The sequence below is a fragment of the Epinephelus moara genome, chromosome 3 (genome assembly GCF_006386435.1).
Source record: "Epinephelus moara isolate mb chromosome 3, YSFRI_EMoa_1.0, whole genome shotgun sequence".
In the NCBI taxonomy this organism is placed as follows: domain Eukaryota; kingdom Metazoa; phylum Chordata; class Actinopteri; order Perciformes; family Serranidae; genus Epinephelus; species Epinephelus moara.
In genome coordinates, this window is record NC_065508.1 from 18,585,683 (window position 1) to 18,657,227 (window position 71,545).

A 71,545-nucleotide genomic window follows, 5' to 3' on the forward strand; every position below is an offset into this window, starting at 1 on the left:
GGGTGGGACCGAGTAATTTCAGTGCCAGATTTATTAAGGTCATGTTGTTGCACTCAATAAAATCATCATCTCCCTCCTGGCCTCTTCGCACTTCTAGTAGCTTTAATAACTCTGCCACCTGTTGAGGATCATTGAGACATATTGTTATCAACCAATAAACACAGCATGAAGCTGGCCACTGCCTCACATGTGTTTACCCACCTGGACCAACACTCACTACATGCACTTTTTTTTATAGGTAAGCTGCTACAAGGGCACTGAATCACTGCACACATCTCCCTTTTGAAGGTAGTAATATAATGAAATCAATATAAAAGGCGAATCTGTTTGATTATCTGACGCATTTAATTAAAGTTTAACAAGATCAGAGACCGGGCTGTGATACTAACTAGTCTGCAAGCATTGTAGTTTAAGGTTTTACTGCATCTGCACCGTTAGGAACGCTGCTACCCACATGCTTTCATGCATTGAGTGCACATGCTACTGGGCTGTAGGTGTGATGTACAGTACACAAGCAAACATGTTTTATATCAACCAAATAATGCCGCTGTATGCTAATACTGTACTGAGACGAACAGAGCAGAAGCAATTAGTTGATTAAAAAATAAGGAAATTTAATTGGTATTCTGGTTTATTTTTATTTTGCTAAACATTATTTGTTTAAGTAAAGTTGCAAGTAAAACTGACGAACGTTTTGTAGTTCTAGGATGTTCTGCCTTTCTATAAAGTAAAATAAAATAAAATAAGACAAATAAATTAAAATAAAATAAAATAAAATAAAATATAATAATAAAAAAAATAAAACAAAACAAAATAAATAAAATAAAATAATAAAATAAAATACAATGAAGGCCTGCCATGCTGAACCATCATGTTCCTACAGTAGCTCAGAATGGACAGACCAAACCCTGGCTCTAGATAGGGTCATCTGTGTTTTCATGACCACCGCAGTTAGCACGAGCATTAGAAAAATGCTGATTGTTGTTGAACCAAAAAACTGCTTTATTCATTGTTTTACTGGTTTAAATCACCCGGTCTGTTTGTTTTGGAGAGGAGGAGACCTCTGCAGATAAATCGTCTCCCAGTAAAAACCTCCTGTTCATTTGGATCAGAAGTAAGGTGAGCACGCACATGTTATCAGAGAAAAAAGGTGTGCACACATTAGCAGGTGCTGCACAGCATATGAGAACGTGAAACCGCTTTATTCAGTGTTTTTACCGGTTTAAATCAACGGGATCTGTTTGTTTTGAAAAGGAAGAGCCGTCTGCAGATTATTTGGCTCCTGATAAAAACCTCCTGAACGATGAACACTTGCAATCTGCAATCCTCACTGCTAGACGCCACTAAATCCCCCTAAATCTTACACACTGTCCCTTTAATATCTTTGAGATTTCGACTGTTAGGTTGGACATAACAAGCAATTTGAGGACATAACCTTAGGCTCTGGGAAAATGTGTAATTTTTCACTATTCTGTTTGTATCTCTTTAGACAAGCTCATTCAGCAATCTGTTCAAAAGAGAATACACAAGAGAAAGAGCTTTACCTTCAGAATGAGGTGTCCTAATTTTGAGAGGTCCTTTCTTTTGAATTTAGAGTAGCTCATCCCCAGTTTGCCTGTGTCTGGATTCAGCCTTTCATTGACAGTAACATTGGCAGACAAAGGCCGTCATTGAGAGAACACAATCAGCATGAATGATGAGTGAAAAGATATCACGAACAAATCTGAAGCCTGTTACCTGGGGAGGCGGTGTCGGGGACAGGGGATGATGTGAAAAAGCTGAGGCAAGGAGTAGACAAAGTTAACCACTTGAGGAATGAAGAACAGCAGCATTGTTTTGCTGAAGTGTCCCAGGATGCCGACGACAGCGAAGGTCATCCCGGCAAAGTAGCAGAAAGTGTCTCCAACGAACACAGATGAAGGGTACCTGTGACAAAAGAGGTTGCAAGTTGACGGAATACGGCTTCACCAACATATCATATACCCCCCCTCGCATTTTATAACTTTTTCTTTTTATAAAACAACCTTTCATAATAGTTATAACTTACCAGTTGTGGTAAAAAAGTGCTAATGTGGTGAAGAAGAATGGTATCATGAAGTAGAGGGAGAAAACATGGTCGTCACGGTAATCTCCTGATAAATTAGATAATAAAACAAACCAAATGTCAGATGAATCACAAAGAAGTACACTGTAAACATCCACATTTATAATCACAGTATCTATTTTCACATTTAAATGATTGTTTTTCAATTAACATCAACTTGTCCGTATCCAGTATATTCATGACTTGCAGCGTGGAGGCAGTGATCTGTAATGCTGATGATGACAAAGGAAACGGCCACACACCGCTGAGCTCCAGCAGGTTGAAGATGATGATGGATCCGGAGATAAACAGGGCTTGACCCGACTCAATGCCATTGATGCCCGCTAGGATGTTGATGGCATTTGTGCAGAACACTGCAAGCATTCCCATGTAGACGTAGTAAAGAATACCTGCAAAGGATCATAAATCATATCAGCACTGAACACAAATGTTTCAGCTACTCTCATTTTCAGTGGCGCACAGTTAAAAATTGGTACCACAGACATAGATCATGCTGGGGATTATACAGTGAAGAAAAATTTGAGTGAAGAGTGCATCAAAGGGGAGCAGTTGCCATCTTAATGACTCAACCTGCAGATGAGCTTCCCTGAGACGGTTTCTAATGGTTTGTACAGAAATTTTTCAGGTGTGCAAAACAATTATTGCTTCAGCTGTTCAGGTGGCTGGTCTAAAGCCTAGTTCACATTACACGATTTTCACCGCGATTTTGACGTCGCAGAGGATCTTGAGCGCCACCTTGGATCGGAGGTGAGTCGGCAGATAGTCTGCCACAACGAGTCCTCATGTGTGAACAAGCCTACAAGCAGGTCACCCCCTCGTCTGTGTCTGGGACTGGATATCTGGCATGCTAGAAAACTGGAGAAGTCTGACATGACTGAGAAAGAGCATCAGCCAATGAGAGGAGGGATACGTCCCACGTCAGCACGCAGGAGGACGGAAGAAATGTGAGGAGGACAAGCTGGCAACAGGGTTGCCACTTGCCAGGTCTGCTTATGAGCCACGACTTTGGGCTTTTTTCTAAAGTGGAGTTGCTTATTTGGGCTTGCTCTCTAAACATCACCTTTCTCTATATATATCTGTCTAATAAGTTATTTAAACGCATGATAGTCACTTCTTTTGGGCGCGCGGGAGCACGTTGTGTTTGGACCCAGGCCCTGGAGGCAGATCTGATTCAACAGGGAAGAATATCCATGCCTTTACGATGTGTCGTCTCCAAGTTTGGTGATGTCACCAAGTTATCTGGGGCTCTGTTGGCGAGGGCTCAGTGGAGAAAACTTGTGGTGTGAACACACAGGTCGTAACGCAGTTGGCGAGACTCCCGCTGACAGAAACACACGTCGCAAGGTATGAACACTCAAAAGATTAAGATAGTCTCCGCAACGCAAAATCAGGCTGAAAATCGTGTAATGTGAACTAGGCTTAAGACGACCTTATGGGTGAAGTTGCTGGATGCAGGGTGTCTACAGATATCAGACAGTTAAATTTAATGCTTTTTAAGACCCGTTCAGACACCCTTTAACTACATTTAGGACAGATTTTTGGACAAATCATGTTTTACTTATTTCAGTATTGAAGGCAAATAGTATATATGTGGTTTTGTGCAGAGGTAGGTGTTATGTAGGAATATGGTTACTAGAGTAAGTTAGGTCAATCTATATTTTGCCAACAGGTAAGTACAAGTATGAAGTAATATAACAGTATTATAATCTTTTAAAGATTTGTAACATTAGAAATGTGGACTTTTACATTGAGACGCTTCACTCATTTTCACAAAAAGAAATTACAAAAATGGATTTTTATAGTAGTTAAGATGTCACAAATTCAAATTTAAGACTATTTAATGACTTTTATGGCTGTATTCTTGTGACATTTTAAGACTTTTTAAGGACATGCAAACACCCTGTGGATGTGGAGACCTGAGCTGGTGTGAGGCTGGTTGGATGTACTGCCAAATTCACGAGAATGACACTGAACGAATCTTGACATGCCACATCTGTCAGGTGGATGAATTATCTTGGAATAGGTGAAGTGCTCACTGACAAGGATTTTAACAAATCTGTGACAAAATCTGAGACAAATAAATCTATTGAATGCATAAAAGAAGTCTTAGATCCTTAACTCAAACCTGCGCAAAATGGGTGCAAAAATAAAAGTGTTGCTTTCAAATTTTTGTTCAGTGTATATCCCACCTGCTCTGGGGAATATCTCAGGATCCCCCAGGAGGTACTGGAGGATGTGACTGAAGTAGAAGAAGTGTGGCCTACACTGCTTAGCCTCCCTCTATCCGGACAATGCTGCAAACAACTGAACAACTTACCCAAATCCAAGTGCAGCCCAAGCAGGGCTCTGAATGGCTTCGGCACCACGATGACCGTGTTGCCGAAGTTGGTAAAATAGACCATGAGCAGCGGCAGGGAAGCCATGGTAGGAAGCAGGAGCTTGTGTCTCCACCGCAGGTTCAGCACATCATCCGCAAAGCCCAGGAAGATCATGCAGCAGATGGCCAGAAGAGCACCGATCAGCTGGACGAACTGATGAAAAATAAAGAACAGAGTTGAGTTACAGATTCGAGATAACTACCATACAACTTCAATGAGAGGCCTAGTCCCATTTACCAGCCCGATGTGGCTACACATTTTGACAAATAAAGGCCTGTGTCAATTAGAAGCCTGGTCTAGTTGCCAAGCAGGTCATTGTTTTAATAGAAGTTCTTCAGATGTGTAAAACCAGGTTGTTGGCCACCTCAAAGCATGTGTCCGTTCCTCAGTTACCCTGTAAGTTATTCATATTCCTTCAGTCCTAAGGGTCCATAGATCAAAAGATTCAAAAGACAGTTTTGTGTGAAAGAAATTAAAGGCCTGTCCCAAATATAGGCCTGTCGATTTCAGCGCTCTACGTAAATAATAGCCCGGGCTATTAATTGAAAACTTTACAGTACACAGGAGTACTATGCATCACCATACCCACCTCATCATGTGGGAAGCCCATGCACTGATCTCCTACAAAGCAGCTAAGGAAAGGCACTGGGATGAAGCAGAAGAGGATGATGAGGAAGACCGTCCCACTGATGACTCCCTGGGACTCTGGGCTGCAAAGAGGGGTGACCAGAAAGACAAACAGGATGAGAATGAGGTCAGGATTGACTTTTAAACTAGGCGTATTTAACCTAAAATGTTATCAAGGATACCGCATCATAGGAGAGATAGGGCAAAGACTCACACTTCCTTCTTGGACGTCTTGTTTAGGTCCATTCCGTACAGTCTGGCTGAGATGAAATGGTCTTTGAAAGCAGGAATGAGTTTTAACGTGGCCATACAGCCGAGCACAGACAGGAAGCAGTTAATCACCAACGGCAGGACGGGTACAGGTGACATGTTGTCAGGCATTTCTGTGGCTCCGTTTCTGACAGATCAAACCAGGTTTGTCGCTAATCTAATGTTGCCCCCTCGGGCGGTCGATGAACGAGCTGTGGCTGTCCTCACGGAGGTAAAAACATGTCATATCGTTATTCTAAAGCGAAATACATCTCCGCGCTTCCGGTGTCAGAGAAAAATAAGTCCGTGAGTCGCAACGGTAATCCATACCACCTTTCATTCCATGTTATTGGTGCTAATATCTGCTAACAACCTGCTTGTCAAACTCCACGTCTGATTATCAGTTTAACCGTCAAGTCCCGGATGTTAGGAGGTGGTTTCCCTTCCGGTTAAACTTCAAAATAAAACCTTATTTAAAATATCGGAGACGCTTGAAATTTTTATGTGGAAATAGTTGCTGCATTAAATGAATTATTTGATGAATGTATAAAATGTGTTGTCTTTTTACACAATATTACTATGTTTGGTACTTTTCTTGAGACAGTTGTTTCTCTACATCTTGCTCATGTAAACAAACCATGGAAGCATTTATCTTTAACAACTTCCTGTCAAAACGGTGTTGACACGGAAGTGACATCTTCTTCTTTGGTTGACATGACAGCATGCATGACAGTAGTACAGTGAACTTCCGCCATCTGTTGCCAAAAAAATATTTTTTTGTTGTTATGTTTGTACACTTCAACTGTTACACTCTGTTGTTTAAACTAAGAATGTTACATAGATAATGGTAATATTAATAATAATAATAATAAAAATAATAGTGATAATAATTTTTAGAGCATATATTTTCTTTCTTTCTTTCTTTCTTTCTTTCTTTCTTAATAATTTATCCTACAATTTTAAAAGCTAAAACATCAACAACAAAGGGGACTGTGGAAATATTTAGAAAGCAATGTAGCATCTGAATTAAAAAACACAACAACCTTCAATTAAAAACTACCATCCTGACAGTGTCAGTGGGAAGAGGTAGGCTTGTATTCCTGACTTTATTTAACATGGCCAAATACAGATCAGTGGTGGAAGAAGTACATATCCATAACTGAAAGGTGCAGTATGTTGGATTTAGTGGCATCAGGCGCCCCATGTACAAGGCTGTTGTTGCAGCGGCCCGGGCTCGAGTCCAACCTGTGGTCCTTCGCTGCATGTCATTCCCCCCCCCCTCACACCTGGCTGTCCTGTCCATTAAAGACAAAATGCCCCAAAAAATATATCTAAAAAAAAATGGTGCAAAAAGGGGAAGGCATGTCAAATCATTTTTTCAAGCACTTATTTTGGCTCAGGGGAGGGGCATACAAATTTAAATGGCTATATTATATATTTATTTCAGCGCTGACTTTTAAAGAAAATATGCCTTCCAAACCATGGCTCTGACAGCAGAAGGCTTCTTTAAAAAAAAATATGCCTTCCAAACCATGGCTCTGACAGCAGAAGGCTTCTTTAAAAAAAAAAAAAAAAAAAAATTTGAAAATTACAAAACAATAAAAAATGGTGAAATTACACTATTTACTATAGCCAGTACAAAAAAAAAAAGAAATTATAATCGGATTTGAAATTTCTGATGGTCCTTGGACACATCATGTGAGATGAACACTTCTGTCAAGAAAACAAAAAAGGAGCAAAGATATATTTTATCAAAATCACTTTATTCTATGTCTCATTTAAAAATAACCTTTTTGCACAAACTGACTAGCCGGCATGAAAAGAGTGCAAAACTGAGGCTTTTTTGATTTCTTCTTTAACTTTTAACTTTCAAACATCAAATGGTAAGTTTAAAAAAATCTAATAGTTATTAGTTAGATTTTTTTTTCTTTAATATCCCTTTATTCATCAATTAGTGCACACACATGTTGACAGTGTGGACATGCTAATAAATATAAAAGCAAAGAAAGAAAGGCAGAATAACTTTACAGATGTTACTGACTGGCAAATATAAAATGGTTTAGATGAGCAACAGAGGACAATGTATGAGGAAAGAAAAGAAGAAAGAAGAAAACAGAAAGATGAAACAGAGGGGAGGTGGGGAGGTAAATAACTGTAGGGCATGGTCTGTTTGGGTTTGAATACATTTCAGACAAGTTTTGCAGGATGGGATTAGTTTAGTATTATAGATTCTTTCTATTTACACACATTCCCACACACACATACGTTTCCCCAGTTGCATGCTTACATATGGGGTTGTGGCATTAACTCATATTGTGAGGGGTTGATTTTTTTCCTACTTTTCCAGTTCAGTACTAGTATTGTTTTCTCTGCAATAGTTGGGGCCACCAGTGGGGGCTTTGTATAATGATTTGTACTGAACATGTGTCGAGTATATCCAGATCACTGAGGATGCAAACAGAGGGGGATAACGGGATATTACAAGCAAGGAATAAGGATAACGTGGTGGTTACTTCTTCTCAGAGATGTTGCGTTGGTGGACAGTGCTAGAGTGCATGGAGGTAGTTGTCAGTTGTATTGAGTGTACACTGAGTGCACGTTTGATGCAGAAAATCCCATTATGTGCATCTTGCGCTGTGTGATGTGTGCTCTGTGGATGATCTTGTATCGTATAAGCCTTACTTTGGTATTTCTGGACATGCTGAAGATGGGTTAACCAGGGAGTGTTAGAGTCACAATAGCATTCTTTGTATTTGTTTTGATTCATGTTTAACTAATGGTGACTTAATTTAAATACAGTTTCATTGTTTGTTGTTTCATTGTTTGGCGCACTAGAACACCCAGGTAATATAGGTAAGGTGCAGATGATGAGAAACAAACCATTTTTCTGACTGTGTTAAGTGTGACAGCATGAAGAGTTTGTAGTGTGGAAACTGGAATTAATGGATGGAAACTTGGACACTGAACTATTGAATGGACACTAACCTGTGGTTGACTCAGAAACTGCAGAAACCTACATGAGATTAACATACAATATTTTACCTGTGTGAGTTGAGCACATGTGAAAATAAATGGGTCACCGCACTCAAAGAAACCAGATGAATTGGTGGTTTATTGTTGTTGCCCAGAACACGTGTCTGGAAAGTTCCCCCTGTTCACCCCTCAGAGACATTAAATGTAACGTTTCATTGGTTGTTTTCATTTTTAACCAAACATGTTAGCAGTTAGCTATGTTAACAGAACCCAAGCTAGCTTACGGTAATTATCTACTCCTTTTAAAAGATGACTTATGAGTTCTAACAACTCGTAAACAAACATTCACACGTTCAGTGATGAAAAACAAAGTCAGCCACCCCCGTCCTCTGACAAGTAAAGAACAGTCCCTAATAATGCAGAACCAGATTCACAAACATACCATGAACTAATAAAATTGTCTGGCCACATTTGGCTGTGAGGCAGGAACAGCAGTGGTATGTGTTCATTTATAAAGCTTTGATGCAGATGCTTCCACCCTACATTACATACTTTTCAACTCTGACCTTATTAATCATGGCACTCGTTCACACAACAGGTTGTTGCTTCATATTCCCTTAATCAGAATTGAACTAGGAAGAATATCATTCTTTTACAGTGCTCCTTATACATGGGATAATCTGCAAAAGACCTTAAACTTGGACACTCTGCCACCATTGTGGCTGTTTCAGTGCCTTATTTATGATCTTGTTTAACCCTTTGAAACCTGGATCACTTTTTTGCAAGTATTTAAACTTTTAAAGCAAATTGGTGTGACTTCTTTCAAAAACACGGGGAAAGGGCAATGAGCTACAAAATAAAAAATAAAATAAAATAAAATAAAAATTAAATTAAATTAAATGAGAGATTATAAAAAAAAAAAAAACTAGGTAGAAAAGAGAAAAAAGGGAAAAAACTATATTTAAAAAAATAGATTTAGAAAATTAGGAATTTTAAAAACTGTAAAAAAAAAAAACAACAACAGAGAAAACTATATTTATAATTATTATTATTACATTTTAAAAATTATGTTACAGAATTATTATAATTTTTAAATGCTTTTTCCAGGTCATTTTCTTGTTTGTTTGTTTTCAGCTTTTTTTTCCTTTTTTTTTTAACTAATTTTCTTGTTTTTAATTTTCTCTTTTTAATAATTTCTTGCTATTTTTGGGGGGCTTATTTCCTCTTTCATTGCTGATTGCCCTCTTCCTGTGTATTAAAAGAAATCAAGCCAGTTTGCTTTGGTTTCAAAGGGTTAACTGAGTGTGCATGCTTTAAACTGTTCATCTACACCTTAGCATGTTTATCACCCTGTATTTCTACTTTTAGAGCTCAATTTATTGTTATTGTTGTTTTGAATGATTTCATTTCTGTGTTTAATTGATAGTTTGTTTGCGTATTAACTGTTTGTTCATGGGTCTCCTTCAATGGATTTCCCAAGTCTTAAATAAAAGTCTGAATGAATGAATGAAAATTCCTAAAATCAAAGTGACACACTGTGAACTGGTGTTTTACTGTATGCATATTTTATTTGGTCTGTTTTTATTTCCTGCTTTTATTTTGAAGGCTTTCCCTTTCACTTCCGTTCTGCTGTTGCCTTGCTCCGCTGCAGCGCCCCCTGTGGGCCACTGCTGTTCTTTGTCAAATCATCATTGAAGAGAGGTTACAGAGGTAGGAGGGTACGAGCAGCGGTGGTTTGAAACCCACCGGAGTCTGTAAAGCACCTACAGCGAGCAGGAGGCTTCATTTTGAATCGATAAACAAGAACATCAGTCTGAACACCGCTGATGACTCGGAGATGGGACACACACATTTGTTGTCGGCAACACATCGCCATGAAGCCAGCTTCATGTTACCAATGCCTTGCTTTCGGTTCCCTGCAGCCTGCAGCTCGGACCCTTTAAGTTAAACGGTAGGTTTGTTATCAGGCTTCAATAGATGAAGCTGTATCGTCCTCTCTGCTAATGCACGACTCATTCTCTGATATCTACGTAACGTTAACGCAGGCTTCAGCTCCCTGGCTGCATGAACACACAGGCTGTGTTTTAACGTGATTTTAAACATGCATACTAAGTCAAGCCATGTCTGTGTGTATCTGTGTTATTCCTCTGTTATAACTTGTTAGTGCTCCTTGAATCAAGATGACTGACTGTCTCCTGCTGCCACTCACAGGCTCCAGGGAGCTGATCCTCTCTGACTGACAGTCTTGATATTTCCATCTGGACCTGGTGATATGAGAGGCTCCAGGAGACGGTGATGGAGCTCCAGGAGTTGGGCTGGCTGTGCCTGGTGGGTCTCTTCCTAACTTCCCTGCTCATTGTGCTGGGATGGCTGTTCCAGTATTTGCTGACCGTGCTGCGGCTGTGGAGATCCAGGAAGACAGCCAAGCAGGAGAGGAGAGGACCGCAGCTCTCCCTCACACAACCCCACCAGAGCCAGGCTGGAGGTGTGTGGGGCTTCCTGATGAAGCTCCGCGCAGGCAGGGATGGAGGCTCTGCGTCTGAGGCCGGGGTTAAAGGCTTGTTGATGTCCCTGTTGTCCTTCAAGTCCTTCAGGGAGCACTGGCAGAGAACCTGGGTCAAAGCTCTGAACGAGCAAGCCTGCAGGCACGGGGTAAGATGTTAATGTTAGGTGTTGATGCCATAAACAGGAGGAGATGCTGCACAAATCATAATGCAAAGGAGAGTTGAATAAACATGATGGCAGTGTGTAAAGGAGCACGCCTTAGGTTACTCCACTAAGCAGAGGCATTAATAGTTAAGCAAGGGCTGATACAGCAGTGTGCCCATGTCCGCTGGAAGTGTGTGTAGGCAGGGAGGTGGAGGTGTGGGAGTTGGAGTGTCTAATCGGTAAGAGGATGGGGGGCAGAGCGTTGCGTAACAGCTCTGAATCAATGCACATAAGAGCGGAGAGGCAAGACCAGTCAGTGTAGCCACAGTATGAACACCCACACCTCATAAAAATAGTCTGATACCCCGGGCTGTGGGGGGAAATGGATGTGTTTGATCGCAGTGGGAAGAGGCAAAATCTGTGTTTCTGCTCAAGACAGAAGATTGGCTGTCTCACCTCTCCTGCAACTCATAACCTGAAGTTAATTAAATTGTGTTAAAACTGCAGCAGGTAACTGCTTCACGCAGAAATACTGGATTCAGTTCGGCGAGTGCTCTAGACAGTTGGTCGTCTGGCACATGCTGGAGGATTATCATAAGTTTCCAAAGGTCTTTCTCCTTTCAAATAGTTCCTTTGATCTGTCTGAATCAAAGTCTGCCACGCAGTCAGATGTTTCCTATGAGCACTGGAAAAGGAGAGGGAGCCTCCACACACACCCCCCACTCAGAAACAGTGTGTGTTTGTGTGTGTGTGTGTGTGTTTGTGTGTTGAATGAAAGATGAGTTGGCGGGGAGTTTAAAGGGGTCAGATCAATCCACAGAGTGAACGTGCACACACAGCACTCCATTCTGACTCATAAGGGTCATGGCTGATTGAAAGCCTCCCCTCAGATGTTCAAACACTTTGGAGGGATTCAGTTATGGTGCAAATGTTGCATATTGGTTTGGGAAAAAATATACTTGGAGCTCAGCCTAATGATGCAATTAGGAGGTCGCAGCTTGTTTAACAAGATACTCTTTGCCTGTGTAGCACTCAGATTGGAAAGATGTCTGACTTGCTCAAATCTGCCTTTTTTTGAGCTAAAGAATAGACACGAGTAAAAATAAAAATAACATGACATTGTTCCTCACACTAGTTACTGTGCCTGGGCCATAATTCAGTATTATTTATCAATATAGTGATGATGTAATCATCATGTGTTATCATTTCACAAGAGTCTGCTCTCCAAATTAACGAGTCAGAGCTAACTGTAATTAAAAACTCAGTTCACAGCATTAGAAATTAATGGAGCTACCGTAAAACTTCCATTAAAAGCCTGTCTCAATTAGAGGCCTGGTCTGGTTGCCAAGCAGTATATTTTTTAATAGAGGTTCTTTGGATGTATCAAAGTGGGTTGTTGGCTACCTCAAGTTATGTGTCTGTTCCTCGATCACCCTGTAAGTTACCTATATTCCGTGAGTCCTTTAGTAGGGTCCTCAGATCAAAGGAATCATAAAAATGAATCCCAGTTGTGAGTATTGTTTTAACAGGATAAAGCAGTGTATGCCAGGTGACGTAACTCACTCACTCTCTAATGCGCTGTCTGTCGGAGCTAGATCAAATAAATGATTCATAACTGATACATAATCTGAAGCCTAATTTTTATACGAGTAATAGTCACACTAGTATAAATAAACAGGTTGATTTTATTTCCCAATCATTCCTGAGCAACAGTTTTGTGTGAAAGCAATTAAAGGCCTGTCCCAAATATAGGCCTGTTGATTTCAGTGATTTAAGCAAATAATAGCCCGGGCTATTAATTGAAGTTTCACAGTATTTTACATGTGTTTTTGCACGGATTTGCCATATTTTATACTAGGGGTGTCAGTTTTGATTAATTTTGCTTTCGATAGCCCAACACCTATTAACCTGTGACGAACCGATTAACCTAATTTCTAAGGAAAAAAGAAACGCAAAATGACGTGAAATACAAGAGGTTTTTGTTTTGGTCCGATGCTCCACTGACTTTGTGTGAGCTTTAGCACACATTTAAAAGTGCCATCCATTTAGAGTTGGTGAATTTTTTTATTTTTTGTGTCATAAATGTCTCGCCTTGTATTTTATTTTCTGTCGGCTTTGCTGACAAGACTGCCGGCTAGCTGTGTTAACTTGCAAAAACTTAGGGTGCGTATGTAAATCCAGTCTGGAATGGTTTTGTTCACACGTTCACTCTGCTTGGCACTCTGCTGCTCCATCTCCCCACACAGAGTGCCAGAGTGTGCTCTGCTGCTCTGAGAGTGTGGTGCTCTGAATAACAAGGCAGTACATTCAAACATGCTCCAAATTTATGAACTGTCAGTTTGTTCCAGAGCGCGCTCCAGCACTTGGAGTGAGTATTTCTGAGCACATTCATAGTGCTCACTGCCCACCCTCTGGTTTCCACTGGTTAGCTAACATTAGCCTTGGCCACTCTGCACCACGCACCAGCTGGGTTGTGCGGGAGCTAGCTAGCAGCACGGCTCATTTGCAGTGGTGACGCCATCTTGGTGGCAGGACAACGTTACTGAGGAAACATGGTGGCCACCCTTCGATCTCCCCCGATGTTTCCCTTGTGATAAGCGGCTTATTTTTGAGCCGCAAAACTCCTTCAGCATTGTTAGCTTTGTTAGCAGCACTAGCTGTGCTGACACTGCTAACAACACTTTCAGAGCTAACGGTTAAAGTGCTTAATGGAGTTTGACACTCAAAATTGAGCTGCTTTTACACTGGGGCAAACTGGGTGGAAACAAGAGGGTGGGCACGTTGTTTTCACAGCAACGCTGTTGGGCCAGGATGGCGTTACTAGCGGTGATCGCCAAATGAACGGCACTGACCAGGCTGGTGTGTGGTGCAGTGGACTAAAAAGTAACGAAATTACCAGTTGAGCAACATGCATGAAAAAAATATTCTCGGTGGATAACTAATTAACGGTTAACTGTTGACATCCCTATTGTATACATATTGACAATGATGTCATGATTATGATTAACTGTATAGCTCATGCAAATCTTAAAGGAATTCTATGACATTTTTGGAAAAGCTCTTAAGAAGTGCCGGTGGCAGATTATTTAACCTTTGGAAGGACCAGGCTAGCTGTGTCCCTGTTTCCAGTATTTATGCTAAGCTAAGCTAACAGTTTGCTGGCTCTAGCTATACAATTACAAATATGAGAGTTCCATAAATTGTCTCATCCAAGTCTTTGCAAGCAGAAGCCTATTTCCGCAAATGTCAAACTATTTTTTTGGTGTTATTCTTAAGGACCTTCATTAAATATGCAGTCTGTCCTGTGATGTGTACACTCCAATATCCTGTATAAACCGCTGTAGTTAGAGCTCAGTCATCTCCGTGTGAATCCTTCCTGGCCTAAGCTTCTGTATGCGTTTTCTCCGCATACCACATATGCTTTGGTATGCAGCGTTACGCCAGCTGTATCTGTTTTCATCAAAGTGTTAAGTATTTTTTCACTGGCAACGAGAGGTCAGTGAACTGAGCAGTGGGATTCTTTGCAACTGCTTCTCTGATATATGGTGGTTACTTGGAGCGTGCCAGCTGAGTTATCTTACATCGGCTTAATTAGTTGATCCATTGTGACCTTCGTTGCTCTCAGTTACTAAGAAACTCCACAACACTGGAGTGAACCTTGGTTGAACTTCGGGGTGTTTAGTGAGAGTAAGATTAATGGAGTTTCTAGGTGACAGCATGAAAAATGGATGACAATACAACCTAGAATTAGTAGAATTGGTAATTTAATAGCCACTTGGCTGCACTAAACACAGGAGGAAGGGTTAGAAATGAAATTTTAAGGGGATTGCTATGAATATTTTTTGCATGTTAGACCTTTATGCTCCTCCGTGGGTTTGATGTGTTATGACGGTATGACCTTTAGGCAAATGTTTCTTCTAGAACCCAGTAGATACAAGGCGTCTGCCGGGCAGTAGTGAAGTACATGATGTGTATTGTCAGATAATTCTCTAGACTGGGTAAGTGTGTCAGTGGTGGAGGAGACGGGGACAAGCAGTCCACGTCTGTCTGTCCATGTGGTGTTAAGTTTGTGCACTGAGAGTGTGTGCCGAAGCTTCCTGAGCTCATTCATCACAATAAAATATCTGTTAGTCATTGTGTCTGCGTGCGGAGCAGTCTGTTATTCTAAATGTGTCTCGGGTGTATGCAAATCACTTATGAGCTTGTTAATGAAACTTTGAAAATGATACTGAAATAATAAATCACAGACATGTTTTGAATAGATAAACCTCCAGGAGTCAGTCCAAGAGCCACTGTGGCCTGTTGAGTTAAGACAGTGCCCTCGTCTTGTAAGTTAAAGGTCACATATTTGGTCTCCAAAGGGTTCATTATTATGGTGTTATGTTTTAATAGAGTAATAACTCTGTCCTTTTGTCTGTACTGTGTAGAACCAGAGTGGTAACTTGGCTTGTTGTTCTGGCTTTTCACCTCCTCCCTTAAAAAACAGTCTGGAAAAACCTGCTGTGGGGGTGGGTGGAGATATGTCAAGTATTAAGTGGCAACAAGCGAGTCACATCGCATTCTTTGCCTCTCACACGCAGTAAGCACCTGCCACCTGCCAGGCATGTTGCCCTGGCCACTTGGAAAACAGACACTGGAGCACCAGGCCCAAACTCTGGTCACAAAGACTCACGTTCTCCTCGAACTTGCATTTCCTGATTGTGTTTCTACATCCGGCAAAACATGAGCTTCCCTGTAGGAGCACAGCACGAAGATACGGCTTCAGTGTCATCATGAGGGGATTAGCAAGCAAATCCTTTATAGCATTAACCTAAGTACTTCTGCGGCATCTAAGATTGACGCTGACAGAGGTCTTTAAATAATTATGTCGAAATTTATCCAAATTAAGTCAAGTGGAATGAGCCCGTACGGAAAGTTGGCGCAAAGAACAAGGTTCAGCAAAATGCTTTCCTCTGCAGGCCCAGTTATGTTTGGTCAGGCATTACAGTGGCTTTTTATTGTAATCTTGGTAATTGTTATTCTCAAAATCTTGTGAAACCCAAAATTTTGCAGAAAAAAAATAATTTCAAATGTTTCCACAGTACATAAAAAAATGATACAAATATCCAATATCTTTAATGAAATCATTAAATGATTGACTTGTTATGATTTACAGAAAAAAATCTGCGACTATTTGACAAAACATTATGAAAACTAGTTAAACATTTTTGCTCTCTTGTTGAGAATAATATAATAGAGCATGCCATATCGTTTATATTAGGGCTGACCCGAATGCGTAGAAGCTTTGATCGTTGCTATGGTAATCGACATACAAATCAATATTTCAGTGCTCTGTGTATATAAATGTGGGAGCCATGAATTAATTTAGAAAGGAATGAATGTTGTAAGATAAATACGTTTTGGGATGGTTAATAACTTGTATTGTATTTGTATTGTAGTGTTTAGCGATATTATCATTTATTATTTTTTTGTGATTGCGGCTATTGGGAGAGTTGGGTCACATGGGTATGAGAGATGACACTCATAATCACTAACAGCATCTCTGTGATCATTTTGATTACAAGTTTGTGCGCATTATAATTAGCTGATTTTTTTTCAGTAATGAATTTTGTAACTTAATTTGGATCTCAGCGAATCTTTTGTTGGCATGTCACAAGTTAACAAGGCTCAGCCTCAGCCTTTTAGCAACTTTTAGTTTGTTTCCTGCAGTCCCGACTATATATACATATATATATATATATATATATATATATATATATGTATACACCCAAATTTCTTTATTATACATCAACATTGGGATCAACATTGGGATAAGGACTTTTAAACTTATAGTGATAGTATTGTGACTCCGACTAGACGACTCTCGTCTAACGTCAGTCACCAGCAGTCCAGCACTACTGAAAGTGGGACACTTTAACCACGAGTAACAGGCTTAAAGAATCACTAGCAAGATGACAAAAAAGTCAAGTGTCTGGAATATCTGGAATTAACCAGATATGCCAAAGGAAACTGGCATACCACAGATCTACAACACGCTTGGCAAATCACCTGAAAACTTTAAGTAACAGCTTAGCCTTGCAAAATATTCTTTTGGAGCCATTATGGCTAACGTTAAAGGGTTTTATAAGGGTTTTTCCTTATCTGCTGTAAGGGTCCAAAGGACAGAGGAATGTTGTATGCTGTAAAGCCCTCTGAGGCAAATTGTGATTTGTGATATTGGGCTTTATAAATAGAATGAATTAAATCAACGCTACTGAGACTTGCATGCTAACAAAGTGGCTATTGTCAAGTTTTCTGAGGTACATTGACTGAAAGTTCATTCATTCATTCATTTTCCGTAACCACTTATCCTCTTGAGGGTCGCAGGGGGGCTGTAGCCTATCCCAGCTGACATTGGGCAAGAGGAGGGGTACACCCTGGACAGGTCGCCAGACTATCACAGGGCTGACACATAGAGACAGACAACCATTCACACTCACAATCACACCTAGGGGCAATTTAGAGTCACCAATTTACCTGCATGTCTTTGGACTGTGGGAGGAAGCTGGAGTACCTGGAGGAAACCCACACTGACACAGGGAGAACATGCAAACTCTGCACAAAAGGGCTCCCCCACCTAGGATTCTAACCAGGAACCCTCTTCCTGTGAGGCGTCAATGCTAACCACTGCAACACCACACCGCCCCGAGCTAATGTTTTGATAAAGTCTGACCTATGTTACCATCTCTCATCAAGCCCCAACCCCATTGTTAAAGCTTTGATTGATCCAGATATGACTCACTGAATTTTCGGTGCCAAAAAAATGGTATTTGGCACAGCTCTATTTTATATCATCATAGCCATCTTTCATATTTCTGGAAGTGTTAGGCAGGGTTTTTGGCCTTCCTGGCTTTCCATAGATGGGCAACACTCATGTAAGACTTTTGACATCTGGCTCAAAGACAAGGGAGTGAAGGATGTAACACTCTAAGTGGATCTCCTGGGTCTTATTTCATTTTCTCACCATTATCTGTAGCATTATACACATAATGGCTTTTAGAACCAAGTCGCTCTTGGGGTCATTGTGAAACATGATATTCATTTCAGGACCTGTGCTTTGTGCACGAATGACACATCGCATTGTATTCCAGTCACTCACTGAGTGTAACCGTTCAGAGTTATACAGTTGAGCACTGAGGATATTTTAGTCACAAAAGGAGGGTTTTTACTTTTGTTGATAACACCTCTCACTGTGGGTATTTGGTATTCATGGGGCTGTACCTCTGCGCAATCTTCTACCAATCTTATTAGGAAGATTTCTTAAGAGTCAGTGGGTCACTGTCTGTAGTTTCGGATAACACTCATTTCCGATGTCTGGCTCGGCTGTCCTCGTCGATATTCTGCTCACTGCAGCAGAGGGTGATGTAAGCCAAAACCCCTCCAATACTCAACGTGGGACCAAATGCTGCTATCATACAGAACAGCTCATGCTGTCTCACTAATTTTGAGTGTCATCAGAATGCTGTCTGACGACACCCAGTCCCGAGGGGAGACCTGACCCTGACCCCTGAAGTCCAGGATTCAGAACAACAAGAGGAGACTGAAAAATGCTTCAAGGGGCTGAATCCTGACAGGAAGGTTAGGGATTGTTACATAAATACAGTAAACAGCAGCAAATGGTACAAACTAAAGCATCATCAGTTTGGTTTGTGTTTGGTGTTAGTGACAGTGCCTCATTCAGCCTCTTCCTTGAAGATATTTAGTCAAGACGTTTGTATTTTATCCATGCAAGAGAAATATAATATGATTTCATATCGGCTGGGGAGAGGGTGAGTGCCTTTCTCAAGATATAAATTAAAGGAGACAATTGCAACCCCAGGGTGAAACGCAGAGCCCTGGCCATGTGTTGCATCTGGGTTCATCACAATTTTAAAGCCCTCTCCCCCTTCTAACTCTTCATATGTCCCTGCAATCCCGGGATTTGGCCTGAGGCTTCATTGCAGCTTCTTAAATGCAACAATGTCAGTATATGGATGTCCACCTGCTGCATGAACACAAATGTACTTGTGGTGATTTCCACAGAGTCACCAGTTTACTAGATTAACTTGTATACCAATAAACACACTGTACGCGTCCAAAGGTTAATGTGCATAAAACCCAAGCCCTAAGCATGATCTGCACATTAACATGAGCAGTTTGAACTGAGACATTAAAGACACCTGAATCTGTTCAGCAGCATAAAGAGCACCCCCTGCACCTTAATCCCATGATGCAGCCTGTTTCATGACTCAGTTGTTTATCCAGAGAAAATGTCTGTCTGCTGAAGCATTACTGCCGAAGCCTCTGGATATAATCTTGCCTTGGCAGGCGGGCTTGATATGGAGCTATTCAGATGTCTCTGGCTGGATTATTTTTGTGGAGGAGGCTTGAAGGACTGGACTGGTTGGCTTCTTCAGAACAGCAGATCATAATAGCATCGTCGGGCTGTGCGTGTGCATCTGCAGCTGACACATGATGTCAAGACATCGTCACTGGGTTCAGTGGGTGGTAGAGGAGGACTAATAGAGCATACGAGTGTGCATCTGCAGGGAAGGAAGCTCCCTGTCCATTCAAGATCTGCAATTATAAACAGCCTGGTGATTAGCCTGAGGCCACAGTTCACTTTTTTCCTCTCTCACTTTGAGCTGCCGGTAGATGATTAATGCCCTGTGATTATGCTCAAGTAGATTTTTTTTTAACGACAGGGAGTGTTAAGCACTCAGCGCTCACTGGCAATGACTGTGCAGGAAGCTAACGTCAGCTGATGAAATTCCAATTCACCGGACAGTTTTGCTTTAATGACCCAAAATTTACTGTACAATCTGTCTGTGACAGGCATTAATCTACAAGGTGGCTCCTTTGACTCAGCATTTAAATGGACCTGCACTTGTATAGTGCCTTTCTAGTCTTCTGACCACTCAAAGTGCTTTTAACACTATGAGTCACATTCACCCATTCACACACATGGTGGCAGAGGCTACCATACAAGGTGCCACCTGCTTAGTTGGGAGCAATTTGGGCTTCAATATCTTGTTCAAGGATATTGCGACATGCAGACTGGAGGAGCTGGGGATTGAACAGCTGATCTTCTTGGTGGACAACCTGCTCTACCCTCTGAGCCACCGCCACCCCCGTCTCTTTAAAATAGAGACACACATTTTGTATTATTCTAATATTATATGTACCTTAAAAAACTGTGAAGTGAAGCCAGATTTATCCTCTTACCTGTAGCGTTATTTATCTGTGTAGATTATTTTGGTGTGAGTTACGAGCAACACCCGCCCACCGTATCATCATGCAGGAGGAAGCGTGCATCTGTTCATGAACAAGAGGTTCATGCTTGTAACAGCGCGATGTACACATCAAGGGGCCGTACACATGCCGCGTTTTTTCAACCTGAAGTTCATTGTTTTTAATGAAGACGCACGGCAGGCGTGCTCAATCGCCAGAGTGATGCCATCATGGTGTGCACGCATTCCTGAGCGCCCTGAGATAAACTTTTGGAATGCAGCAGCGTGCACTGCATATCATGTGACAAGGACCAACCAGTCACAGCTGACAGATATCTTCCTCTTCATCTGTAAATATCAGTCTGTGATGGAGAAGAAGTTGATCATTTTAGTGCAGAGCTGTCAGAGCTTTACATCAGTCCCACAGACAATATGCGCCTGGAAGAAGATCAGCTCTGCACTCAGGTTTTCAGGTGAATAGGCTATGATATGGTGCTTGTAGAGGTTGCTTAGCAACACTTGCTGCTCTTGAATGCTGGCACAGAAAAGGCACAAGAGTAGCACCCACCTCGCGTTTTCCAGGCGGTTAAAGATGTGGCATGTTTACAGTCCCATAATAGCGTCCTCCTCAGCTGAGCTAGCTCAGTGGTGCTAGGTGCGCTAGCAGTAGATACACACTTCCTTCTGCACGGTGATACAGTTAGTGGGTGTAGTTCAGTAGAAAGAAAATAGTTCCTACATGAAACTGCTCACAACAAAGTCTGTGGATTATCTTGAGTAACCAGTCATGATTTCTGTAGACAATTCTCTGATGAGTTTTTCAAATGTATTTTTTTTAGCTTTGAGCACCACAAGGCGAGTGCCATCTAGTTCCACTGTATTGGAGAGAAGGCAGACATCTCTACGGCTGATATCTCCAACACTCAGCAACTTACACCAGAACAATATAGACTGATAAACAGCATTACAGGCATTGGGGTGAACTGTCCCTTTAATTAACTGTTCTTCACCAGAATAATGTAATGTACTGTATATGACAGATTACACTGAGTAGTTTTATGTATATTTAGAACAGCAGTTCGCAAAATGCTATAATAAATACCAAATTGGAAATCCACATGGCTACTAAATCACAATGCATAACTGGATTGGTTTATAGATTTCAGCAGCCTGCAGTAAAACAAGACTAGAGCATACGACATTCTGTGAGGCTACATGCTACCATAAGCATGCTAACATGCCCACAAAGACACTGCTAACATACTAGCAGGTAGTCAGAGATACTCTATAACAGAAGATAACCCATTACAAGCTGCGCCAATGAAACAAAATGGTATTCACTTCTAGTCTCCTAAGTGGGTGTGGTCATCTCTCCCCCACAAACCTTTGTTTGGAAGTGTCGTAAACATTTTGTGGATGTACGAAATTCAAATTCTGCCTGAAAAAATGCCATTTCCATGTCAGAATGTCTAGAAGGATTGGGGCTTGTGAAATATGGGCCCAGTATTTACTTTAGTGACTATGGGGCGAAGGGAACGTTCATAACCTGTAATGAATGGACTCAGGGCTCTTCTAGTCTCCTAAAGGGGCGGGGCAGTGGCAAAACCCATGTGACACAGATACAGGAAATGAATTTGAAGCGGGCTGTCTGGGTTTATCACCAGTCTCTGAGGTAATGTTTACCTTGTTCACCAATTTAGTTTTGAGTGTTTGCATGCTAACATTGCTAACAAACATTGCCGTCCCCTCATCTGCACCCCTAGCATGGTAAAAATGTTTTGTCATTCTAATTTATCAAACCAGTGTGTTTGTGTATGAAGACGAAATATATTGAATGTTTTGAATTACAAAACATGAACGTGAGATGTTTGATTGTAAATAGCTTTTTCTACACCTTAAAGTGTGTGCCCTTTCGTAGTCTGAACCTGAGACACATGCCACAGACAGAAAAGACAGGAAAGGAAGATGAGGGTCAACAAAAGCCGCAGGGGGGGGTGTATTTCTGGTTGACCCACATGCTTTTCAGAGGCATTCAGCCAGTCGGACCCAAAGGGGCTGACTCTGATAAACCTGAAGTGACACTGTGGATGTCCTCGGGAACTGTCTCTTTCCAGAAATACCTTCCACATACACACTCGGTTGAACAGTGGTGGTTCACAAGGACAAATCAGAGGTTATGCTGCCAGCATTCCCCTCTCCATGACAAAATGAGATCTGTAGCCTCCGCCAGGAGGATACACAACACCACAGAGCACCAGATGGCTACCTAAGAAGCCAAAGGATGCAAAACGTCTGAGTAAATTCCCTTTTAAGGAAAAGAAAACCATAAAGCAGTTTGATATTCAAAGCTTTACCTTAAAGAATCAAACAAGAAAATAATATGATTTCAGACACATGATTGACCTAAACACTGGGTGACGGCTGCATCACTCTAACTTTCATGTATGTTCACTTCTAAATGTTAAATAAGCACTATGGTAAAACCAAAATATATGTTGTTGAGATTATAGTTAACCCCAGAAAGTGATTCGTAAGAGGACAGCAGAAACAGCAAAGACTGAAATTGACCCAACCTTCTCTCAGGCATGCAAGATTTTGACTGACACACATTGGCAAGCCTGTGCTGCTGTGTGTCCTTAAGACATTTGGAAAAAAATATGTAAAACTGTCACTTTGTCTTTGTCATGGCTTAACATGTTTCACATAAATGCACTATCGTGTGTTGTAAATTTGGGTCTGGGCTGGAGGGGTTTTAGGCTTGAAAACTGCAATACTGGGAGGCGTTTGGTGGCCTAGTGGTTATATGTACCACATAGACATGACAGACATTATTGGATGTCGTATTCATAGACTGTATATAAAGAGGATATCTCCCCATATTTCCTGTCTCTATTTAAACCATCATAGTGACAGTTAGGGTTGCAACAGTATGAGATTTTCACGATACAATAACCATCTCTGAAAATATTGCAATTTCAAGGAAAATGAAAGAGTTATTCTTGGGTGAACAAAGTTTAACTTCTATAATTGAAACTTGAAACCATTTTGTTAATGAAATTATGTGTAAAAAGTCTCCCCTTAGAAAATAACTTGACACACAGTCACTTGCGGTCTATTTAGAATGGACTCGCGACCCAGTTTTGGACTGCGTCCCACAAGTTGGGAACCACTGTTAGCATTGAAAACGGGGAACACTGGCAGTGAAAAAAGTGCCACTGTAAAGTTAAACACAGGCATTAAAGTTATTTTATTTTATTTTGGTATTTTTTGCAATGACAATATTCTGATTTTTCGTCATGACGTTTTTTTTTTGTCATTTTTTTAATGCTGAAATTTTTATTTTGTTTTTTAAGTCTCACCTTTCTGTCTGTTTTGGTTTGGAGGGAAGGAGTTTGAGGGGAGGGGGCAAGGAGAGTGTGACATAAATATAAATCGTATACTAAGAAGACAATAGCTCTCCTTGACCTGCAGTCCTTCAAAAGTGATATGAAGAAAAAAAATCACACATAAGGGTGCAAAAATATTGTGATTAATTTCTCACTAGAGCTTTTTTTAATATTAATATTTCCTTTTCTTTTTTAAGACATTTTTTGGGCTTTATTGCCTTTATTTGGGTTGAAATCAAACCCACAGCCGCTGTGCCAAGGACACAGCCTTTGTACATGGGGCCCCTGCTCTACCAGGTGAGTTAATGGGTGCCCCAATGTTTCCTTTTTCAATGCCAGATTTTATTTTTAATGCCAAACCCTACAGTGTTTGCTCTAGCACAATATGTTTGCCATAAAATAATGTAAAAATGTAACAGCATTTTGTTTTCATCTTGACTTGCTCTCAACGTTGTACTGGCTCCAGTTTACCTTATTGCAAAGATGCCAGCGGGGCTTGACTGCAGTGACACAAACCTTTAGTGATGCACATGTATGAGCTGCACACAATCAGAACATTGTGATTAATGGGTTTACCTAACCCCACTCTATCTGAAATGCATCACATCATATTCGTCCTGCACTTTGGATGTAATGAACGGTTGGGTGACTGAGCCGTTTTAGAGGCTCCAGCCAACCGAAGTAAACACAGCCGGTTGTACACTCTAGTCATGTGGCTGTGGTGTTGGTCCAGGGAAGCTTGCAGCATTGCACTTGGCTTTCTGCCCTTCTGGCTGGAACACTGACACACACGCACACATGCGTCTGCACACACACATACAAACACACACACACCGCAAACTTTGTTATATCATCCTCCCACCTCTGCCCCGCCTCCACTGTTGTGTTTGATAGCGATTGGACTTGGATCTAGAGGAACATATGCCCTGACAATAGGGGATTTGTTTTCTCTCACTTGCATCTCCTGAGCCAGTTAAAGCCGTCTATTGAAACAGATCCCCTGGCACACACACACACACTGCGATAGTAGGCCACTGGTTTTGCCACGGTTCTGGTGAATCTTTTCTTACAACTGAGAGACTAATTCCTTCTGTTCGGGATGTCTACCAAGTCCAACACTCATACAGTAAAAGCTGCTCTGCTGTGAGCATGACTAAGCATTGACTGCTGCAGTCTTGGTAATGGATGCTATTGTAAGGCTAAGGCAGTCTGATCAAGAGAGGGGGAATCCACAACTTTAACATTATCACAGAAGCTCATATTAACATGAACGCACTCGTTGCAACCCTTTGGTCAAACATATGCTGTAATTTTTTTGCCAGTATCTTCAGGCACTGTTCATCTGAGCGCACAAATCCACAGAGCGGCCTGGGCTTAAACCATAGTTGTGCTTTGCCATGCATGGTAAATTGAATAGCCTCATGTTTGTTGGCATACACATTATGGCACCTAACAACAGAGTTTATTCATTCATTTAAATTTTCTGCATCAGACTTAAAGGCTGACTTCAGTATTTTTCAGCCTGGACCCTGTTTCCTATGTTTTTGTGTTTAAGTGACTATTTGGAACAATTTTTTAAACTGGTCCAGCATTAAGTGAGATTGTTGCAGCCGGCAGCAGCGAAAACTGTTGCAAAGTAATCCCTGAGGGCAATTGAGCATCATCAATTAACGTCCACTATAAGTGCTTGTTTTTGCCACTGACAGGCTCAAAATGTTATTTCAAGTGTCTGACAACATTATGGAACTCCCCCAAACTGTCCTGGTTCATCCTTCCACTGTTCCAACAACCACCAACTCTGGTTTGATTGAAATTAACCCTTAATTTACCCAGTTTGATGTGGAAAATATGCTGACTCTATACACACTAAAATTACTGTTTATTTAAATGGAGTTTGGAGTGTATGATGATGGTAGTTCAGGGCTGTTTCTGGTTAAACAAAAAGGATCTTACTCTTTTAACAAAAAGGTCTTTCTCTGTAGGGTAGGGATCCTTTCCGTAATGTTGTCAGACACTTAGAATAATAATCTGAGCCTGTCAGTGGCAAACACAAGCACTTACAATGGGCATAAATTGATGATGCACAATTGCCCCAAGTGGTAACACTGCAGCCTGTTTCGCTGCTGCCAATGTGATCCTGTCAGTGTCAAAAACAAGCACTCTTAAGCAAGATTTATACTTCTGCGTCAAATCGCAGCTGTACCCTACGCTGTAGCCTGACTTGCACCTCCCCAGGGTGTAACAACATGTCGCAGTAATGCAGACCTGCTGGCTATTTTTGTAAGCTGAAAACCATTTCCCTAAGTGGCAACAAAGCTTTTATTTACTTTTATTTCACAGATAAGAAACAATAAGACAAGAAAGCCTCCACAAAATAGAATGTTATGTCTTGTGTGTGATTTATCCTGGCTTCATATGGGTAAAGGAAACCTCTGCTAGTCGCTACGCTAATTTATACAATGTAAAATGCCAATGGACGTAAACTTGGGTGCTCAATTACCTGCAGGGATTACTATGCAACCTGTTTTGCAGCTGCTGGCTGTAGCGGTCTTTCTCAATACTGGATCAATTTCAAAAAATGTTTTTTCCATGAGAAACAAAAACATGGGAAAATAGGGTCCAGGTTGGAATATACCAAAGCTACCCTGTAACAGTGTCACCTTGCGAAAAGTGGACCTTTGGAATGAGAAAATAATCACACGTTAACAATCTTGACAAAATATTTGCCTGAAGAAAGATTTCTGTTCCTGCAGAGACTGTAAGGTTGCTGCAGCAGGGGATACAAACGGCAGTGTTTATTTGTAAGGATTGCTTTGTGTGATTAGCATGTGAATGAGGTGATAAGTACCATATGTGAGTTCACTCACACCGAGCAGAGATCAATGAACTTCTTGAAACGTGCTTGAAATTCATAAAATGCCCTAGTTAATTTGCATTTTAGTTTAAGGGATACAGCAATTTCATTTACTAATTGCCCAGAGATCCATCAGGGCTGTGACTAACTGCTTACCAGCTGTGTTCAAGGCTGGATCACTGCAGTACAAAATCTTTTATGTCATCCCCAAATGTCTCTCCTCTTTCTCTTATGTAATATTTAGGATGTTTGTTCTCTTCCTGTCTCTCGCAGAGCTCCATCCAGATCACTTTTGACAGCAGCCTCCAGTTAACTGCTGCCTCTGCAATAGATAGTGTGACTTGCACTGACCAGTCGCCAGAGCGGATGGTAAGGAATCTTTGTAGTAACAAATTAATTTCTAAAGAAGACATCTTTAGCCTGTCACCCAGTATTTTATATACTGTACATTTTTAGGGCAATCCTGGAACGGATATCTGTGACATAACATGAACGTTTTCCTCCATTTCAGTATTGCCCCTTGTCAACTTCTTCTTGTTTTACAGGTTTTACACTGTAAATGTTGGGTGGACACTGTGACATTTCCCGTGACAGTCACCCAGCAGTCACCAGCTGCCGTTTCCATGGACACCTATCAGATCACGATAGCACCTATGGTGGCACAGGTAAGAAACAGAGAGAAAACCTCAGAGGAGGTGGCTTACGACACCACTTAGACGGCTGAACGCCCACTCACATCTGGACCCATCTAAAGAGGGATTTATACTTGTGCTGCAGACCCTATGCAGTAGCCTACGCCATTGTGAGCATTTATACTTGTATGTTGGTGTGTCTGTGTCACTCTGCAGTTACACCTCCAAAACACTAGTCAGCGGCGGAGGTTTCTGTGAAGTGCTGTAAAGTTTAGTTGATTAAAAACACACATTAAACACACATTAAACATGGCTTTATAGAGACAATTTTAAACACAAGTACACAAATTGGCTTCACTATAACTCGCAGCATTCACAGACAAACACTTGTCTTTATCTGGACACATTTTCCCAACAAATACAACATGCTAACGTTATTAGCACAAGCCTATGGCATTTTACATTGTATAAATTAGCCTAGCAGCTAGCGAACAGCGAGCTAGCGACAACAGCAACATCTAACAAAGGTAACGTTACAAAATTCAGCTCCATTACAACTCACAAGGTTCACTGACAAAACAACTGTCTTATACTAAACACGTTTTCCAAACAAATATAACATGCTAACGTTACTAGCACAAGCCTATGGCATTTTACATTGTACAAATTAGCCTAGCAGCTAGCGAACAGCGAGCTAGCGACAACAGCAACATCTAACAAAGGTAATGTTACAAAATTCAGCTCCATTACAACTCACAAGGTTCACTGACAAAACAACTGTCTTATACTAAACATATTGTTCAAACAAATACAACATGCTAACGTTACTAGCACAAGCCTATGGCATTTTACATTGTACAAATTAGCCTAGCAGCTTGCGAACTTTCCCTCTTCTCATATAAAACCAGGGACAACAGCAACATTTAACAAAGGTAACATTACAAAATTTGGCTCCATTACAACTCACAAGGTTCACTGACAAAACAACTGTCTTATACTAAACACGTTTTCCAAATAAATATAACAATGCAGTCTTGAGATCCCTCCCTAGACGCAATGGCGGTTTTGGGGGAGGGCCAGCAGGGGCCAGTGCCCCCGTAACTCAGAGTCCGACCCCCCCTGTGGCCCCCCTGCCGAAGAATCAGAGGGGCAACGTGGAGCGCGGAACTAAATCATCTCAACCAGTTGCGGTCGGACCACTTAAAGCGGTGCACCTACCGAAAACATCAGTAGAGAATTGTGTGGCTGTATGCACACAACACACAGCACCATTGAAGTAAGCTCTGAAAACTTTTTCTGTCTCATTTGGCTCATGGTAGTTACATGTCACACCATGTTGATGTAGCCATGTGAAATACGATCCGGAGTTTTCACGGGTGTTTTATTGTGAATAATTGACCGGATACTCTCCCTTGTACCTGACTTCCTGTTTGACTCATCTGGTCTGTGTAAATTGACGTGTCGTCGCACGGCGTCCATCAGAAATAGACCTGGCGCATGTTTTTAGTGGAGCGGATCGCTGAGCCGCTTCTAGGCCGCGGCTGGTGGAGTTTACAGCTTACATGGACTTGAATGGCCGCTATTAGCTCCGGCACCCACGCCTCGGCCGGATTGCGCACACCCTGGATCCAGTGGGTTGCCATAAATGGGCCTGTCCCAGAGGCATTCAACTACCAAAGGACTTTTGAAATCTTCTTTTCGAAGCCGTGTAAAATTAAATGCTCTGATTCAGGGTGCCATACTTGCAAATCATGAGGGAGGGAAGGGGGAAAGCAGTAATTTGTGTCTGTTTGTGTGAAATTAATTTAATACTTACCTTTTGTTTTCTTTTCGTATTGCGTATTTTGTATTGTTTTGCGTATCTGTAACTGTGTTTGTGAGTGAGAGAGTTTTAAAAGAATATTTTGTCTGCACATGATTTAAAATAATAAAATGGCCCTCCATCAGTACATCAGTCATTTTTCTTTTGATTACTGAAATGTTAAACCACTAATCCTTAGCCGTATTTTAAGTGTAACCCATCACCATAACATACCACTAGTGTTTTTATCAGTAAAAATAGAACATATTTCACACATAAAAAGCACAAAGATGTAGAAATCTAGGCATATTCTGCCATCATAACTTGGCTCTCAGAATTCACCAGATTGATGCCTTTAAATCAAATAGATACAAAATTTTCTCCCAGGGGGGCATGCCCCCCCGACCCCCCCTATAGGGATGGATGTAGTCTCCAAAAATCCTGTGGGAAACACTGATATACATATATATCTATGTATATATATATATTATTGTTCAGACTTAGATATTTGACCCTACTTGTATGTGCCCCTGTATCAAAAGGACTGGCCCTAGCTTGGCCCCCCCATTGAAACTGGCCTAGAACCGCCACTGCCTAGACGGCTGAACATCCATTCACACCTGGACCCATCTAACCCTAATGACACACATGATGGCCGGGTGGGTCAACGACTCACATGTGACCTTAACGACTCTGAATACTCAGAGCTCACATGTGACCTCAACAACTGTTAACAACAAGTCGTGAGAGCTGAAGAAGCCTCTGAGAGGTGAAACATCTTCAAGAAACTCAAGCAAGTCCGTTTACCTACATTAGAGCACTTAGATTACAAAACATAGACTGTATATAAAGATGGATAATGCGCTTCCACTTCCTCCCAAAGCTTCCCATTAAGCCAAAATATCCAAGATAGAAGGGCTGCCATCTTCAAATGTTGTTATTGCTATTTGGGGCCAGAATCTGCACAGTAGAGAGCGGGCACAAGCAGTGCCATTGGTTGCGAGCACACCAATTGGAACACGCAATCATGACGCCACACTCCCTTTTTATTAGGGGTGGGGGAAAACATTGATACAGCATAGGATCGTGATGATTCTGCGTGGCAATGTTATATTGATGCATGGATGACAAGTGTAATTTTTAAAAAATTAAATATAGCATTATTATTACAAATACAAATTAGACTTTTGTGAGCTTACTAGCATAATAAAATAAATTGTGGTTTCAGTCCATCAGATACATTTTTATGTAATAAAAAGGATTGAAGTGAGATGAACAGACTAAAATGTTTATCTTATTAGATAAAACTGGTGTTGACTTTCTGTAGGGACATGATTTGTAGTTCAAAAAAGTAATACATTGCAATATATGTTATCTCAATGCTCAGCATATCGAAAAAAGTTTAAAATTGCAATAATATTGTGACTCAAGTATCATGATATTGTATCGAAGGGCCTCTGGTAATTACCACCCCTACTTTTTATAGCATCAAATAACTAAACAAAGCTGATTTAATCAGAAAAATGAACACTTGAGCATACATCAGCGTGATACAAACTACCTAAAATGACAGAAATCATCTGTGGGAAAAATGTATTAGACAATTATTTTGATTTGTGTGACCCATGTCCCATCCACTAACATAGAGGGGACAAGGTTTATGACCTATACTGTAGCCCGCAGCTGGAGGCCATCAGGATGTTTTGGCTTCCCTTTAGGAAACTGTCCTGCCAGCTATGTTTATTTGGTGGTAGAAAAGCACACCGCCTGAATTTTTAGAATTTGCACATTTGAGGCCAAGCCTCTAAAAACAAATGAGAATCTCAGAACATCATTTGCATTCTTATTCAAATGTGATGAATCGCATGCAATCCCATCACCACCGTCACTGTCATTAACTGAGGATTCTTAGTACATTTTACTAGTTATGACAATCAACAGCCTCTGTCTTGTTTTAGTAATGCAAGTATTTATCAAAACCAAGAGCCCATTTCCCCTAAATCCTGTTGCTTCCTGTCTCAGTGATGTTTGTTTTCTCTTTATCTTATAGATAATCAGATTGGAAGTGATTTTCCATCTGCACATCAGGCCTTCCGCCATGTCACATTATGTGACATGTATATTTCTGCAGCAGAATAAAGCATCCTCTGCATGTTCTCTGCTTCCATGTGTTAGCTGGTGTTATGTAAAATGCACTGTGGAAGCTAACAGAGGCTGCAAATCATCTGGGAAATTAAGTTGTGTGGTTTTTATTTAGTAATGAGAAAATGCGCCATGTAGATTCCTTACTAGCTGATATTACTTTTGTAATCGATTGTAAAAGCATTCTGGTTAACGTGGTGTCTGCCTCTATGTCTGATCTGTTTCCAACCTTGCTCCCCCTGTCTGTCTCCATCAGGTGGTGGTGAGTCTGGAGGAGGTGGAGGACGAGGGTCTGCTGATGTCCTGGACTCTTTCCAAGCAGCCATCATTTACTCTGACGGTGTCTCCGTGCAAGCTGCAGAGACAGGTGAGAACATCTGATAACTGATACCACTAATATGATATGTCTGTGTCATGTAGTCAGCAGACGCCTCGTACATGAACCTGTTTAGAGTTTGCAAACTAGGCTGCACATGTCCAAAATAAGGAAAGGTATGCAGTTTTTCCTCTGTGCTCACACTTTCTGTCAGATTCTCTTCGTAAATCTTAGTCCGCATGTGATGTTTGCATGTGAGTCACGTTCCATCCCATTAAACTCACCATGAGTCACGAGGGAAATGCCGCTCTTGAATATCGTTACATAAACTTGCATGCCATTTCGTGCCTTATGTCTGTGGCAGCAACACATTCAATAAAGGATTTAACATATATAGAGCACAGTTCTGAGGGATACCTAATTTATCTGTAAACAAAAATGTACTAGAAGGGCACCCAGCACAGACCCTCATCTTATCTTGCGATGTCAATGAAAGTGAAAAATAATCTGTGTATCCGCCTTGTGGTGAAATCCCCCAAAGGTGCTTTTTGAACAAACTAAATGGCTTTTAGATAAACGCAACAAACAATTACACTCTGTTTGTTCTTCTGTGGTATTATTAGAAGAAAGATCATATCAGGTGTAAGAACTGATTACAACCCCCAGTTTTTGTCTGTAATCAGCTGCTTCTTTTTCATCCCAGGGTGCTGAGGGTGGTGCAGACCTGGACATGATTACAGGCCTGATAGAGGACACTCTGTTCAGCACTCAGCCAGCCATGGTCCTCAACCTCAAGACATGCGCATCCAGTCCCTTGGTGAGAAATATGCTTTTTCGCTACCTTTGGTACCAGCAATAAAACAAACTAACAGGAACCTGTTTATTCATTAAATAAATGGTTATTACCAGATGATAGATCTTTTGCTTAAAGGAACAGTGTGTAAGATTTATGGGGATGTAGTGGCGTTACTGGCGAGCTGAAACTTCTCCAGGTTAAGATTTCTTTAAGCCCCGTTTCCACCAAACACTTTGAGTATGGTACCTTTGGAACCGAAAGCAACCCTTCAGACATGGTACCTAGGCCCTAGCGTTTCCACTGCAAATCGTAAATGTGGGTGGGGTTGTTGTCACTCACTACTCCATCCAGCACTCACTGTATTTCCTCATTATCGGTGACACAGATGGAAGTCTGCACATTGTTTATCGTCCACAGACCGAGGCTACATGCCAACATTTTCTGAACAGAATAGAACAGGCTGCAGTGAGAGTCTCTCTCCATGGGATATTTAAAAATAGCGGATTTGTGCGTTAAGTCCTTCTAAGGCAAGCTCAGGGGTTTAGTGTTGCCGTAGCCCACAGGAACGATGCTCCACAAACCAACTGAAATTCTAAACGTTTGAAGATCCACTCATTACTAAAAGTGTATGTCATATAAAAACTAAAGTGATAATCAAAGCTGTCATATGAAATGTTTAAGGTGTGTTCAATTGATTCACGTCGTCACCTAAAGCATTGAGTAACATTTCAAGTTAACGTTTCACCTTAAAAGTTGCCGGCAGTCGGCCCAGTGAATTAAGTTATTTTTTTCTCAGACTCCAGCTCCTGCAAGAGGCAGCAAAACATCCTTTCATTTCATAGTTACAGTAATAAAACTCTCCACAGTATGAACAGTGGTTACATGAGCCTCAAAACCAGCCACAACTCAGCCCTGAGCAGAGTGACTGTCCTCTATTGACCAATCAATGGACTACAGTGTTCACAGCTCCACCTTTTAGTACCAGATCTGTGTGCTAGGTACCCCAACAGAGGGAGGACCAAAAATGGGGACGGTACGGAACGGTTCCATTGGTACCATCCACAACTTTTCACAGTGGAAAAAATGCATACCGAACTGAACTGTGCCGTACTGCTTGGTGGAAATGGGGCTTTAGTGTTCATTGTTTAGGAGGTTAATACCTTGACGCTTGATTTACACTGGACGTGGAGGCGCCCTGATGTGTTAACTGTTGTGCAGCCACCCGTCAGCAGTCGTCTGGCTGTTCACACCAGAGACACATGTCTCAGTGCTGGTCAGAAATGATCCTATCTAGAACCAGTGTTTGGTTTGTCCGTATACATGGTGGTGCAACATTGCAGACTCAGTGGATGAGCACCCGCATCCTATGTAGATATAAAGGCTCATTCTAAAGTAACAAAAACACAAGGATTCTTATTTTCAGGTGATTAAACACTAAATAAAACATATATTCCATTTCTGCCTATATCCCCTAAATCCTACACACTGATCCTTTAAAATGATTTTGTTGTATGCTCTGAACGCTCTCAGGCCCCCATGGACCATCTAACAGTGGGATTGAACTCTGTACCCCAGAGTGTCTTGGTGAGACGACTCCTGCTCCGGCAGCTCAGGGTGACCTTAAGTAAAGGTCAGATATTTCGCCTCAGCATCACATCATTTCCGCCTGGCTTCCTGCAGATTGCCAAGGTCTCACTGTCTCACTGTGTGCATGCAGGTCAGTGGTCTAAATCAGGGGAGCTGTGCTGCGTCCTGAGCCTGGACCAACCCTCCACAGAGAGGACAACCCGCTTCCTGTCTGTGCCCAGCAACCCCAATGCCCCACTGGAATGGAGTGAAGAAATCACTCTGTAAGATGGCAGCCGTGATGTTGAAACTGCTGTGTCATGATTGTGCATGTTTAACATTAACCCTCCTTCAGACGGAGCAGTTGTGATTATAACTAGATTTTTGTACTTTTTATCTCACTGATTTGAAGTAGATGATGTCACATTATTCTGTGCACCAATCAGGATTTGGCAACATTTGATGACAGTCTTATTGTCACTGTCAATCAAATCTAATCAAACCATACTCACACAGGATGAAGCAGCCTTTAACAATAAGTTTAATAAATAATATGACTTTGACTATTGCTTATATATCATCAGGAATAGTAATGTTATGTTACATTATTTTAAATTTAAAGTTTTTTAGGGAAAAATCAGCTCAAGGAGAATTAATTCCAATTAATTTATTTTTTGCACAGAGGGGTTTTTTCACCTGTATTCTAACACAGTTGTTTCGTGTGTGTTGAAGGGAGCTGGGCCTCGAGACCAAAGAGCTGAGAGTACGACTTCTGGAGCGGAACGGCAAAAGGGAACGTAAGGCATTGCATGATAGCAATTTACTACTGGCTGCTGTTCAGAAACCTGATCAGCAGGAATGTTTAGACTGCTTAAGCAAAATCATCGATGCCTGAAATGCACTGTTTGCAGGCTCACTGTAGTGGTTAGTGTTTTGGGATGTATATAATGTCAGGGGATGCTTCCATTTTGGCCTCAAAACTACAGTCAAGTAATGGCTTTCATGCTGGTGCTCCCCAAAGGATGGACAGGAGGCCCATGGCTCCTTTTTCCCTTAACTTAAGAGGGCTTGTTCTCAGTAAATGTTTTGTTCCTTATAATCAATATACTCCTTCAAACTGAAGCTGTACATTTGTCTTGGTAAGGAAAAGGACAACCAGCCTAATTGGAGATCAATGAGTCACCTAAAGCGGGATTTATACTTGTGCATCAGCTTTATGCAGAGCCTACACCCTAGCTGACGCACGTGGCCTATGCTGTTGTGAGCATTTATACTTGTATGTTGGTGTGTCTGTGTCACTCTGCAGTTACACCCCCAAAACACTAGTCGGCGGAGGAGGTTTCTATGAAGTGCTACAAAGTTTAGTTGATTATAACACACATTAAACACACATTAAACATGACTTAATAGAGACAGTTTCAAACACAAGTACACAAATCAGCTCCACTATAACTCGCAGCATTCACAGACAAAGCACACAGTCTTTATCTGGACACATTTTCCCCACAAATACAACATGCTAACGTTATTAGCACAAGGCTATGGCATTTTACATTGTATAAATTAGCCTAGTGGCTAGCGAACTTTTCCTCTTCTCATATGAAGCCAGGGACAACAGCAACATTTAACAAAAGTAATGGTACATAATTTAGCTTCATTACAACTCACAAGGTTCACTGACAAAACAACTGTCTTATACTAAAGATGTTTTCCAAACAAATATAACTTGCTAACGTTATTAGCACCAGTCTATGGCATTTTACATTGTATAAATTAGCCTAACAACGAGCAGAGATTTCCTCTGCTCATATGAAGCCAGGATGAATCGCACACAAGACTTAAAATGCTATTTTTGTGGAGGCTTTATTGTCTTCACAATTTATTGTTTCTTATCTGTGAAATTAAAGTAAATAAAAGCTTTGTTTCCACTGAGGGAAATGGTTTCAGTTTACAGAAACAGACAGGAGGTCTGTGTCGCCGCAACGTGTAGTTACATTTCTGGGGAGGTGTAAGTCAAGCTATGACATAGGGTACGGCGCAGACTCTCCACAGACGCGGAAGTATAAATCCTGCATAACACAAGTATATATCGATATATAACACGTTAAAACAGAATTGTCGTATAACTCAACTTTTTTATTAACTTATGTGCACAGCACTTAAGTCAAAGACAAATTTCCCTATGGGGACAATAAAGTATATTGTATCGTATCGTATCGCATTGTATTAACTGTACCAGTATTAGTCTACACACATCAGATAACTAGTAATATTAACTCTAAAATAAGAAACCACACTGTATCAGTTTGCAATTCCTTATCTCTCATATTGACGTAGTTTTCAGCTAACCTACACACAACAACAGCATAATAGAATTTCTAAAATTCAGTCATGGCTTTTGGTTTTTGCATGTAATCCCAAGATTTCAGTGGCCAACTCTATAAAACATTTTCTGGGGGCACCACTGGCTGTTTCTACAAATATCTTAAGACTTTTCTTTATGTTTTAATTTGTGATAGAATTCCTGCCTGGCCACGCCTCCATCGCCTTGGACCTCCGGTGCAAAGTTCCCACTGGACAACATACACTGTCAATAAGCCCCGGCCACGGCTTGGCACCAAACGCTACGGTCACAGCAGAGGTGAGCGACAAGATGCTGCACATTTCTGTAAAACTATGGAAAGCTCTTCCAAAGCCATTCTCATGCTTTTGAAGTGAACAGTTACATCACAGTTTATTATCTAACATCAAGCAAGCTGCTCTGAAACAAAGATTCACAACAAAAGGAGAGGGAGTGTTGTATAACAGCTGATACACAGTCCATTGTCATGCCTGTGATTGCTGTCGCGGATGTTTTCTGGTGTTTTCACTGAACAACTGGTTGCCTTTTTTTGCCTTCTTGCGATCTTTAAACACAACATAAACAACGGCTTTATCTCTGCAGGCTAACATGTCATATCAGCACACTCCCTGCTGTCCTGTACCTCCCCTGCAACCTATCATACCTACACTGATTAGTCATTGAAATTTCTTTTCTTTTCTTTGTTTAAATAAAGTGCCCACGTCTTGAATAAAGTTCACTCGTGTTTAAAGGTATAATTTGCAGGATTCTTCTAAAACACAATGTACAGACTCATACAACAGTAACCTCCCTCAAACATCCCTTATGACCCACTACAAGTGTGTAACGGTGTATTGATCTGCCCTCTTTCTATATTTTCTTCTATTTTGCTGTGTTTTCGAGGTGCCTGAGCACAGTGCAGAGGTGATGTTTGAGTTTTATAAAAAAGCAGTCGCCAGACCAGACTGTAAGCAGCATGCATCCAAGAGCAAGCTATAAAAATGGCAGACACAGCACAGAAAAAACGCCAAGTGGTTAAAGCTGGGGTTGGGTCTTAGGGTGCTTTCACACCTACCCTGTTTTGTTCAGTTCAATTGAACTCAAGTTCCTTTGCCCCCTAATTCCGGTTCATTTGGGCAGGTGTGAACAAACCGCACTAGGGCACGCACCAAAACAAGCGAACCGAGACCTTCTTGAAGAGGTGGTCTCAGTCCGGATACAAACAGTAACTGAAAATTCCTGCATTGTATCACTTTAATGAAGTGCCAACCCCTCAACCTGTTTTATTTTCCAAATAAAAACCATTCTTTTTCTTTTTCAAGTTACTGTATGTGGAAACCGAGGAGCCCCGCAGTGCACACAATGCTCTGCCACTTCGTTCCTCCCTCACCCCGACCAAGAAAGTCGATGTGGACCGAACCATCATGCCAGATGGAACCATCGTCACCACTGTCACGACCGTCCAGTCTCGACTGAAACTGGACCGCAGTCCAGGTAAATGGACAGAGTAAAGTATTACATGGTGCCAGAGTGGGTGAACATGATGTAAAAGAATGTGGTGATTATATTAACAATCATCGTGGTGCCTTTCAGGTGAATCTCCTCTGCGTTCACCGTCCAAAGTGGAGGTGACCGAGAAGAAACCCACCATCCTGTCAGACGGCAGGAGCAGCACCAGCCCCAACCTCAGCAGTGAGTTTTTGACTGCAAGGCCAGATGATGTTTTACATAACAAATGCAAAGTAGGATAAGAAGCCAGCTGCAGTGAAACTTGAGATGAGAGGAGTGCTCTTTTCAGTTTACATTATGCACTCTCAGTGAAGGTTCTCTGGGTCACGTAAACCTTTTGTTGTTTAACAAAAGATTTACACAGAGAAACCTCTGGCTTTACAAAGCAAAAAGCAAGGAAATCGAATAAGCAGGACAGATGAAGTGTGACAAGTTTAACTTTATATATGATTTCTCTTAGACAATAAAACTTTTCTTTTTAGTTGATAGTTTTTTTATCTACCTTATTCCTGGCCCCCAAAAATTATGGGCGCATCTTCTGGCACTGAATCAGAACCAGCACTTTCCAGTGGTAACAGTTAGCTAATGGTACGCTAATCCTCTTTCCTAAAGTGATCGTGAAATAAATTATGTGGAACACACCACCTGTTACACCTCAGACAGTATATTGTGATCACACCTCTGCCATCTCTGACCGCCGTCTCAAAGCATTGGTAGGTTTAATTTTTAACCAAGCATGTTAGCGGTTAGCTTGACTTGCTACGTTATCAGACCCCGAGCTAGCTTACTGTAAATATCTACTCCTTTTACACCTACCTCCTTTCGCTATCTCACCGGAAGTTGCAACCATAATTATTATAATAGCGCCCCTAGGAATAAGGTGGATATATTTCTGGTTCACCATTAATTTTCAAATGGATGTGCCCTGCAACAAAAATCAATTTAATAATGTGCGCCCTCTTGAAAAACCATTTATCATGGTTCACAAGTTTAGTGCTGATTTACATATTTGTGTTTTGTTGCTCAGAGAGCAGCCGCCTCTCTAATGGCCTGGATCCCGTTGCAGAGACGGCCATTCGGCAGCTGACGGAGTCCGCCTCCAAAGTAGCACGGAAGACGCCAACAAAGAGGAGCACGCTGATCATCTCAGGCGTGTCAAAGGTCAGAGAATGGAAACTGTTTCAAATGTAGCGGCAAGTGGAGGTCTTGCCATTTCTGGTAAAACAACACAGAAGTTAAGAAGGTAATTTTTAAACATGCAGTACGGTATGTTTATTAAAGTGCATCTGCACGTCAGTTACCTGCACAGCTACGTCTTTTGATGATTTATCAAACTTTAATACACTAGCCTTTAACAAAGTCTATGAAACCAATTTTGAAGGAATCTAAAATACAATGACGGAGAGGCAAAATGAGTTTAGTCTAAATTTAGTTCACAGTGCCAGCCCCCCCTCATTGGGCCACATTATAGGAGAATTAGAGTCCTCTGACCTGATTCTTGCCTGAAAGACTGTAGAAATGTTCAGTTTGAGAGTCTGCACTTGAACTTGACACAAAATTAACTGGAATGTGTCTTGATGCTAAAAAGTGTGTTGCATATTTTAAGTATTCGTATTAATCTGTTTTTAGGTTGCAATTTCTCTAACGCCTTAATCGTGCTCACATTTTTAAGAAGACACTTTTGATTCAATATCTGTCTCTCAGCAGGTTCCGCTCGCAGAAGATGACTGCGCGTTATCGAGCGGCTACGCTGCAGCCATGGACGCAGCCATGCACGGCAACCATTACGGGGCGGGGCATCACCAGGACCCAGATGAAACCACACCCTCGGACGTGTCGGAGCGCCCGTCTGTGGACGATGTGGAATCAGATACTGGTTCAACTGGTGCCTTGGAAACCCGCAGCCTCAAGGACCATAAAGGTAACAGTCGTCACAGTTTGCTGCTCAGTCTGTGTCCAGTAAAACAATCGGAGGTTAAGTTTCCAACAACATTGTTGAAGTGTAAAATCAGTTCAGCTTTCAAATATTGGTTTTGCAAATTGTTTGGCTGCATGTGTCACTTCTCATTCGACATTGGAGCATAAATGAAAGATTAAAGATGTAAATTAGGTTTTTATTTTCAATTTCATAATTTAGTTTATTTTAAATGCAAACAAATCTTTTGTAGCCTTGCATAATCGTCAAAATTTAACAACAAAACATCAATTGAGCACTGACATCAATTGAGGCCAGACAACATGATGGACTCTACTGCCCTCTGGCGGCCACACTGCAGGAAACAACCAACCAGACCAATGTTGTGTTAAATGGATCAATGAATTCTATTTGAATATCAATACAACAATAAAGATTTCTCATGAAATCATTGCATTAATTCTTAAAACTAGTAGCTGGGCGTTTAGTTACTGTTCTTTAACAATGTCCCTATAGTGTCATTATGGATTACCACTTAATTATACAGGGTTTCCATGGTTATGGAAAACGTGGAAAATGTGTTGAATTTCACAATCATGTTTTCCAGGCCTGGAAAAATCATGGAATTGGTAAATGTTTTGGAAAAGTCATTGAAGTTTTGTTGTATGTAATGGGATTATTATAGTAATCTTTCGTGGATAACCCTCCACATAATGTAACATCACAGTAAATCTATTTTCCAAAGCTGACGACGTAACGTAGCTCTAATATGTGTTGATTTGTGACATTTTGCTCACCATCACGTACATTTTTCCATTTTCCCGTCCTGTTCTGTCTCTCTCTTCATGTGTGCTGATATTTTGTTTGAATAGAGTTTGAATCTGATATGTTTGAAAAATGCCAGGTAAGTGGGACAAGTGAGAAAAATAGGGATGCACGTCATCATTATGGGCTGATATTGGCTTTGAATTAAATATCAGAATCCAGAAACCAACATGCTTTTTCTTAATTTGCACAATGAGCAAATATTTCATGCGTTGAAAAGTATTGTATTTTATGTCTCCATCTGCTGGTGGGCCATCATGATAAGAGTACGCATGTATAATATGCCGTTAATTCCACTACAGAAGAGACTTGATGATCATTAAAACAGGGTGGGGAAAAGTGGATATATTGATATCTGTATCAGTTAAGTATTGGCATATCAGATATCGGCAAAAAATCAAATATCATGCATCCCTAGAGAAAAAAAAAAGTTGTTATGGGTCCTTGAAAAGTCATGGAAAAAGTGATGGAATGAAAGTGTGCATGATAATGTGAGGGAACCCTGATTATAGTGACGCATTCTGTCTGCTTCCTTCTAGTGAGCTTTCTACAGAGCGGGACCAAGCTGTTGTTCCGCAGGAGACATCGAGAGAAGGAGCCCTGCCTCAGCCAATCCCACGAAGACATCTCCAACATGGGCAATAACTTTGCTGCCGCCGCGGCCATCAGCCGTAAAAAGTCTGGCAGCTTCTCCAGGCGTCTCATCAAACGCTTCTCTTTCCGCTCATCAGGCAAATCGAAAGGCAAAGCTACCAACGGAGGAGCGGGCTCACTGGATAACTGATCATTAGGGCGGGACATGGGACATCCTGACTTAAACGTTGTCTGTTGTCACTGTCGGAAGAAGAACTAAACCTTGCAAGAGTCCAGTCTTGGACAGGCTGAACACCCCAGGCGGGTTGTCAGAGGATACCTCTGGGAGGGCTTTCCTCAGGAGAGAAGTGATTGCACCTTCAGGACAGAAGTCACGTTTAATCACATGTGATTATGAGAACTGTTTCTTTGAGGAGAAATCTGCTGCTCAGTGAGGGGAAGGTGATACAGTTTGAACACAAACTACAGCGGGAGTGTTCGAGCGTGACTGATGGTGGGAATGCTCTTATACTATTTAATGATATAAAATGCCAGTATGATGCTATCGGTTGCACTTTGGACTGTTTCATAACAGCACATGTAAAATTCCTGAGTTATATAACAGTTATTTATTATTATGTGGTTCTCATGAAACAAGTGCTATTTATTTTCCCCCTCCCACAAAAAAGGAGTCATCATGGTTGCATCACTGTAAAATAGAGACATTGCTGTGTGTTTTTCCCACGCTGATGTAATTTTAAACACATAGTTTGAGTAAGTTAACAAATGCAGTCTTATCTAGCAGTCCATTCATAATTGCTTATACGTTGGTTTTAGGATGTTGTTCAACGTTGTATCTTATATAAGAAGCAGAAAATAATATATTTATTGTACTTTTTATTTTATAAAGGTACTTTCTGTGGAATATTATAACGCATTTCAGTTCGCTTCTGAAACCAGCCAGGATCTCTCTCAGACTCAAGCCGGGCAATAAGTTTAAACTTTTTTCTGTCGGTATAAAAGAGAAAACAAAACATGGTCAGGTCCTGTTCTCCTCGTGGCCGCTGTCACTCCAATAAGTCAAACGTGCATCTACACATATTACAGAGACTTAAGTTGATGCTCATGTGGACATTTCATTAATGCAATAACTCTCAGTCACTCTCGTTGCAGGCAAAATAATTTGCAGGAAATCATAATCATAAACTAAACATTGCAAAACCTATCCTACATTAATTATCATAATGTGTCTTTTTAAATACAAGTCTCACATGAGTGACAGTACTGTACCAGTTCTGCAGTTTCGATTGGTAAAACAGAACTTTGAGATTGATGCTCTGCTCGAAGTTCACGACAGCATAATGGGTGGAGTCGACATACTCAGGGCTAGAAATGAAACGGTTACTAGCAACTAGAGATAAGAGGAAACCTGCTGTGTCCTTCAAAGGCAAACAGAAGCAGTGTGTAAAAATGTACATACATTTTTGGCCATTTGTGTTTTTGTCAGAGAAAATCAAAAATCCTTTAACTGACTGCATCGATTATGAGACTTCAGAACAACCAAACTAAATGATTTTGAGAACATTTGCAGGGTATTTTGCATCATAGCTAATAATAAAAGGGATCCAAGAAGTGGAGCCACTGCTGTCAACGGACCACATGCTTTACAAAACTACAACCAATTCATAATGCTGAAGAAATGAAAAAAAAAAAGCCACTTCATTGTCAAAAGACACATAATAAACACTATATCGCTGGAATGTGAAACAGACAGCGGCTACAAAATTTAAGAAATGTATGATTTTTGTTGTTATATTTGAAATGTTTAATTTATTGCAAATAAATTATTTTTGGAGCATCACTACATTATTTATGAGTACTTTTTAGGAGGTAACAGACATTTGTCACATATAGAATGGAATATGAGACATAGTATGAGGTGTAGTAGTTCAGTGATAATATAGTATAGCAATGTAGTGTAGCAGAATTACCTCATTATTTGGTACACTATGATATAGAATGGGATATAAGACATAGTATGAGGTGTAGAGGTTTAGTAATATAGTACAACAATGTAGGATAGATCAACAATAAACCACTTTTATGGTTAGAGTATTGTACAACAATATAACATAGTGTAAGAAATAATAGTATGTAGTATACTACAGCAATATAGTATCAGATATCTTACATCATGTCACTGCGTATATATATAAATATATATATAATTACTAGCTTGTGTGGCTCTTTCCAAGGTTTCATTATTCTCACAGGCCAGCTATACTATGTTTCTTTTTATTTTACCAAGAAAAAGCTCTTGAGATTAAAAATCACTTTTACAAGAGTGGTTTTCTTTCAAATCTGAAGGGTTTAGAAGGTATGTTTTCTTTAAAAATCGCCAAAATTATACCATTTATTATAGCCAGAAACCGTAAAACCATATTAATGTTGGATTTTCACATTTCCTATGGTCCTTGAACCTATTATGTGGGACAAATGCTTCCCTCAGAAAGAAAAACATGAGAAAATCTAAGCTTAAAATAGTGCTATTTAATCAAAATCACATTATTCTACGTTACTCATTTTAAATTTGACCAAATAAACAAGAGTGAAAAGTCAAGGCTTTTTTCAAATCCAGGATTTCATCTTCAACTTTTAACCTTTAAACATCAAAAGGTAAGTTTTTAAAATCGAACAGCTAATCTATGGTGGAGGAGGGGTCATACATTTCCCCAAAGTCACTCAGGGAGGCTCAGGGAAGAATGTTTGTAGCTTTGGGGGAGGGTCAAAAGGAAATAAAATCACACTCCAGCCAGCCAGTCAACTCCCCTCCCCGATAAGTAGAGAACAGTCCCCTAAAGGAACAACTCACGAGCTGCATACATGACGGCTTTTTTGCCAAACTTCATGCATACCCTAGGTTAAACCAAAGGGTCCAATATGGCCACATGAGAAGGCTGAGAGGTTTCAGGAGCAATTTAAACAGTGAGCAGATACTTCATGTAAAATACTGCCTCGGAGGCTTTTCCACTCTGACCAGAATACAACTCTGTTAAGCAACAATAATACTTACTGAGGTCATATTTAAAGATACTGAACACTGTGCAAAATATTGTCATCCAACAGCATCAGTACAAAAGAATCTGTATCGGACTTCTGTCTTAAAACAGTATTAGTGGGAGTGGGTGCTGCTGAGGCACTGACAAAACTTCAGATTGTAAGACAAGGGATGACTTAACCTGCCTCTTCAACAGCTTCCACTGTAGTAGAAAATGAAAGTGAGCAGTAGATGGACTGACTGTGGAAATAGTAAGGCATACTGTTGAATTTGCACATAATTTTTCTTATGTCTTTGTTAGGTAAATGGAACGTTTTCAGAATGAAAGGAAAATTTGAAGGGGTTGATATTTATAGGTTATTTTGCAGTGGTTTTACTGCTCCGGCCCTCTTGAGATTGAACTGGGCTGCATGTGGCCCCTGAAATATAATGAGTCTGACACCTCTGTCTGAGACAAACATAATCGACTAACATAGCAATTTTACATTTTTTTCTTGATGTACACACATGCTGGATGTAGGCCAAGAAAAGCTTTGTAAATAAGAAAATGCCCGTGAAAAGAAACAGGAAAACAGGATACAGTGACGAATAAGGGGCTGACATTTAATAAAGAATCTCATTGCATCATGATATACACAGGCCAGAGCATACAAACAGGATGCATCTCTTTAATCCCTTTAATCTAGAACAGCAGCAGAGACCAAAGAAAAGCAGCTTCTATTTCTGAACTAAAAAAACCCAGTTTCAGCTTTTTCACTAGGAAATATATAAAATGTTTAAGTTATCTTATATTATAACACTAGTGTTATGGAATTCTGCTTAAAATGTGCTTTACTTTCACTGAATAACTTAAAATACCGCCAAAAACTTGAAGCTGGAGGGAAGATACTCGATTGGTTTTCTCTGTCTGCCTCTTAACACATGACCCAACCACAACAAGCCAGAAACGCAGCAGCCAATCGCCTGTGCTTCTTCCTCAGGACCAATCTTGGTTGGTTTGAGGCCAGAGGCAGATACACCAATAGTCAGTGACTTCCCGTCCCCTTTGACCTCTCACAGCCAATCACAGGTGACGATTTCCATTCCAACAGCCAATCACGTTCTAGGGCGGGACAAAGCCGGGGGTTTATATCCAGGTTGTGCTGCTCTGTGGTTCACATCGTTTGCCAACTACCACCTTTGCTAGTTTCAGAAGTGGACGAGAGATTCAACCGATAATGTCTGGAAGAGGAAAAACCGGAAAGGCCCGCGCCAAGGCCAAGACCCGCAGCTCCCGTGCCGGTCTCCAGTTCCCTGTGGGCCGTGTCCACCGTCTCCTCCGCAAGGGTAACTACGCTGAGAGAGTGGGCGCCGGAGCCCCCGTGTACCTGGCCGCCGTGCTGGAGTACCTCACCGCTGAGATCCTGGAGTTGGCCGGCAACGCCGCCAGAGACAACAAGAAGACCCGTATCATCCCCCGCCACCTGCAGCTGGCTGTCCGCAACGACGAGGAGCTGAACAAACTGCTCGGCGGAGTGACCATCGCCCAGGGCGGCGTCCTGCCCAACATCCAGGCCGTGCTGCTGCCCAAGAAGACCGGCCAGTCTGCACCGAGCTCCGGCAAGGCGGGAAAGAAGGCCTCCTCTCAGTCTCAGGAGTATTAGCTTGCTGGCTAATAACTTTTACCCCAAAGGCCCTTCTAAGGGCCACCCAACTCTCATTGAAAGAGCAGCGTTCCCTGTTGTTGCTGTCTTGTTCGTTTTTTGCATTTTTATTTAATAAACGCTTGTTTTGTAAAAGTGGTCAGCACCATCTCTTGTAGGCTAACGTTGCTTGAGCTAACAGTACTTGCTAGCTATGTGTATCAAGTCTTGCTAGTTATTAGTCGGTAAGCTAATGAATCAAGCTAACCCTTCAGTGTCCAGCAGATCTGGGTAGGCCACAGCTCTGCTCTTCAAATATGAGGTTTAAAGTTCATAAGGTAACATGTAGGTGTCTTTAAACCTGTGACTCATTCAGTAGGCCTTTACAGGGTTATTGGACCTGCTGGTTAAAATACTTAGTTACCTATGTTCCCAGCAGAGAAATTTGGCTGCTGTGGCAATAAAAGAAATAGAGCGGTAAAACACAAGAACATTTGAGCACCACTCACATGGTTAAAATGACTGTTGCTGATAAATTAGCAGTGGTATGATTTGATGGCTACACAATTAAAACGTGTTTAAACAATGTAGGGCAGGGGGATATGTGTAGCATATTAGATCATGCACTGTGGGTTCTTGCACCAGAACCTGCAACACAGCCTGCAGGTGGCTGTCCAACTGGTTCTCTGTAGCATGACTGTGCAACTTTGTGCAAGATGGGCTCTGGGTTCACATTTAACACTGCAGTTCTCATTCTGATTACATAAAAGCATAGCCACAGAGTAGAGATTTTAATAAAACCAGGGTTGGAAACTCACTTGTTTGTCCTCTAGCCTCTGTGCATGGCGGATTTCAAAATCTACCAGCCACTTAATAAATTAAAAATTGTTTTCAGGCTGGTGAGGTCAGCAAATCCAGCAGCCACTTGCATATTTTACCAGCATTTAGCTGAGGAGCTGGAGAAATTTTCCAACCCTGAGTCAAACTATAGACCAATAATTGTCCAGTTTATTAAATGAGCATAGCTAAAATTGATTCAGTATAATGCAGCAATAAATGCTACCGGTTTGAAACTGTGGTGTTGATACAGCCATTTCAGAGGCTGTGGTGCAGTTATACTTTGTCTATCCCAGGCACCACACACTACAGCCTCCAAAATGACTGAAGTTTAATCGACACCTCTAAAATGACTTCAATAAGAAGGCGATTTTTAGGAAATATCACTATTTTACGCTTAGATCTGGATATGTGTTTTTTCTGTGGGAAGTGTTCATCCAACATAATGGGTTCCAGGACCGTAAGAAATTTGAAAATCCAACATTAATTTTGATTATACAGTTTCTGGCTGTGATAAATGGTGTAATTTTGGCGATTTTTAGAGAAAACATAACTTTTAAACTTGTCAGATTTAAAGAAAACCACCTTTGAAAAGGAGAATTTTAATCTCAAGAGGTTTTTCTGGTTAAATAAAAAATAACAACAAAAACAGTATAGCTGGCATGTGTGAACTGAACATGGCTTTTATAAAGGCTGCAACACTTATTAAACTGCATTAGCTGTAGTTAGTGTGTCTAAGAAGCAGACAGCTGTTTGTATGTTGATGCACAAACCCACATTTAGATATAGGGCATGTTGATTTGAAGATTGTCTGTGGGATTTCACCCGTCAAAACAGTTTTCTCCAGGTGGAAGTGTCCTGAATTGAGTGTTGGTGCATCTGTTAGTTAAAGCAGGCATGACACAGTAACGGTTCTTTGTGCTTGAAGCCCCAGGTGCTTCCTTGTAACATATGAAGGAAAAAACAGCTGCAGCCAGTTAACAAGCATGAGCAGTAACATCTGATGTGGCTCTGATACATCAGACATACAATTTGGACTAAAGGGATAGTTTGGATTTTTTTTGAAGTGGGGTTGTATGGGGTACATATCCAAAGTCAGTGTATTACATACAGTAGATGTCAGTCGGCACGCCCCCACTTTGGAGAAGCAGGCTGGAGTCGGACATGGAAGCTACGCAATCTACTGCTGCATAGGGGTCAGCAACAACACATGATTTAGCCACCTTAAAAAAGTCCCAACTAGAAAAATCAGTATCAGTTTAAGTGTACGCTTTACCGTCAGACAGTGATTTTCAACAGGGAGGATACTACTGTCTTTAGTCCCTCACTTATGGTCTCACCAAAGGCACCAGGCTCCACTGACAAAAATAAATAATGCCCTCTACTTACTAACTCCACCATTCACATTTGTAGTACATGTGATCAAAATAAGGCAAATAATCATTAATTCAAGTAAGAGGCGCTCTGTTGTATGAGACAAAGGCTGTCAGCCTATAGTAGCATTTGGATAAAGTTCCAACAAATCGTGTGAGTAATTTTTGGTAGTGTATTAAGATTGAAATATGTTATCATTTGCTACCCTCTTTTACAAAATGTAACTTGACACTTAGCTTTCATAAAACATCATGTGAATTAGTGTTGAGAGGTTAAAAGTCTTTGTCCAGTCAGAGAGGGATGTGGTCTAATTATACAGCTATCAGTGCAAATTAGGGATGCAAGATCATATCGGCATGTCATCGGTATCGACCAATATCAGCTTCAAAATGAAAAATCAGAATCAGCCAACATGCTTTTTCTTAATTTACACAATGAATGAATATTACATACAGTACACTGAAAAGTATTGTATTTCATGTCTCCATCTGCTGGTGGGCCATCGTGATAAGAGTATGCATGCAAAAACCTAGAATATCTCAGCTGGCCAATTAAAGTCTGCATTAGAAAAAAATCTCCACCATGCAAACTCCATGATGATGCACATTAGGTTGCATAAAACAAAGTCATAGCCTCTGACAGCTACACAGCACAGCGATCGGACAACAAACACACCCAAGAGTTACAAATGCAGCTGGTACAGCATGCTGGAAAAAGGCAATGCAACAGCATGACTGATGTACCAAGTCTTCATTGCTATAATCCATTGTTTCTGTTGTGGATACAGTCTGGCTTTTGCTGCCCCCAAGTGGCCTAAGAATGCAGTACCTGCCGTTAAAATATACAAAAAAAGTTATATATACAGTTCCTACATACAGTCCATACAGAGCTATGGCTATTCACAATCCCACACCTCAGTACCTCCAGTGCATGTACAGACTGCCATCAGCCAACAAACTGCATGCTGCCCATTGCACCACACATCTGTTTTACAAAGTCATTCGTAATATATATATATAGAATATGTTTCAAGATCCAATTGATAATCAGCCCAACATATTCTCACATATACACACTGAACAATAACTTAAACATTAAAAAATAAAACCTTTAAAAGTTTAGTGAGTGAGTTTTAGCTGTCAGCTGCTGGCCTCCGTTGCTATGGCAACACACTGAAATGCAACAACCTTATCAATTCACTTCACTACAATTTGTAGCCCACAGACAAAATCACAAAGTTCAGTATGAACTTTATAACCTGTGAGAGCAAAATGTACTTCACTGACTTTGCCACCAGGGGTCAATTGTTTCATGCCTAATAATCTGGGACGTGTGTGACGTGTTGATGCCCATGTGTGTTTCCATTTAATAACTGAATACAGCTCACTTCACATATTGTTCCAGCAGGTATTCAAAGCATGCCCCTTATTGTAACACCACGAAAAGACTGATGACAATGTTTCCTGCTGGAAATGAAAAAATCACAGTTGACATTAAAACACTGAAATATCTGAAGAACTATTTTAAGGATCCATCAGTCCTTCCAACAGTCACACTTAATTATTCTATGTGTGGGATTTATAAAAGTGGTGGTGATCTTGATGTAATCTGTGGCGTGGATTACTTGTTTTCTCATTACATCTCAGACATGCAGCTAAAAGAAATCACCCACAACCTTTCCGCCTGCAGATATTTCTGTCTGCTTCCACTGTTTTATTAGTGGCAAAAACAGTGTGACGCACTGAGTCTGAACTGAGCCCAGGACAGGCTGAACCAATTACTCGGGCCTTGACAACGTGTCCAACACCGACAGCCGGGCCCAAAATTCCAGGCTGAGAGGAAAAACTTGAACGTCCATTGGCTGAGATAACTATAATTTCCTGATTGGCGCTCGGTCAGAGGCTCTAAATTTAACAGCTCCTCTCAGCTGTTGGTGACAAAGCAAACAGTGATATTCAGCTTATCTCGATTTACCTCTGCTTTTTCTGGGACTGTACAGAATGTATGTGACTGTATCCATGAAGCAGAAATGTAAGGTCACAGAAACTGTCTGGGAAATGTCACTTGTGCTTTTCTAAAAGTGCAAACAAAGGCAATCTGATCTGTCATGAGTTTAAAGTGATCTCATCCTGACACTGTTTCCATGTTTTGTTAATTACAGCTTGGCGGAATAATGAATGGAACAAGTGTTTCTTAAAGCTGGTTACTGAAGGGAAACTATGCACTGAGTACAGTCTGTACATCTTATAGGACAAATCTGCCTTGTGAGAAAAAAAAGAGCAATGTTAGATTAAAATGGATGGGAAAAAGAAAATAAGAGGGGAGAGAAAAAGGGCCGGAAAGAGGGGTGGACCCGACAGAAAGATGTATGTGGATGCACTGGATGTTTCACTTTACAAACTGTCCCGGGCAGCAGTGAAGGACTGACAGCATATTTCCATCCTCGAGGAGAGAACCAGGAGACTTTTCTCATGCAGAGTTGGGAAGATGCCTCGTCTCTTGTGTTTTTAATCTTTGGACTGAATCATCCCGCAGACGAGGAGATGTTCGTAGCCAGCTCTGGTAATGAAAAACACAAACATTTGCTTGATAGTGTGTAGCAATGGGAGAGTATGTGGGAGAGTGGAGGAGATAATGGGGCTATTGTGGCATTTTACACTCATGGTTTTCAGCCTAATGTGACCCAGTTATCTCACTCATTGTGCACCGTGTGTGAGAGACTTCACATAGTTTTAATATTGTGCATGCTTATTTATAACTTCAACATTACAGAGCAGGTGAAAGTCATTTGGTTTCAGAAAGAGAACAGTTTAGGAGCCAAACCCAGCCATGTCTGTGAATGGACACTTTTATACATAAAAGTGTGTGTGTGTGTGTGTGTGTGTGTGTGTGTGTGTGTGTGTNTGTGTGTGTATGTGTGTGTGTGTGTGTGTGTGTGTGTGTGTGTGTGTGTGTGTGTGTGTGTGTGTGTGTGTGTGTGTGTGTGTGTGAAATCAGCCTGCCTTTAGGGCTCCTGCGTCCAGTCATGTACTTTGGTGGAATTACAGGCTGATGAAGTATGTCCCAGACAGGAGTGTGAGGTGCACATGTGCCTGAGTGAGTATATTTGTAACTTCAAAATGACAAAAACCTTTCAATGTGTTGCATTTCTGCACAACAGGTAAGACTTTGCTTCATGATTACGACTTGTTCGCATGTAGATAACATGTCCGCACTGTCTTGAGCGTAAGTTATGAGAGACAAGTGGACAGATGTTAAAAGAGAGAGTGCATCTGTTTGGTGGGGGAGTCAAATGAACGGTTTTTGGGAATCAGCAGCTTCCTGTTGTTCTTTTAAATTCGTCCTGGTGTGTCTGGAGTGGTGCCTTATCAGAGCAGCAGCTGGTACTTTCTCAACTGCTAGATGATTGTTGCAATATGAGAATGTGGGTGTTTGGTCAAGCAGAGCAATTCAGGATATTGGCGTGGTTTTCATGCGTGAGCATTGTTAATTTGTGGCAGAATAACAGGAGCAAAAATGCTGTACAATGAGACACCATGACACCCTGCACCTATCCGAGTCTTTGCTGTCTGATGATAATCTGTATAACTATCTGTGAATCAGCGTTTTATCACTCCTCCCTCAGGATAAGGGTTGAGCGGTGTCTCACACGCAGCATTGTTCCCAGCCACAACAAGCCCCACCAATAAAATAGTTTAATTCAGGTCAAGGTTAGGGTGAAGGGCACGGGTTGGCCATCAATCTAAGCGGAAGAGACGGGATCTGTGCACAGCTGAGAGGAAGTGCTGACTGGGCTCAGGGCAAGGAAGTCCCCGTTACCTGAAATAATGACAGAAGGAAGGTGGAAGCTGTTGCGCATCAGACTGGAATGTAAGCTGCGTCTACCTCTATGACTGTATCCCGCTCAAGCGTTTTGTACCTGACCGCATGCTGCCACCTGTCTGCTGTCATGTGTAGACATCAGGCAGAGATCTTCAGACGTCTGCTCCACAAGTCAGGTTAGTCAGAGCAGTTTGTATCTGCAGAGCAGATGCGGAGTAAGGATGGACGGGGACTGAAGTCCTCAATGGTTTCTCAAAAGTCCTAAATCTTTGAAGTTTTTAAAGGACCTTTAAATTTGTGTCACCTAGATCAGTGATTCCCAACTGATCGCAGCCATGAGGACCAGATTTCTCCTTAGTCACCTATTTTAGGTCCACACACTTCAGTGTATTCAGCATCATACTTGCATTTGGCCATGTCCTTGAGTTAGTTTGTTGTCTCTGTCATGTAGTCATCCCTTAGTCACTCACTCTACAGCAGGAAACTGCACTTCAAAGTTAAAGCTCTGTGCCTGAAATTCACTTTACTTTAAAATAAAGTGTGTTCTTTTACAAACTTGACACCTTCGCGACCCACTTTTGGACCAGGACCCACCAGTTGGGAACCAGTGCTTTAGACGTCCCTCTCCCCAGCAACGCTTTCCAGCTCCTTCTGGGGGATCCTGAGGCGCTCCCAGGTCAGATGAGATATATAATCCCTCCAGCGTATTCTGGGTCTGCCCCGGGGCCTCCTATCAGTTAGACATGCGTGAAAAACCTCTAACGGGAGGCGAAAATGTCTGAGCTCCTCACCCTATCTCTAAGGCTGAGCCCAGCCACCCCACGGAGGAAACTCATTTCGACTGCTTGTATCCATGATCTCTCATCTTCTCATCTTTCGGTCACTACCCAGAGCTTATGACCGTAGGTGAGGGTTGGGACGCAGATGGACCAGTAAATTGAAAGCTTCGCCTTCCAGCTCAGCTCCATCTTCACCACGACGGTCCTGTGCCACACCCGCATCACTGCTGATGCCACAACGAAAGTCTATCTCACACTCCATTTTCCCTTCACTTGTGAAGAAGAACTGAAGACACTTGAACTCCTTCGCTCTCTGTTAACCCAAAGGGAGCAATCCACTGTTGTCTGGCAAAGAACTACGGCATGCATGCAGGTTCAACAGGATGATGCTTTTTTCCCTGGCAACTGTCATACTTCTCCAAAATGATATACAGATTTTTAGGCATTTTATCATCTAAAATGGCTTGGAAAATAGTGCACACAGTGAATGGGAAAAACAAACTCACCAGGGGAGCTTGCCTCTGGACCCTGCTACGTTTGAGCTCCCAGTGTTTACAACATCTGGCTACGCCCCTGCTACAGGGCACACATACTGCACGATCTGAAACTCCAACTGGACACAAGATTCAAGAAGAATCCTCACATCAGTGCAAATCTTCTAGTTGAACTCTAATCATCCTCCCACAGCACTCATAACCTGTCTAAATGCAGAGGCATATCTACAGTTAATTCAGACTTACAAACAAGACCATTAACTAAAGCTGCATTAAGTCATAGTGTTGGCAAGGACTCAAGATCAGATGGTGAACAGACATTTATATTGATCATTAATCCACCTGGATGTCCGTAACGGCGTGTTTAAACTCCAAGGAAAAATAAAAACATTCTTCTCATAGCCTGGATGGTTTGAGCTGATTGAAACAATACACAGCCTTTTTATTTAAACTTAAATTTGAAACATTTGTGGGATTTATAGCTTCACTCAATAAATAAACTCAGTCTTTCAAACCACCAGACTTTTTTCTATAAAAATGCCTCAAATAGCATATTTTAAAATCTGTGTTAATAGCCTTGTAAATCACAATATTTCTAATAATTATATATCATCTATTGGCACTGACACTTACTGTCATATGAGATTCTGTTTGTAAATGATATAATAATAATGAAAACATGAGGTTAACAATGACCATGTGTTTAATTATCCCCCTCCTCTACTGTGTTGCCTTATTTGCTGTAGCTAGAGTGACTAATCTACATTCGAAATCCCCATTTAAAGGACATTCAGCAACTTTTCACCCCTCAGCTGTAACTTCCACATCATCACTGAGGCTGACTGACTCAAAACATCAACCCCTCTCTGCACTGGACTTTTGCTTCAAGTCCATCTGGTTACTTAGCTGCCTCTGTTTGTTTGTTTTTATTTTCCTTAGTGACTCATCATCTGCTTCATTTCCTCCATCTCCTCTCTGGCCTCCGACCATGGGAAAAGCCTTGAGAGATCAATAGTGGAGCCTTTCTCCCACTCTCTTCCACTCTCTCTGTCTGCATCGGGCCAAGTCGTTCCTGTGGGACGTCTGAAAAGATGGCTCACGTGTTTGCTCACTTCCTGTGGAACACTGTATTTTCTCTATCCCATTATCACTGATGTTTCGAGCACAGCGGACGCATTATGATCCAAAGAGCTTAGTCATATTATCATAAACTCTTATTCAACAGTTTTTCCAGAGTGGAAATACCCACTCTGTAGTTTGTTGCATCAGAGGCACAGAGCTCGGAGCAGGAAGTCAGAGGACACAAGGTGTTTTCCATCTCTGACTCCTACATCATGTTGGATTTCCTCCCTGGGTCAGACTGTTAACACCTGCTTTACTAATACACAACGCCGAGGAGACTCGCAACACTGAAGGGGTTTGTTCTCCAGCCTCCCCTGATCATCTGGTGTGGTCCATATGATCTTTCAATCAATGGAAAGCCTGTAGGAGTGAATACATCTCAGGGACTCTCTGAAGAGGATCTGAACTTTGACCCCATGCCTCCCTCAGTATGGGCTGTTTTGAAATTGGAGTTGAGGTTCTTCACTTGTAGGGTTCATCTGCCAAAAAAAGAGAAAGGAAGCCACTAAAGAAGATGTCCTTTAATCAGATGTAACAGCACATTTTCAAAGGCAGTGCCGATGCCGGGTCCCCCCTCTGTAACTCTGCACCGGGATGGGGAGGAGAAGGGGTTGGGAGGAGGGAAGTAGCAGAGAAACTCAGTGAGTGAATGAAGAAAGCTGGGAGCAAGGCGTAAATAATAATGTGGACACTGCTCTATGGATTAACACACTTCACACAGACTCATGGATCTAGCTGCTGTCTGGACTCTGTAAGAGTAGAGAAATGGTAAGAGCTGCATGCCTGTCAGTGACGTTAAGTAAACTGTTGACTGTGTTTGCAGCACTGCTGTGTTTATAAATTGTTTTCTGCCTCGTCCTTTATAAGAACAACACTCTCTTTTATTTTATTCATCGTTTCAGATGTCAGATTTAATTTGTTTGTCAGTGTTCACTCTCAGCAGAAATCATTTCTCTTTAAAAGTAGCAGCCCAGACTGCGTGGCTGCCGGCGGTGTCTATTTTCAGAAGCTCATGGCAACTCTGAAGGGCATAACTGCCCCCATAATCACAGGTTACAGTGGAAGGAGCTGCATTTGCAAGCACTAAAACTATTCTCCGGCCTGGGTGTGTACGTTAAATCACTGAGGCTTGTGGGTGCAGGAGCATATGTGTGCACATGTGTGTGTGTGTGTGTGTGTGTGTGTGTGTGTGTGTGAGTCAGACAGCAAGAGACACATAACCCTTCCCACTCTCCCGTCCTGTGTCTGTGACTGCGTGGCTCAAAGAGGGCCAGTGTTGACAGCCTGTGGGCTGACAGCAGAGGCGTGAGGGGTCCAGTGTCAGCGGCGAACAGAGGGGATGGTCTGTTCTCCGTGTCACTGGGTCCTCTGAGACTCACACACTGGACATGATTGTCAGATATGTGTGGTTTCACGCGGCGGCTTCGTCTGGAGTGACATCAGACGCAGATAGAACGCCCTGTTGTTTCAGCCAGAGCTAAACTTGGATCACAGCAGCTGTGGATGGTTTTTGGCTACTTTTTTTTTAAGAATTTGAATTGATAAGTGATGTCAGCACGGAGCGACAAAGAGCTCAAGCATTTCAGTTTGATGTAACAGTCATGTGTCGGTGTGGGAATGGGCTGATGTGGTCATTTCCTGACATACAGAGAGGCGGCAAATTAAAGGAAAACGCAGAATAGATGAAAAACACAGGTGCAGAGTTATTTACTGGTTTGATGAGTATGAAAATGAGCTGAATCATATGTTGCTGCCTTCAAAGTCACTATGTGTCAACCCAGTTGAACAGATTTTAGACTGAGATACAGACAGCTGCCTTCATCATCGCCATCAAAGCACCAAAAGATGGAGTTCATCCCTCCAGTATAGAGTTTCAGAGACTGTTGTTTTGGATATTTTGTTAACTTTCCATCCATCTGTTTATCATATCTGAAGATTACCAGATCACTAAAGTAAAGAGATCTCCTTTGAAATTAACTACATGTCAAACATGACATACAGTCGTCCCTGGTAGACAAAACAGACACTAAAAAGTAGGAAGTTGTGTCTATTTCAGTTTGGCCTGGAATGCTGAGCTGATACTAAATTGTTGCCAGGACGAGCAGCCCATGTGGGTGATAGTGAAAGAAGTGGATACCAGCTTTTAGCAGAGAAATATGGTGAGTCATCTGGGCTGCTTATGTGTCTGTGTGCGATTGTTTGAGGTCCGTCTGGTCCCGTTTCCCTCTCCTCTGATGTGAGCGGCGATGAGCAGACAGCTGGATCTAATCTGCAGCAGCTGTCTGCAAACATGAAGTGTGTGTGTGTTTGTGTGTGTTTGTGTTTGGGAGACCTGTGTATGAGTCACAAGTGAGTCATCGAGGACAGAGAATGCAGTGATCTGACCCCCCGTGTGCGAGGGACCTGCAGGGCTCATTTACACCTTCTGCTACAGCTCCAAAGTACAACTGTGATGAAATGTGTAAAATCAGTGATCTCTCTTAAATTGAGGCGAAAATCAACGCGAGCTGTCTTGATGGATCGTTTTGTCTGGCTGGTTCTGGTGAAACAATTACCCACAGTATAATGGTTTGGTCACATGGGCTTATAAGTGGGGCAGGAGGTTTCTAAGGAAAGCACTGTTCCCATTGTAGTACAACTGTAGTAGCAGTATTCCCAGCGCACCCATTCATGCCCTGCTCTCTCTCTCTGTCTCTCTCTGTCCCTGTGTACATGTGTGTTTGCTTCAGGATCTTCATGTGTCAGATAATTCTGACAGTCCAGCCGACATGGAGCGTGTGAGCCGGAGTAAAGTGGAACATGGGCGACAGACGCACCAGGTGTTACAGGTGAGTCAATTCTTACTTCAGGACCAGTGACCATTTACAGCTGATGCTACTGGGCTGCTAAATCATGACAAACTAAATTAATTGCTATTATATATCTGCTGTGAGGCAGCTTGTGACTCAATATAACAGAGAAGTGAGTGATTTGTGTAAAGATACAAGGATTTTTAAGTCAGATTTTGGCAATAAATCAGCTTCAAATCAAATAAATGAACCTGCAAATCAGTGCTTGTGGTAAGAATCGGCATATCAACCTATTTTACATATGCTGTATATTTAAAGTGTGTTTAACATCTTTTAAATGTAAAGACAGGGATATCTATTTGCGCTGTCTCTGTGTTTCTCTTTATTTCTAACACATAACTTGGACTTTGAATCAAACACTTTTCAGTGTACCATCATCAGTCTTCCAGTTACAGTCAGAGTTATGGGTGATACATGGAGCTTATATAAGATGTAATGCTATATCTTATTCCAGTGGTTCCCAACTGGTGGGTCACGGTACAAAAGTGGGTCGCAGGTCCATTCTGAATGGACCGCAAGAGACTCAAATTTGTACAAAAAAACAAAAACAAAAACAAAACACACTTTATTTTGAAGTACAGTGAATTTCTGGCACAGAGCTTTTATTTTAAAGTGCCATTTCCTGCTGTAGAGTGAGTGACTAACGGACAGCTACTTATCAGAGTCAGCAAACTAGTTCAACGACATGGCCAAACACAGGTATGATGTTGTATTAAACTGTGTGGACCTTGAACTAATGGAGAAATCTGGAACCCGTGGCTGGACCAGTTGGGAACCCCTGTCTTATTCTGTTATAAAAACAGAGAGACAGAGATTTCAAGACGAGGGCCTGCAGTGCAGTTTGAATCAATACTGGGGTTCTTATTTGAGCATTTCAATATTTATTATTTGCTGTGTGGCTGTTCATACATGTAGTTTTCACTTTTAAGATTTGCTACCAAGCTGACGTCCATTTCACTGAGTGTTAAGACATCTAAAATCCATATGCTACTAATAAAGTAGTTTCAGGATCATGTACAATGCTGGGGAGTTAATTAAATTACAAATAAATGTAACTGTAATCAGCTACAGTTAACAGAGAGGAAAATGTGTAATTATATTACAGTCACTAATCAAAATGTTTGTAATTATAAAGTGGTTACATTCAAAAATGTTGTTTTCAGTAAGAGGCTTAATGTAGAATATAATATTTATTATGTTCTGTATCTTTTCACCATGCAGAGGAACCTTCTTTTGGCATTTTTCCATTGTGACAAATTATATTTTCATGACTTAGTTTTATTGCCTAATTTACAACATTGTGTCACAAAAACAATCACATGTAATAAGCTTAATTACTTTCATAATGTAATTAAAATAGTTGCATTACTTATCACATTTGTAACTGGGTAACTATTAATTTGTTTCATTTCAAAAGTAACTTTCCCAACACTGATGATGTAATCATGCTCTTTCATTTGTTTTGTTTTGACAGAGCACACCTTTAGACCTGATTGAGACAGGCAAGTCCCTGAAAGTCCAGGCAGAGCGCCCCCACCTGGTTAGTTTGGGAAGTGGGCGTCTGAGCACCGCCATCACCTTGTTGCCACTGCTGGAAGGTGAATGACCTGTGACTTGTGTGTGAATGTGTGGTTTGGGGTGTATGTTAGTGTGTTGGTAGGATGGGTGGGTGTAAAATAGTGTTGTGTTCATATAATGGAAAGTAGTCCTCATTTAAAATGATATATTTTCTCACTGAAGTCATGCACTACTTATTTCACAGATAGCTTAATGTTCTTGTTGAATGGAACATTTCAAACCCCATTATCAGATTGTTAAATATACAGTCCTGTCTTATTATGCCGCACCATTACCCTTTTATAGGAATACCTCACTCACAAAATGATCATTTGGAAATCAATTACTCACCCAGTGTTTCGCTGAATTCTTGAAGAATGCTTTCATTGTTCTCACATGCCTCTTCTGTAAATGAAGAATTGAAAAATGGAGAAAATTCTGGATGAGCTGGAGTAATGAAAGGAGACCATGTCACGACAGCAAAGCTATATCAAAACATCAATTTGCAAACACTCACAACTCGTACAGTCAATTCAAGTCTCATTTATCTAGCCATATGCTCAGTACTTCTCAAACACATGCATTTTTTACTAAAACCTTACTATTTAAAACATTCCTAAACAGTCTCACGAATAGACGAGTAGTGCACCTAGGAAAAGCATGCGTTGAACTTTGCACGAGCAGACATCAGACTGAGCAGTGACCTCCAGGGCTGAAAAATAAATACTGCAGTTCCTTGAATGGCCACTTGAGGGTGGCTCCAAGAGCGAGTCAATCCCCATAGACCTCCATGTTAAAATGCCCAACCTTACAGCAGAAATGAACATGTTTACAGCCTGGTATAAAAAAAACTGTTTTGGTCTTTAATTTCCCCGTTCATGCCAACTGTAGGGGGTGAATTTTTACATAATTTACCTGTTAAATTGTTATGAAAATTATGAAGTAATGGATAATTAAGGACGTGGCTGCTTTGAGTGACAGGTGGATACCATCTGTAAGTCGCTACCACAGCAACGTTGTTGGTTAGGTAACATAACCATGGTGTAACCATATTTTCATAGAGCCCGCCTATAGGTGTAGCTGTAGCTGTTGCTATTTCATTGTATTTTCAGTTCATAGAAGTAATCTTTTAACCTTTTGATCCACTAACACTATTGTGGCTTCCAAATAAATTCAAAAATATTAACAGGAGATATGATAAACTTGCTTCTTTGGTTTAATTTTACTCACTGATGATTCACAAACAAACAATCCCCTGATAAATAGGCCTTTGCAAGTTCAAATCAATGGGACATTAAACGACTTCATCAAACAATAAAACCAAGATTAACCAAATACGCAGCGGTTAAAGACTGTAACCCCATTGCGTCTTCCATGCTCCACACTTACTTTAGCACACCTGCCTTTAATCAAAGGTTCCCAAGATGCCAAGTCAGGTGGTGCATTAAAGTGACTCAAAAGATAATAGGTGAGTAGGACTTAGTAGAAATGGCTCTAACAAACATGGTTAGCATTTGGTTGTACTAGAAGACCCTTTAAAGAGTCAGGTATTCAGTTTTTCCAGCAAGTACATTTTGTTTTAATGCTTTTAAGCCTGTTTTTTTGCGAGTGAAAAATTAGCGTTACAGCAGTATTATCACAGTTAACCATCGCTGTAAATGCACCATGTTTACCAAGCTAGCTGCTAGCATTAGGGTTATCTCCATCACATGTCTAACTCAAGGCCTCAAAACGAGTCCACAAACCAATCGGTGACATCACGGTGGCTCCGTCAATTATTTTATAGTCTAGGATTCAAATGCAGACGATTGGCCCAGGTGTGCTACTTGTACGCGGAAGAAATTCGACATGTTTAACCTACATGGTAAACTACAGTTTATATCTCTGTAATGACTCAGGATCTGTAAGTCTATATAAACACTTCCATAAGTACATTATTCAAAATGTGTCAGTTGTTCTTAAATAAATAAGCAGCACAACTTGTCATGAGTGATGAACTGACAAAAACTGATGACACCTTTTAAACATCCTGTTGTTGCTGCACCACAGCTGCAATTACACCCTTGTCTGAGATTTTTCTTGCACCATTTGTCTTGCACTGAGCCTAGAAACCACAGAGGAAGAGAAGGGTGTGACAGTAGCGCCCCAGAGAAAAGTCTTCTGGGATGTTCTTTGTGCTTCATCTCATCTGTAGTATCACTGAATAAATAGTGTTAAAGTGAAACCTCTTGCACTCAGACAGCAATTTAAGTGCAAATGATAATCAAATTACAGCACAGGGAATAGTAGGTGGTTGTATTAAGATGCCTTTTATCTGCCAGGCCGAGCACATCTCCAGAGACTAACACCTGTTTTTCAACAGTCAATCACGTACTGATTCCATTTGTGACTCGACCCATTTGGCCTTGACCCCTTTGATGACACCCGTACTTTGAAGTGCAACCCAAGAATACTTCACAGAAGTATTCACAGGTCCGCATGGATGTCCTGTAAGTGACGCTGAGAAAATGTTTTCTCTTGTTGCAGGGAGAACCACGCTGGGCAGTGGGGTGACAGATATCCCTCTGCAGGGCAATGGCATCGCAGCTCAGCACTGCTACATTGAAAACCAAGCAGGCAGCATCACCTTGTACCCATGTGGAAACCAGTGCTCTGTAGATGGCCTGGCCATCACCAAGCCCCATCGTCTGACACAAGGTAACACTGTCACAGTCTTAAGTGACTGTTGTATTATGATTGTTGGTGTTAAAGCTGCTTTTTTCCTGCATCTTATATCAATTAAATTATATAAAGTTATGTACATGTGCTACAATATTTGCCTTAAAAGACACACAGAAAATGTAATTATTTAACTGATTACTGGTAACTGAGTAGGAGTAACATTACAAACTGTGCCAGATATTAAGTGGAAGTTTTTATTTGTGAGCGAGCAGTGGGATAGCAATGCTTGTGTGTCAGTCGGTCAGTCCACCACTTTGGTCCAGACGGAAACATGAATCACATCTATGTTCCTCGGGGGATGAATCCAAATGACTTTGGTGATGACCAGACTTTTTCTCTTGTGCCACCACAAGGTTGACATTTGTAATTTTAAAGTGGATATAGAGAAGTTTTTTGCTCTCAGTTATTCATGATGATGTAAATGATTGCACAATGTACTGGCTACAGATTAATGACACCATCTGTGTTTAGATTGGTTTCCCATCAGCCTCGCTTTCACCATGCAATTCTGTCTGCCACTGGGTACGATCTCTTGGGAAACTGAAGGCTCGATCTACAGCTCCGATTGGCATTGAAATTTTAGCCCCCTTACTAACAGTGATGCAGTGATGTGCCACCATAAAATACCGCCTGTCTCCGCCCAAGCAGCGCTCAAACATCGTTCCAAATTAATCGGCACAGAGTTTGAAGAGTTTGACTGAATGAGTAAGAGATATATATAAAGAAGTACCCACCATAACATATTTTACTAGACTCCATGCTGCTTTCTACTGTTTATTAACCCATTTTCCGGCCTGTCTGTGATGTCAAATGTGACACACCAGTAAGAGAGAGCTGTGTACACGGTGCTAGTGTACTGGTAATGGGAGAGGGGTCTGTGCCCCACTTTTAGCAGGTTTTCCCTGCTTTAGAAATCCACGTACAAACACTAATTTTGGTGAAGAGGGCTATTAGTTTCCACTTTAAGTGAAATGTCTCAACAACTACTGAATGGATTGTCCGAAAATTTGGTGTTTCGAAGACTATTTTTAGTTCTTTGGTTTATGACTCAATAGCTTAAAAAACCAATGTCCCGTCAGACTCAGCTGTACTTTGTGTTAAGTGCTGATTAGCAAATGTCTGCATGCTAACATGCTAAACTAAGATGCCGATAATGGTAACCATTCCACCTGCTTGGGTTCAGCATGTTAGTACTGTCATTGTGTGCTTGTTAGCAAGTACTGGCTATAGCCCTTTGGTCTTGTCTAACTCTCTCTTATCTGTAAAATCACTCTCATGTACATTCAGATGACTTATTAAAATGGTAAATGCATTGCACTATTACATACTCATACATAAACTAAGTCCCGCTGAGTATTTAATACACTGAAAGCAAGGTAGACAATAACGCTGTCCAGCTTCCTGACAACAAAACAGTCCCATGCCCTTCCAGTAATATGCATACTTGCCATATAAAAGGCATAACAGTTCCGCCCCCCTCAGTCCCCTTTCCATGGGATCCAAGCCAGCAGCTACACTAGAATGTCATTTGAAGCCGGGTGATCAGCCGGTGTGTGTGGACGCAGCAGCTGCTGAACAAGAATACTTCAGGCTTCATTCAAAGGGCTCATGTTATGAAATTCTGAGTAAAACAACCTGGGAATGAAGGAAACTGCTTTACTTGTATCATAAGGAACAATGATGCTGCTAAATGGACCTTCGGCTTCCCTTTGAAGGATGATATAAATATTAAACTCCCTGTGGAATATCCAGAACTGGAGACAAAACTTCAGCGTGTGACTCTCTGGGATTATATCAGACATTCTTCAAAGCTACCAGAAATGCAGGGAAAGGAGAGGGAGTTGATTTCACTTACTGGTTAATTACACGTGAGTTAAACTGAGTCAGAGACACTGTCAACACTCCCTGTATGTGACCAAACTTTCCAAGTGACGACAGGACAAATGAACAACAATAGCCTATGTTTAGCTCTTTGCAATGTCTGTGTCACACACTTGCTTTCACTCATTTCCTTGGTTTACCACATGTTGAGCTGAGATGTGGTTTGTGTTAAAATAAATCTCACAGAACAATCACTCCATACACACACACCTCCTACGGTGTTAATTAACTTATGCTGTTAAGCAGGGCAACAATAAGGAATTGTTTGCATACACATAGCACATGTACTATGAACTGTAAAAGCTACAGTGAGATTCTGTGTCACATTCAAACCATAATGAGTTTAATGGCTGAAGTTACTGATTGGTAGTAAAAGCAATAACACTGTATCACAAATAATTTATGGTTTAGTCAGTCAGTAAAATGTTATGGTGTTATTACTTTACCTCTGAAGATATTAACTAACATCACTGATAACTTCTTACCCACATGGTTTTGTCTCTTGGCAGGGTGCATGCTGTGTTTCGGTCAGTCGGTCTTTTTCCGCTTCAACCATCCAGAGGAGGCCCTGCGGATGAAGAGCATGCTGCCTGGAGGAAGCGAAGGACGGAGCACTACAAGAACTCAACCTACTGGTAAAGACCCTGCTCTAGAAATTATACAACAGTGACGAACTCCTAGAATCCAGTTGCTGTTAAGAACACACAGCAGTGCATGCAGTTAGTAGGGCTGGGCAGTACACAGATTGATAGATTGATACATTGATATCGTGATACAAGGTTTTGGATATCGTAAGAGTTTTCTGTTCCTGGTTTTAAAGGCTGCATTACAGCAATTATCTGAATTCATCAGACTACCGTGGCTCTTCTATAACTTGCCTTTACCCGCTTAGTCACTATATCCACCTTACTAATGACTAATTATCAGTAATCTCATGAAAGCACCTATAGCTAACGCTACAGTATCATCGTGATATAATTTTGAGACATATGGTCAAGAATATCATGATGTTTGATTTTCTCCCTGTCGCCCAGCCGTAGCATTTAGTAATGACCACTAATCAGGGACAGAGACTTAAGCCGGTATACATAAAGGTTGCATAGAATCCTCAGTAGCTATTCTGGGCACAGCAAATGCTTTGGGCTGATAGATATTTAGTCACAGTTGGGTTCCTACTACCTTAGTGTACAAATCAAGACCTTGCGTAACTTCCCGTTAATGCTGAGCAAGGATGGTACATCTGTTGTGGTGAGTTACGACTTTGGCCTCTGGGTAGGATAACATATGTGATTAAGCTGTTTAGATGATCCATGTTTTAGTCCGAACAAATGCTGACTGAGATGAGAGTAATGACAATAAAAGATAGCTGTAAACACTTGATCGGTCAAACGAATATTAAATTTTTCATGTCAGAAGTTCAGAAAAAGTTGAAGTCAAAAGTCAAATTTAACACCAAGTTTACCAGCTCTTGATTTTCACTATCTCCATGAGCACAAGTGTGACTGAAACATTGGTCATTATCCTTGACAGGATGCAGAAATAGCTTGTTCAGGGCTAATTATCTGTGGCCTACATTGTGATCTAGTTCATTTAAATCTGTGGTTTTCGCTCAAGGTGTGACCCCATTGTGACAAAGGATTGTTGTAACCTTTCTTTTTACAGTTACAGTCAGAGGATGTCATACTATTCTGGCCCGTTAATTGCTTTGACTCGTGCCGTCGATGATATCTAGAACCCATTCTCCTCTGACCTTACTAGTTCGGCTGTACAGTAAGAGCCACCACACCCTGCCCAGTGTGCATGGCCCACTCTTTCCTGACCAGGCCCTGATTTCATCTGCTCTGAATGAGGTAAACGGCTGCAGCTTTTATATTTAGCAGCTCCAGATCCCTGTAGGATTACGACACAACTGAGGAGCACAATATCCCAACTGCTGAGTTTGGTTCCTACTGGAGAACACGGGCTCTGAGACATTCATTTGTTCAGGCATGTGTATTTTTCCTTTTATGGGTTATCCCCTTTGTCCTAAAGTCCTGACCTGAGGTGTGGTGGATGTCGTGAGGATGACACAGGGCAGATCCCTCCCACTGTGTTTGTTTATGTGTGTTTTTGCAACTGTCTTTTCGAGTGTCGTCTTTCTTTATTCAACAGGAATGCTCATGCACAAATGTTTCTGTCTTCCCTCGCAGACTCCCACAGTGTCCTGAATGGAAACCATCAGTCTCTTTCAAGCAATGGTGACTCCAAAATCAACAACATAGCAAAGAACCTCCAGGACTCTTTGGTGCTGAAGGCTGGATCTGGTAAACAGCCTGTTCCTCAGCCCTCTCATCCAAACATGCTCAATGGGAGAAACGGCTCCACGACAGAGGATTCCATTTGTGAAAACAGCAGCAGCGTTCTGAACCAGAACCTCGGCAGTAAAACCCCTCCAGTACCAGCTCGATCCCCTCATACCAACCAATCTCCTGTCCCCCATCCACGGACCTCACTCTCTGTGGCCTCAAGCGGTACAAGTGGTGGTCGGAGGGCCCAGGAGAGCCCAAAGCTTCTTAGAAACACAAGAGCAGAGGCCACATCAAGCCCCACACCATCTAGTAAGGGGTCAGGACAGGGCGCAGAAAACTCTAACCCAAGTCGCAAAACATCCCCTGTCAAATTTTCCCCAACAGCTCCATCCAGCCCTCGAGTGAGAGGCTCCTCCCTACAGAAGAGATCACCCAGTCCGATGCGAGATACGCGCATCTCTAATGTAGAGGTCCCTCAAAGGCTCAGGACTCCAGAGCTGACTGGTTCTACCAGCCTGAGAGAACTTCCTCCCCTCAGTCCTTACATGTCCCGCAGAGGGACTCCAGGATCGCAGGGCTCGGCTTCCTCCCTCGCCTCACAGGGCTTCACAGTAAAACCCCTCCCAGAGGGCCCCCAGGGACACCTCAAACACACAACTACTTCAAAGGCAGAAGCCATGAGGGCACTGTATGCCCAGGGTCCACCACCACTCTCTGGTCTGGAGAAGGAGCCTGGAGGGAGGCAGATAAGGACTGGCCCAGGTGGTGCCATCATGTCAGGCCTGGGTTCTCTGTCTGGCTCCTCTCCTCTTGCTAGCCCTCGTAGCCAAAGAAAAACCTCCTGCATGACCACAGCAGGATCCTCCAGCAAGGAACAGAGTTTCATGAAACCGTATACCCGTGAACGCAAGAACAGTATCTCTGAGATCAGTGACAATGAGGACGAGTTGCTGGAATATCACCGCTGGCAGAGAGAGGAGAGGCTGCGTGAGCAGGAGATGGAGAAACTGGTGAGTGATCAGCTCTTTAGATATGCCTTCACAGTGGATATAACTGTAGAAAATAACCTAACCATTTGACTCTAAATCTGAAATCTGGTGTGAACGTCACTCAGGAAGTCATAAAGAAAACATTTTCGGCTCTGGTTTGTCCTCTGTGACTGGTTGTTTATTCTATATCCTGTTTATGGGCAGAATTTGTACATACTTTAAATCTGCAGTTATAAAATCAAATCAAAACAAGCTGACAGGTGCAGAGTCACAGCTGTGTCCCGACGTACGAACTGTTAACAAACAACATCTTTTTAAACATTTTTAATCAAACATCCAGCAGACAGAGAGCAAACACCATGATTTTAAAGGACATTATGACAGTGAAGTGAAGGTGGCGAGCCTGCTGGCATGGCAGACACTGTGTCTGCATTCAGATATCTTGTCTAAATCTCCTGGCCTACCGCCACCAGCTCATCTCCCCAGAGCATTACTGGCGTCGTCAGCCCATGTGGCCCGAGTAACACGGGGTGAACATTCCTCCACATGTCTTGAGGTCCAGAGCGCAGGGCGCGGCTGGTTATTGCTCAACACTATATTTATCAAAAGGACGAGTGGCTTTTACTTTCAAAGCTGCCCCTGCTTGACTGAAGGCTCTTTCTTATTCACACCGACACTAGAACATAGACTGCATACTTGCTATCCATCCTCAGTGCATACCCACCAGTCCCCCCCACCACCCCCATTCTTCAGCCCCCAGCCCAGCCTGCGTCTGACAGCTGAAGGGACCATAGGGAGGCGAAGGGGCGGGGGTTCCCGGCCCTCCATGTCCACAGACTATTTCAGGAACCAAAAGGTTTCTGGTAACAAATAAGAGTTACCGACAACATGCGTCTGAGTTGGACAGACAGGGGTTTGACTGCGGTGGATACAGTATGTGCATGTTTGTGTCAAGTCATCCAGGATGTGCCATAACATCATATAAAAAGATGAACTTATATTTCTTGGCCCAGTAGTGTGTGATACCTGTGATCCATATTTGGAATATTACGCTGCCTTCATGTGGTGGAAGGAAAGATAGGCAGCATCACATGCACATGCACATGCTATTTTGTCAAACCACCACCCTGTAGATCAAGCCTGCCTAACCTACACAAATACATTACGTAACTCTAAGATGAAATTATAGATTTGCTCAGCGTTGGCCCGCTCTCATTCTGAATTTGTCAAATACCGCCACTTTGTCAGTGATCTGGACGTTAGCTACCAACGCACAAAGGCACCTTTCAAGGCAGTATAATACACACCAGGTGACAGCAATTATTGACACAGTAGCCACCAACCAAAGTCATCAAATCCCGATGCTGTGTCAGTGGACGTCCATGTAAGATACCAACACACAAAGGCATTTTTTATGTTATGAAACAGACCAGTGAGCGGCAGTTTGTAACGTAGCCGGTAACAATGTAACATTCGGTTTAGGTATGTAATGCAAGAAAAGAATCCACTAGATGTCACTGTGTCTTTAAATACTGGGCCTTTTGAGTTTGCCTCCAACAGGAAGTTAGGCACACCTTGCTAATACCAGGTTGGACCCCTTTTGCCTTCAGAACTGCTTTAATTCTTGGTGGTATAGATTCAACAAGGTGCTGGAAACATTCCTCTGAGATTTTGGTCCATATTGACATGATAGCATCACACAGTTGCTGCAGATTTTGTGACATGGTGCGTTATCCTGCTGGAAGTAGTCATCAGAAGATGGGTACACTGTGGTCATAAAGGGATGGACACGGTCAGCAACAATACTCAGGTAGGCTGTTGTGTTTAAACCATGCTCAGTTGGTACTAAGGGGCCCAAAGTGTGCCAAGAAAATATCCCCCACACCATTACACCACCACCAGCAGCCTGAACTGTTGATACAAGGCAGGATGGATCCATGCTTTCATGTTGTTTACACCAAATTCTGACCCTACCATCTGAATGTCACAGACTCATCAGACCAGGCAACGTTTTTCCAATCTTCTATTGTCCAGTTTTGGTGAGCCTGTGTGAGCTGTTGCCTCAGTTTCCTGTTGTTAGCTGACAGGAGTGGCACCTGGTGTGGTCTTCTGCTGCTGTAGCCCATCTGCTTCAAGGTTCCACATGTTGTCCGTTCAGAGATGGTCTTCTACAGACCTTGGTTGTAACGAGTGGTTATTTGAGTTGCTGTTGCCTTTCTATCATCTTGAACCAGTCGGGCCATTCTCCTCTGACCTCTGGCATCAACACTAGATATTTTCTCTTGTTCAGACCATCCTCTGTAAACCCTAGAGATGGTTGTGGTGACATTCCCAGTAGATCAGCAGTTTCTGAAATATTCAGACCAGCCCATCTGGCACCAACAACCATGCCACATTCAAAGTCACTTCAATCACATTTCTTCCCCATTCTGATGCTCGATTTGAACTTCAGCAGGTCGTCTTGGCCATGTCTACATGCCTTTTGTTGGTATCGAAGCCTTGAAAGAAGCAAACAAAAAAAATCAGCTGTAGACCTACAGATGAGCGACACAAAGAGAGGATTTCCTCTCAGTGAAATCAATGCCCTGCATTTGGCACACTGCTCTCTTAGCACAGTTGGCACAGCTATGCAGGATTTTTTTTTTTTATCTCACTTTACTGAACCCAACCTACATACACGGGCGCTGCTGCTCTTTAAAAATCCTGTGCTGCACTTTACCTCTCAGCAAAAGTAAAGGGCAGAGGAAGAGAGGGAGTGATGTGATTGAAAAGTTAATTTTAGCATCAGTTTCACTGGGCAGAGGCCAAACTGCTGGTGTGTAACAGAATTATTATTTCTATTCTGGTTAATAGAGAGGATTTCTATGGTGATAAATTGAGGAAGAATATTTTAATGGCCATAAAACTGCAACATTTCAGTGATTACAGAGTTTTTTTTTTTAGTGTTACTATATTTTTTACCTCCTGATGGCCTGTACTTTTAAGAGAAATATGCTTACTCACTTTCTTGCAGTTAAATGAGAGTCGATACCACCCTTACATCTGCCTGTTATAAAATCTGCCTCATATAATGCACCATAACATGATATAACGTTAATTAATGAGGTTAAGAGGTGCTGGTAGGCTGTTTTTCTTATCCAACAGAGCCAGGCTAGCTGTTTCCCCCTGCTTCCAGTCTTTGTGCTAAGCTAAGCTAACCACTCTCTGGCTGTAGCTGTAAATCTAACAGACAGCTATGAGAATCAGATCTTCTCATCTAACTCTTGGTAAGGAAGCCAATTAACATATTTCATTAAAGTCTGTCAAACCAAAATATCTGGCTCATGATAGCTTTATATTTCTATCATTACGTCCATATTTCATCCGTAAACCTGCCAGTTTATCTGAAGTCTGAAGAAGGAATGAACTATGCAAATAGCAAACAACTGTCCAAGGTGTAAATCTTGCAGTTAGAGTCAATGCTCATGACAGATCTGATGTGGTTATTTTAACAGCCTGAATCATTTAAATACCAGACGAAGAAGGGCTGGCAGTTGTGGAAATAATAAAACAATACTGCATCAAGAAGCACACCAGACACAGTTGTTTCCAGTCTCGCCACATTCCCAATTATTGTTTCACATTCTGCGCTGTTATTTTGGTGAGATTAAAGAAAGCGTCCTATTGTTTGGAGCGACGAGAGACAACAGACTGGCCCCGAGCTTGAACCATGTGGCATAGGAAACAAATACAAAACACAATGAAGAACACATTAAAGAATCTAAAAAAGAGCAACAATTAAAACATCTCTGATCAGAAAAAACAAAATGACAACTGGTGTGGTGTAATCTCAGCAACCAAAGCCCTCCATTGACTTCCATTTATTCTTCTTACAGTCATCACAGTCCCGTCAGATTCTGTTCCCATAAACAACTCTGGCTCTGACATGTTTTACTATGAGCCCCCTCCCTGGGAAACAAACTACATCAGCTTCGGACCCCCCTGCTATCAGGTTACAGTTGTCCCGTGCCAGTGGCTGAGGGACAGCTGCCTAAATGGGACAATGTCACACAAGGACACTTGCAGCTAATCTGCGATACGATCTATAATGTAGGACAGGCGAGCTTACGTCTCACATCTCTTCTGCAGGAGCGGCAGAGGCTGGAGACCATCCTCAATCTGTGCGCAGACTATAATCACGAGGACAGTGCTGCGGAGCTGGCCGAGGTGGTGAGGAGCGGGCTGTTGGGGGGCGCTAGAGGAGCCTGCTCAGACACAGCAGGGGGGATGTCTCTTCAGGGAGTAGACAGAGCCCAGAGGGTGAGAGAGAACGATGAGGAAACCCAGAGAGAAGAGTCTAGCAGTACAGAGAGCACACATCAAGAGGTGATACACACATTGATGCAAGTGTGGAGATAAAGAAGTGTTTGTTATTTATGTTTTAGTCTGATTAAGAATCTAATCTTATCTAATGTTCCCTTAGTGTGAGGAGCTGTTAGCCAGTCAGGAGCAGGCCTACCTGGAGGAAGAGAGAAGCCGGATCTTGGCCAGGGTCGACGACTTGAAACACAGAGTCAGTGAACTGGAGCTGCAGCTACAAGAGACCAAACAGGAGGTCAACACACACACACACACACACACACACACACACACACACACACACACAGATATTTAAGCTCGTACACTTTTAGATCATCTCACCCTTATAGTGAGAGGAATGACAGCTGTTTCACCTTGAAGTATTTATTTAGCTCAACATGGTTCACAGACTCTGACTCCATATTTGTCTTTAGGTGGAGATGGAGCAGGCCCTGCTGCAGGCCGAGAGGCGGGCAGAGCAGGAGCAGGCGGACGCTGAAAATGAAATCATCTCTCAGCTGCAGCTCAAACTCAGCCAGCTGGACAAGGCCACCCAGAAAGACAAGGACAAGGTGGGCACGCGGGACAAAACAATGCGATACAGTAAATACCGTTGGTTTGGCCGTTGGTCAGTTTGCACGTGAATGTTGTTGGACATCTGACTGTGTAAAAACTCACTCTTTTCCGAATGTGCAAACAGTCTAGACACCAGATCTCAACTGACACGCACTGCTTATTTATTAGATGTCTGTCCTAAAACACAAAGCACAAACTGTCCTCTCTCTGAAGTGTCCAACAGTTCTTGTGTCAACGACAGCTGAAATCTTACATGTGGTAGACTGTTAGCTGGATGTGAACAACACTTTATTATATATTCTTATTTTTCTCCCATTTTAACAAATGTATGTAGCATTGCAACCCCTAACACAC

The 71,545-nt window shown here is 41.7% G+C and overlaps 4 protein-coding genes across 8 annotated transcripts in view; 3 read left to right on the forward strand and 1 right to left on the reverse strand.

Annotated features, from left to right (window-relative positions):
- The window catches only part of dpagt1 (dolichyl-phosphate (UDP-N-acetylglucosamine) N-acetylglucosaminephosphotransferase 1 (GlcNAc-1-P transferase)), a 7,012-nt gene extending 1,216 nt beyond the window's left edge, over positions 1–5,796 (reverse strand). Inside the window, exons 1-8 of the mRNA XM_050040952.1 lie at positions 5,324–5,796; positions 5,072–5,192; positions 4,422–4,635; positions 2,347–2,493; positions 2,048–2,132; positions 1,738–1,926; positions 1,545–1,632; positions 1–118 (exon numbers count right to left, since the gene is read on the reverse strand). The exon at positions 1–118 is cut by the window's left edge and continues 38 nt beyond it. Coding sequence (XP_049896909.1) covers positions 1–118; positions 1,545–1,632; positions 1,738–1,926; positions 2,048–2,132; positions 2,347–2,493; positions 4,422–4,635; positions 5,072–5,192; positions 5,324–5,490 — 1,129 coding nt within the window. The 5' untranslated portion in view covers positions 5,491–5,796. The remainder of the gene's footprint in view (positions 119–1,544; positions 1,633–1,737; positions 1,927–2,047; positions 2,133–2,346; positions 2,494–4,421; positions 4,636–5,071; positions 5,193–5,323) is intronic.
- Positions 5,797–10,014: 4,218 nt separating this feature from the next.
- c2cd2l (c2cd2 like) lies at positions 10,015–42,731 on the forward strand. Of its 4 annotated transcripts, none has more exons than XM_050041341.1 (15): positions 10,015–10,282; positions 10,543–10,983; positions 26,742–26,837; positions 27,014–27,133; positions 31,300–31,410; positions 32,063–32,176; positions 33,686–33,785; positions 33,873–34,005; positions 34,454–34,518; positions 36,241–36,362; positions 37,385–37,556; positions 37,656–37,754; positions 38,599–38,732; positions 39,276–39,492; positions 40,851–42,731. In XM_050041341.1, the coding sequence occupies exons 2-15, from the start codon at positions 10,627–10,629 to the stop codon at positions 41,093–41,095; spliced, it is 2,085 nt and encodes a 694-aa protein (XP_049897298.1). In that variant the 5' UTR covers positions 10,015–10,282; positions 10,543–10,626; the 3' UTR covers positions 41,096–42,731. The 4 variants fall into 4 exon arrangements, with proteins under 4 accessions (XP_049897298.1, XP_049897299.1, XP_049897300.1 ...); XM_050041342.1 differs by having other exon boundaries at positions 39,279–39,492; XM_050041343.1 differs by having other exon boundaries at positions 38,638–38,732.
- A 2,336-nt stretch (positions 42,732–45,067) lies between these two features.
- On the forward strand, positions 45,068–45,720 carry LOC126387660 (histone H2AX). Its single transcript, XM_050040257.1, has one exon. It carries the CDS (start codon positions 45,160–45,162, stop codon positions 45,583–45,585), a length of 426 nt encoding a protein of 141 aa, XP_049896214.1. The 5' UTR covers positions 45,068–45,159; the 3' UTR covers positions 45,586–45,720.
- Positions 45,721–54,629: 8,909 nt separating this feature from the next.
- Positions 54,630–71,545, forward strand: part of phldb1a (pleckstrin homology-like domain, family B, member 1a) — a 36,501-nt gene continuing 19,585 nt past the window's right edge. The window contains exons 1-9 of one of the 2 annotated variants that reach the window (XM_050041293.1): positions 54,630–54,760; positions 56,722–56,820; positions 58,316–58,439; positions 60,925–61,095; positions 63,510–63,635; positions 65,190–66,298; positions 70,406–70,642; positions 70,740–70,871; positions 71,050–71,187. In XM_050041293.1, the coding sequence (XP_049897250.1) occupies positions 54,758–54,760; positions 56,722–56,820; positions 58,316–58,439; positions 60,925–61,095; positions 63,510–63,635; positions 65,190–66,298; positions 70,406–70,642; positions 70,740–70,871; positions 71,050–71,187 (2,139 nt within the window). In that variant the 5' untranslated portion in view covers positions 54,630–54,757. Of the gene's footprint in view, positions 54,761–56,721; positions 56,821–58,315; positions 58,440–60,924; positions 61,096–62,636; positions 62,988–63,509; positions 63,636–65,189; positions 66,299–70,405; positions 70,643–70,739; positions 70,872–71,049; positions 71,188–71,545 lie in introns of those variants that run through there. The other variant, XM_050041294.1, reaches the window with a different exon arrangement.

What these genes read in the sequence shown, in the direction of transcription:
- c2cd2l (XM_050041341.1), top strand. Translation starts at nt 10,627, where the DNA reads ATGGAGCTCCAGGAGTTGGGCTGGCTGTGCCTGGTGGGTCTCTTCCTA. An exon ending in GCGGAACGGCAAAAGGGAAC is followed by an intron (nt 34,519 to 36,240) that starts GTAAGGCATTGC and finishes AATTTGTGATAG; the next exon opens with AATTCCTGCCTGGCCACGCC. An exon ending in CAGCCTCAAGGACCATAAAG is followed by an intron (nt 39,493 to 40,850) that starts GTAACAGTCGTC and finishes GCTTCCTTCTAG; the next exon opens with TGAGCTTTCTACAGAGCGGG.
- LOC126387660 (XM_050040257.1), top strand. Translation starts at nt 45,160, where the DNA reads ATGTCTGGAAGAGGAAAAACCGGAAAGGCCCGCGCCAAGGCCAAGACC.